The 72,089-nt window shown below is 35.3% G+C and overlaps 4 protein-coding genes, 1 long non-coding RNA gene and 1 pseudogene across 23 annotated transcripts; 5 read left to right on the forward strand and 1 right to left on the reverse strand.

The window, feature by feature from the left end:
• The first annotated feature begins 2,913 nt into the window (after window positions 1-2,913).
• LOC113711603 (protein SET DOMAIN GROUP 41-like) lies at window positions 2,914-10,710 on the forward strand. The gene is made up of 6 exons (XM_072067778.1): window positions 2,914-2,957; window positions 3,063-4,043; window positions 4,701-6,760; window positions 6,863-6,963; window positions 7,661-7,759; window positions 8,183-10,710. The coding sequence occupies exons 3-6, from the start codon at window positions 6,718-6,720 to the stop codon at window positions 9,164-9,166; spliced, it is 1,227 nt and encodes a 408-aa protein (XP_071923879.1). The 5' UTR covers window positions 2,914-2,957; window positions 3,063-4,043; window positions 4,701-6,717; the 3' UTR covers window positions 9,167-10,710.
• A 683-nt stretch (window positions 10,711-11,393) lies between these two features.
• Window positions 11,394-19,159, forward strand: LOC113711714 (uncharacterized). 16 transcript variants are annotated; one of them, XM_072067769.1, is made up of 11 exons: window positions 12,308-12,443; window positions 12,823-12,917; window positions 13,039-13,088; window positions 13,191-13,252; window positions 13,723-13,834; window positions 14,108-14,227; window positions 14,316-14,384; window positions 15,568-16,987; window positions 17,157-17,221; window positions 18,052-18,235; window positions 18,863-19,159. In XM_072067769.1, the coding sequence occupies exons 8-11, from the start codon at window positions 16,071-16,073 to the stop codon at window positions 18,969-18,971; spliced, it is 1,275 nt and encodes a 424-aa protein (XP_071923870.1). In that variant the 5' UTR covers window positions 12,308-12,443; window positions 12,823-12,917; window positions 13,039-13,088; window positions 13,191-13,252; window positions 13,723-13,834; window positions 14,108-14,227; window positions 14,316-14,384; window positions 15,568-16,070; the 3' UTR covers window positions 18,972-19,159. The 16 variants fall into 16 exon arrangements, 13 of the variants coding, with proteins under 13 accessions (XP_071923871.1, XP_071923870.1, XP_071923876.1 ...); XM_072067770.1 differs by lacking the exon at window positions 12,823-12,917 and having other exon boundaries at window positions 12,302-12,443; window positions 13,048-13,088; XM_072067775.1 differs by lacking the exon at window positions 13,039-13,088.
• A 311-nt stretch (window positions 19,160-19,470) lies between these two features.
• Window positions 19,471-20,508, forward strand: LOC113711722 (abscisic stress-ripening protein 2-like; annotated as a pseudogene).
• A 2,468-nt stretch (window positions 20,509-22,976) lies between these two features.
• Window positions 22,977-24,019, forward strand: LOC113711720 (abscisic stress-ripening protein 3-like). The gene is made up of 2 exons (XM_027234905.2): window positions 22,977-23,133; window positions 23,710-24,019. Exons 1-2 carry the CDS (start codon window positions 23,011-23,013, stop codon window positions 23,887-23,889), a joined length of 303 nt encoding a protein of 100 aa, XP_027090706.1. The 5' UTR covers window positions 22,977-23,010; the 3' UTR covers window positions 23,890-24,019.
• A 12,690-nt stretch (window positions 24,020-36,709) lies between these two features.
• LOC140014999 (uncharacterized) lies at window positions 36,710-39,840 on the reverse strand. Of its 4 annotated transcripts, none has more exons than XM_072066764.1 (3): window positions 39,539-39,840; window positions 39,187-39,292; window positions 36,710-37,885 (listed from the first exon to the last, which is right to left on the reverse strand). In XM_072066764.1, exon 3 carries the CDS (start codon window positions 37,881-37,883, stop codon window positions 36,990-36,992), a length of 894 nt encoding a protein of 297 aa, XP_071922865.1. In that variant the 5' UTR covers window positions 37,884-37,885; window positions 39,187-39,292; window positions 39,539-39,840; the 3' UTR covers window positions 36,710-36,989. The 4 variants fall into 4 exon arrangements, with proteins under 4 accessions (XP_071922865.1, XP_071922863.1, XP_071922866.1 ...); XM_072066762.1 differs by having other exon boundaries at window positions 36,710-38,599; XM_072066765.1 differs by lacking the exon at window positions 39,187-39,292.
• A 13,486-nt stretch (window positions 39,841-53,326) lies between these two features.
• Window positions 53,327-55,190, forward strand: LOC140015502 (uncharacterized). The gene is made up of 3 exons (XR_011822142.1): window positions 53,327-53,464; window positions 53,572-53,600; window positions 54,398-55,190. It is a non-coding gene; the product is annotated as an uncharacterized lncRNA (long non-coding RNA).
• Window positions 55,191-72,089: the final 16,899 nt, after the last annotated feature.

Consider the following 72,089-nt stretch of genomic DNA (forward strand, 5'->3'; position numbering starts at 1 on the left):
TAGCTTCATAGCACTAATCCAATCACTTTGGAGAGGGCCATATTGGTGACCTGTATCATGTTGTGAGGTCAGCTCTGCATGTCTCTGGACATAGTTTTCGTCAAGGGACTTTAGAATACTAGTAGTACGTGTTTTCAGCTTTGATGTCCGCGCACGGCTGGCCTGGTTCTTGTCAGCTGTGAACGGCCTTGACCGGGCGACTGCAGGGGCTGCTGTTTGAAGGTGGACTTGTGGGTTGTAATTGGTTTCTTGTGTTAGGATCCATCTGGTCATGGTGGTTCTTTGCTTATTCTTTTTCCTTTTTCTGATCCTGCAGAGTCGGTAATTTTCGCTTATTATTATTATATATATATATATATATCATATATGCTCATTTACTTGTTTCACAACCCAAGCAGGTGTGGTGTCTTTGACCTGATGGATTCCTCTGCGTTCATTCCATTTGAGCTTTTATACTCTGGACATTTAACTTAAAAGAGAAAAGTTCTTGGTGAACTTACAAATTATTATTATTTTTTTGGTCCTTTAAGGTTTGAAGGACTACTAATATGATTGCAAGTAGCTCATATTAGTCGCTTTTTAACATGTCTGTCCGTGTAAGAATTATATTCATAAATTATAAGGCGTAATACTAACCCCTTTTCGTTCAAATTATACCGAGAAATCTCTTATGATTTACAAGCCTACCGTTATGTTCCATCTAAATAATCTTGTCATTTATGTTTTTCTTCACCACCTTTGCCTCCTGTCCAAATAATTTGTCCTCCCCTCAATCTATGCTTTCCTTACCACCTATCCCTCATCCTTTGCCACTTTTTTAAGATTCCGTTCCAGATAATTCATTTTCTACTAAATCTTCTCCATATTGGATTCTGCGTGGATTTGTTGATTCAGGTAAGTTCAATCAATTTTTTTCGGGCATTCTTACATCCAATTTTTTAAAATAGATAATTAGTTTAGATGAAGGATTATTTCATATTTCCAAAAGAAATATGTTTTTGTTAAAACGATAAAATTAGATCCAGAACGAAAAACTACGGAGAGAAAAAAAAGATAATTAACCAGATAGAAAAATTCGATAATTAGTTTATATGAAAGATTATTTCGTATATCAAAAAAAAAAAAAAAAACTTTCCAAGCTAAGCTTCTTCAAAACACTAAAAAATTATTTAAAAAAAGAAAAGGGAGGGAACGGGGCTTCTAACACTTTGTTATACGGTCTCCACACTTCTCTTTAATAAATAGTCGTTCCTCTGTTACTTTCTCTGATTGTTCCTTCTTCCCGAATCCCTTCCTGGCTTGCGAAATTAGATATTTACATAATGTCAGATTCGGACCGAATTCCGAACGCTGATGATCATGCAGATAATCCTTTGCCTGACTTTACTGATGAGTTTTTTGAGGTCGGATGACGGCAAATTTTTACATTTTCTGATCCTTTATTTTCGTATTTTTGGCAGATTGATGTTTCCAGCTTGTTTTTTTCACTTTTTTTTTTTTCGCAGGCCAATGTTGAGAATAGCATACTCCAGCAGTTTCCTGGTTGTTTAACTCCAGTTGCTAATCAAGGCAATGTTGATAGTTGTTGGGCATTTCCGATCACTGATTGCATCGCTGCTTTTTCCTACATTGAACAGGACGAACACGAGGACAAACTTTTAGTGCCGCTGTCGAGGCAGCAGCTCTTAGATAAGGTACCTGAGATGTCTAGGAAGAGGAAATGGGAGATGCATGGAGAGAGTTACGCAAATAGCTTAGAAAATGCGTTCGAATACATTCAAAAGAACGGAGTATATCCCCGAAATGCGTATCCAAGTTACGGCTATTATAGGGATAGGGATAGGGAGGCATTAGATCCAGATTGTCGAAAATATACTGTGTCTGGATATAGGATGATGTCTAGGGACGAGGCACATTGGATGGTGAAAGACCGACCGGTCGTGGCTAATTTGAGATACGCGACCGTGTTTCAGCTTTGGAAACATTTTACAGAGTATGGGAGGGGGACTGCCTGGCAAGGAGGCACAGAATTAATGGTTGTTCCAGGTTTCAAGCAAGCAAAAAGATATAAGAATACATATCATGCTGTACTGTTAGTTGCCTCGGGGACCGTTAGTGTTGGTAGGTCCTATCAGGGACAGAAATTTTTTATCGCTAAAAATTCATTTGGTCCAGGATATGGTTTTCAAGGTTTTTGTAGGGTGCTTGCGAGTTTATTGAGCGATTTTTGCATTCCCGAGGATGTTAAGCTAATGGGGGATACGGTTGGGAATGATGATGCGGCTGAGAATGATGATGTGGCTGGGGAGGATGGGGGTGTTAATGATCCAGGTATCTCTTGCCCGGTAATGTATGGGGAATGATTTTATACATGTTTAGCTGAAGATTGCTTAATAATCATGGGCAATGCAACAGTGAATGCATAGCATGATATTTCTTGGCATTTTTGATACTTGTGCTTAATTATTTTCCAAATAAGCTGCAAAATTATCATGCTTGATGTCTGATTTGTCCTTTTTTTGTATCTGATGTGTAAAAGTATTTTGGGACTGGAATGATCTGCTAGAGTTAATGAGATAATGACCATTGGAGTGCACCTGGATGTTTGCTTTTTGAGAAGAAACTATAATACGATGAAATAGTTCTTTTCCTGTTGATGTACTTGAATAAGAATTCATTGCAGTATTCAGCTTAATTAACTTGTATCATCAGTGAATTACTTTAGAATTTCTTTTACATTTATGTCAGCATTTTAACATATGCTTTATAAGCCCTCCTAAAGAATACACCTCAATTTACTGGGGCTTTCTGTAACCATAAATCGGATGACTTTCGATTCTTTGCTATCATTTTTTTGCCCACCTCTGAGATTTTGCGTTGATATATGTCTGTTCAGTTTCCAGGCTTGAAGGTTTTGTTTCAAATGCAGAACAATCTTGTGAAGATCCTATTGAAGAGTAAGGAACTCATTTTTCTAAAAGGGGGTATTGTTTTCCTTTTTTATTTCATTGACTAAGGATTGACCTCAAGTTCATATGATCTTTATGAATCCTATCATACAGGTTGCCTCATACTGTTTTTGTGGCCGAGAATGAGAAGTCTACTGTTGCTGAATTGGCTGCAATGCTACAGGCTGATCTTTCTCAGCTGCAGGCAGCTGCATCTTTTGTTTGCCGATTGGGATGGGCTGAAACACTACAAGCTGATCTTTTTCAGATGCCTCCTCCTTCAGTTTTGCTGGGACCAAAAGGTCCAATTCATTTTGGTCCCCCTTGTTACTCTTCAATGACTTGTTGGATGAAATTGGTCCTATATTCTGCTGTGGCTAGTGGACCTCTATCAGTTATTTTGATGAAAGGTCAATGCTTAAATTTGCTACTTAGACATTCAGCTGTGCTGGTGCAGCCTTTTAGCAGCGATGACCTCGATAAGGATGGAAAAACCGTTACTTTGGACATGCTGTTGCCCCTGGAAAATTCGGATGGCTCACCTGCTTGCATAGGTGAAGAGCTGGGATTATGCCCAGAAGAGTGCTCAGAATTAAATGTAATGTTAAACTACCTTGCCAAAAAGATAGATCTCCTGACCATTGGTTATATTCGCCTGCCAAGACTGTACAAAGAACAAGAACCTGAGAGCTCTTTTTCTGATGAGAAATATGAGTGGGTTCCATTAAGTGTTGAATTTGGAATACCACTCTTTAGTCCAAAACTGTGCAACAATATTTGTAAAAGAGTGGTTTCTTCACAGTTACTTCAAACAGACAGACTTACTGAGCATCATGATGCTATGCAAGACAGGAGGAAGAGGTTGCGGGATATATGTGCTGAATATCAAGCAACTTGTCCAACTGCCAAACTTCTTTATCAGAAAGAACAGCCTAAAGGGTCATCTCGGCCACTAATGAACTATGCAAGTGGAAGGTGGAACGCACTTGTGTATCCTCCTCCTATTTCTGGAGCCTTGAGCGAGCACCAAAGACTAAAACTTACTAACTGACAGCGCTGCAGAACAGTTCTGAGTTTTGATGGTAACATCTTGAGGTGCGTATTTAGCCTTTTACTTTGTGTCCTATCTAAATATAAAGCAACTTTTTACAAATTCTACTGTTTTGGGCATTGGATTAGTAACATTTAGAAGCTCTTGCTTCTTATGTGTTTTGCTTCTTTGTTTTCTAGCACTGACTTTTTATAAATGTGCTGAAAGTTTAAATTAGAAATATAGGGCAAGTAGAATCTGCTCATTCAACTTTGCTTGTTAGCAAAAATCCTCTATACAGCTGTTGATTAAATGCTGCAGAATAACAGGAGTTTTGGAATGCACATGTCAATTTACAATAGAGCCTATTAAAGGCCCTGCAAAGTTTGGTGGGAAGAATTTGAGCACCTGGGAATGCATAATGTAGATACTTGCAACTTAATGCTTTTATTTCCTAATTGAAAAGTGAGAATAATAGAACAGAGCGTGAAAAGATCCGATGATGGCTGACCCTAAGGAACCTTCAAATGTCCTATTTAATATTTGAAACTTGACAGATAAAAGAATAAAATCATGAGTTGGGAAGTGGTTTTTTCCTTCTCTTTTTGGCTTGAAGAAGAATAAAATTTTATAGCATCCTAGATCTGGTTTATTATCCTCCTCCTTACCAGAACCAAAAGAAAGCCCAACAAATGTTGAAACATATCCAAATGGTTTTGCAGATCTTATGCTCTGAGAGTCTTTGAGGGCGCTGCCAGGCCTGATGAAGAATCCCTTCTCATGAGCACTTCTAAGGTTGAAGCTGACTGTAAAGAAGGTGAATCTTATGCTCTGACTCCTGTCTATGAGGCTGCTACCAGGCCTGATGAAGAATCCCCTCTCATAAGCACTTCTGAAGTTGAATTGGATGAAGCTGACAGTAAAGAAGTTGTTCTTCCTGGTGTAAATGTTCTCTCTGATAGATTGAGTTGCGCCCTTTTGATATAGGCAGTTGTCTGCAGGCTCGCCAACCTGACTCTTTGGTATCTGAGGCCTAAGCAGCATCTGCTGGTTCTGTGGTCAAGTAAAACTGTGGCATGTTGAAGGCTGGTTCTGTGGTCAAGTAAAATGAAAGCTCCATTAGCCATGAGAAATATAATAGAAAAAAGAATGCATCAATTCTTTGTTTCCCTTTTTTTTTCTCTCGTCGTTGACCTAAGCTTTTTGCATATATTTCCATCATGACCTGGGAAGGCAAGGGGCATGGTGCCTAGACTATAGACCCATTAAAATTTTTTTGGATGTTTATAGAGCTTTATTCATTGACTGATAGTTTCGGTAGTTCTAGTTTCTTTAATACTTGCCTAGTTTATCAGGTTACAGATCTAGTTCTAGTTTCCACTTTTTGGATGTTTATATAGAGCTTTATTCATTTGAACGAGGACTTCCATTTTGTATCTGGTGATATTCCTCAAGAAGCAATGGGAATCATCGTTTGCCCTGGGGGTGAATTCATCAGTACTCGTAATTTAAACTGGTTCGCTGCTACAGGCAGACAGATTAATTGAGAGTGTAATGCATATGTACTGATGAAATTGATCTAGAATCTCAAAAAGTTTTCGCCATGATTCTTAACACGTTGGACTGTAATTCAAGAAGCCCGTTTTATCCAAGTACTGTCTTTTTAACTGAGACTGGAAGCATTTATGGTTGTCCATGCTTTGTACTGGTTGTCAATCACCTCTGCGGGTTTAAAGTTTCCTCCTTACAGTAGCTCGGGAGAGATTTTGCTTCTTTAAGCAGCTGCCAATAACTTCTTGAAAGCCTCATTTCTGTGTAAACCTCAATCAAAATGGAATTACATACTATACAAGATTAAACAGTCGAACAAGTTTCTGCTGTGCTCAACTTGACAGCACGGGCTAGTGAACAAATTCCACCGTCCCCAATAGCTCATTGATCAAAAGAAGCCTCGTTGAAAATCCGTAAACAAATCCAAATTATTAAGTATATATAACTGTTGCCGCTGGGAAAAGTTGCTATCTTTCAAGAAACAGAAGGAAGAATGGAGACGAGAGCAGGGGAAGACATAGGCAGGGGAGAAGACCTCAGACCTCCACTCCTACCCCTGGCCGTCTCTCTCCACGATTCTTTCCTCCACTCTCACTGCTCCGCCTGCTCCTTCCCTCTACCAAGTGCGCATTTTACTCCCACTTCCCCCTCAAATTCACCACCCCACCACCGCTACTGCTCCCCCGGTTGCTCCTCCCTTGACTCTCCTCCCTCCATGTGTTCCCCTCCTCCTCTCGAAGACTCGTCCCACCTCCGCTTCTCCCTCCGCCTCCTCCATAAACTATTCCACTTTCAGAACGACGCGGTAGAAGTAAAACTGGATAGGATTGGAGGGTTAATGACCAACTATGAGAAATTCTTGAATTTGTCTGAAAATGAGGAGGACGACGAGGCATTGGAGATGATTAAGGAAGGTGCGAGGGCGATGAAGCTCTTGGCGGGAAAATTGGAGGGAGTGGTTGGGGTGGAGGAGGCGGTGATGTGCTTGTGCTGACGACTGCGGTGGAGGTGCAGGATAAGGACGGGAGAAATGTGGGGATTGCGGTTTACGATTGGAGGTTTTCGTGGATTAATCATAGTTGTTCTCCCCAAGCTTGTTTTCGGTTTGTAACGACGAAGACCATACCTCCTCAACAAGTGGTGGAGGGAGAATCCCAGCTCCTGCGGTTGAGAATTTACCCTGCTGCCATGGACGGTGGAACTGGTGATGGACTTGATGGTGATTGCAAGAGTGAGTTTTTGAATCGTTGTGCATTTTCTTGAGTTGAAATTTTTTTTGTTTTGGTTGTTATGATGAACTGATTGATTGTTATTTGTGTTAAATAATGTGCAGGTAGTAAGGGATGTGGTCCGAGCATCATAGTCCGGAGCATAAAAGGAGTTAAGAAAAATGAGAGGATACCAATTACTTATACTGATTTGTTCCAACCTAAGGTAAAAAGGTTACTAACTACTTAAACCAGTACGTTATTCCAGTTTTCAACAGGTTAAATTTAGCATAGCTAGAAATTTGGTGCTCCTGCATTCCTAGAATACTAAATTTCCAACCTTCTAACATAACAGAGTTGAAAAGGAATGGCACCATAGCGGAGAATATTAATCTGGTTAAGGCTGGTTTTGTTTTGATGCACGGCTTTCTTTTTCTTTGTTTGGTGGGGCTGGCTTTTTCATCAGTGTTTTATTTTTTTATTTTTTATTTTTTTTTGGGGGACTGATCGGTCTAGAGTTGAAATCAGATACAGATGTGGTTAAGTTTGGTGGGTAAGAAGTATTCGTTCAGGAGTAAAAGGCATAATAGTCTCTTGTATACTGTTTGTTCTGGCTTGCTGGTGCTGATTTGAGTTAAAAAGTTAATGACTTTGTTGATGATAACACATTTTTTGCCCTCTGAACCGATTATAATATAGGATATTCAATCCTCATCTCTGATACATGTCACTACTTTGTTCCAATTCAGTCAAGTTTATTCATACTTTAACAAGGTGGTGTCCTGAACATATTACATCTATTAGTTATACAATGTTTATTGTCGCTTGACTAACTTGCAGTCTTGGGTGGTTAACTTGTGCATTGATCCAGCTTGAGTTAAGTACTTGGTTACTCAGCATTTGCTTTGACATATATTCTTCAGGAAATGCGGCAGGCTGAATTGTTTACAAATTACTGGTTCAATTGTTGCTGTAAGCGATGTACTGCAACTCCTGCAACTTATATTGATCGTGCTTTGCAGGTATCTTCCCCTGTACTTGGTTGTCCTTGGTTTTCTATTCTGCTAAACCTACAAGTCCAATTTTAAGTTCCTTTATCCTGTGTGTTTCTCTTCTTTGCTGCTCAGTACTCCAGAACTATGACCGTATCTATTAACTGTTCCTCCACGTAAATTACTACTAGCAGTGAAAATCACTAGAGTCATTTCTTGCTGTTTGTGTACATTTTATCATTGTTCCTCTTGAAAAGCACTGTCATGTACAATTCCAGTGTACTTTACCTGACTGGCTGCCTTAACCATCTGACATTAGCTTGTTTCCGCTCAAAGTGTAGACCAAAAGAAAGGAATTCTGAAATCTTCTATGGTTCAATTGTCATGAATGTGAATTTTCATGTGCAGACAACGTGGCTTTAACTGCTTATTTGCTTTTGCCTTTTTCTGTAGGAAATTTTTGTTTCTGGTGTTGATGGTCTCAACTTGATTTCCAATGAAGACTCGTACAGATCCAAAGCAACTGCAAAATTCACGGATTCAATTGATGGTGCTATTGATGAGTATTTGAACTTTAACAATCCCGAGTCATGCTGTGAGAAGCTTGAGGATTTGCTTACACATGGGCACCCTCAAGAGCCACTGAAACCAAAGCCAGAAAAGTCACCTCAATGCATAAGGTTACACTTGTTTCATCATCAATCTCTACATGCATACACCACTACACTTGCTTCAGCATACAGAGTCCGTGCTAGTGACCTCTTGGCTTTTAATCCTGAAAATCATCAGCATCAAATGGAAGCTTTCACTCTGAGCAGAATAAGTGCAGCCTACTCCTTGTTGTTGGCTATAGTTACACATCATCTTTTTCTTTCTGAATCTTCAATAATTGCCTGTGCTGTGAATTTCTGGAAAAATGCTGGGGAGTCCCTAGTTTATCTTTTTAGAAGCTCAGCCTGGGGTACATTTTCCAATTTACAGCAATCTGTTTCTGAAAATTCGTCCATTCTAAACCATAAATGCTATCAGATTGTCCAACTGGATAGTAGTGAAGCCAATTCTTTTATTAATACTGAAGATCAATGTGGAATGTTTGGGGACATAAGTAGGCAGCACATAAATTGTATTGTCAACTTAACAGAGAAAATATGGAGCTTCCTTAGTCATGAAAGTCGACATCTGCAAGAAGTTAAAGAGCTCATTGATTTTAGATGGCTTCTCACAGTGGAAACTCCCCTTGATCTCGGAACTCGTCTTACTTGCCGGGATAGCAGGAGTGTTTCCAGACTTCAAGAAAAGGAGCATACCAACCTAGAGAGAGCATATCTCTTTCAGCTTGGTCTCCACTGCCTGCATTATGCAACATATTTGTCAAACATCTGTTATGGCCTAAATTCCCTGTTGACAGGTGAAGTTTGTCAATCTTCTATACTCTGAAGGTATGTATAGTGGCTGGTTAATTCAACCAATTTGCCTGAAAATATTATCAAATAGCAATATGAAAAGGTCATTAGATAGATGGTGATCAAAAAGCTCAATTCATCACGCTTATATACCCTATAGTTGGGTGTATCTTTCCAGGTTTGAATTCTCATCGGGCAGGCATTAAGTCGTAGTTTATGCTTGCTGCAGCCAAGCAGGAGTCCAATATTATCGTCCTCTTTCCATTTGTTATTTTTTGGGCCATAGTCCTAGGAATAAGCATTTGATGAGTTAATTTTGGTCTACTGAATTGGAGTAGAGTCAACTTAATGTGGGTGCTCTTATCAGGCCTCAAGAGATTTGATAGAGCCTGCCTACCTGACACCTAAGTATAAACGTCAAACAACCTCAAACAAAATATTGCAAACAATCTAACATGCTAATAGCTGTTCTCCTGTACTTTTATTTGTTTATTTTTTTCACCTTCCCATCGCTGTCCATATCCTTTTTTCGCCTTCATATTACACCCTTTTCGCCTTTATATTGTCAGATTCAGAATTCAAAATCTGAATCTCATAATTGAAAGGACGCTAAGAGCTTTTCTTGCCAAATTTTTATTTATTTATTTAATTTTTTTTTTTTTTTTTTTTTTTTTACATTCTTTCATTCCTGTTCATACCTTTTTCTCGTAGTCATACTATACCCTTTTCTCCTTCGTACCGAGAGACTCAGAATTCAAAATCTGAACCTCATAATTGAAAGGACGTTAAGAGCCTTTTTTTTTAACTATTAAACGAACCCTAATGGTTTTAGTACCCATTTAAAAGAGTTTGTCAATTTGTTGTTGTAGAGAGCTACAATTAGGGGTGTCGAATCGAGCTCGAATACTAGTTTGATCGAGTTCGAGTTCGACAAAGTGCTTAAGGCTCGAGATTGACGAGTATTAGTTTTACATGCTCGAATTCGATTCGTAAGAAAATCGTGAGGTTCGAGCTCGTGTTCGAAATTGCTTGAATCGAGCTCGAACTCGAGAGCCATTAATTATTGTGCTCATTTAAAAATCCTGATTCTTAGTAAGCAGAATTTATTCTTTTGACTGATCTTTTATGTGCCATTTGCATTTGAAAATTCAAGAATTTCCATAGAAATCTACAAAATAAAAAATTGGAGATGTTTGGAACAACTTTTTCATCACATCTCGTGTTTTCCTTGGGCAGATGAAATCAAGTAGAAACCCTCAGTCTCAATTGATTTTGGGCATTTTGGGTTGTGCAGAGTTTAGAATGCTTCAATGAGTAAATGCCTATACGAGTTGAGAACATTCACAGGAAAGTTTTAGGACAGGATTCTACTTGTTCAATGCCCCATTTTGTTAGTTCACCATGATGGAATTTACAGGACCTAACAATAAACTAACATAGCAGGGTCAAAATAAAAAAAAATGCAAGAAAATCTTGCCCAACCAGCTAGGGTCCACCATTGAAGAAGAGATTAAGTAGATACATGCATCTTCCCAAGTTTCTGCGTCTTCTCTGTTCAATTTTTGTCAATCAGCAAAATTGTGTTTGATAACACGACTTATTACCCTTCAATATATATATATATATATATATATATATATATATATATATATATATCTTTATCTTTATAACATATAAGAAGACGTTTTGAGGATTCTTGTTCATTGCATTTCATCTGCTCTTCTGGGGCACTTTGGTCGTTTCAACCTCTTGCTTGTTCTTTTTCTTGCAGCTGGTAAAACTGGTTGCTGCATTTGTTTAGAGAATATGTCTTTTCTACCCTTATTACAAGCCTTACCCGGCTGTTAGTAGAATGTGCGGAAGGTTGTAATATTTGGTTGGGAAGTGTTTTGACCATTTGATAGATGTGATGGGAGGGTTTAATCAAGTGTCAGTAATTAATAGCTCCTTATTACCTTTTTAGCCCTCTAGATGCTGATTATATGGATGTGTTTCCATCTAATTAGGCCTTTTTATGTAATTTAGCCTTTTTAACTTTTCACCCATTCTTGGAGACCCTTTTTCCTCTGAAATCTGTCGGCCAGTACTAATTCAAGCCAATTATGCCTTTATTCTGTTGACCTTATCACTTGTCAGATGATATACTATGCATTATCAAACCATTACCTACCAAACCCCCTCCCTCACCCAATTGCCCCTGTCCTCTCCCCACCCTCAACCCCTCCCTCACCCCGCGGCTGCCGGCTCCGACTGCCGTAGCAATGGCTTTTATTAAAGCCCAGAAAACAAAAGCTTACTTCAAGCGCTACCAAGTCCCGTTTAAGAGAAGGAGAGAGGGAAAGACGGACTACCGAGCTAGGGTGCGTCTGATCAATCAAGACAAGAACAAGTACAATACTCTGAAATATCGCTTTGTTGTGAGATTTACAAAGAAGGACATCATTGCTCAAATTGTTTCTGCTAGCATTGCTGGTGACCTGGTTCTTGCAGCTGCTTATTCACATGAATTGCCTCATTTTGGCCTTGAAGTGGGTCTGACCAATTATGCTGCAGCTTATGCTACTGGGCTTCTGCTTGCCCGCCGAGTTCTCAAAAAGCTTGAGATGGATGAGGAGTATGAAGGAAATGTTGAGGCTACAGGTGAAGATTACTCTGTTGAGCCAGGTGATAGCAGGAGACCATTCCGTGCTCTTTTGGATGTTGGTCTTATAAGGACTACAACTGGAATTCGTGTTTTTGGTGCCTTGAAGGGGGCATTGGATGGTGGACTAGACATTCCTCATAGCGAGAAGAGGTTTGCTGGATTTGACGAGGAGACCAAGCAACTTGATCCTGAGGTTCACCGCAAGTACATCTTTGGTGGCCATGTTGCTGCATACATGAGGACTTTGGCAGAAGATGAACCTGAGAGGTATCAGCCTCATTTTAGTGAGTACATTAAAAGGGGTCTTGAGGCAGATAACCTTGAGGAGCTGTACAAAAAAGTCCATGCTGCTATCCGCGGTGATCCTACTCCTAAGAAATCTGAGAAGGCACCTCCTAAGGAGCATAAGAGGTACAACCTTAAGAAGCTAACTTTTGAGGAAAGGAAGGCTAGGTTGATTGAGAGGTTGAATGCATTGAATTCGGCTGCTGGAAATGACGATGATGATGATGATGAGGAAGAGGATGATGAGTGAAGAACCGGATTGCTGCTCAGAAGGTTCCTGTGGCCGCAGCTAAGAAAAGCCCAGCTCCTGCAGCTGCTCAGCAGCAGCAATCCAAGCCGGCGGCTAAGCTTCCTTCGAAGCCGCTCCCCCCAGCTCAAGCTGGTTAGCTTTCCTTTTCCCTTTCTCCATCCTTTTTTTATTTCTTCCCTTTTGAGTATCTTATTTGTTTTGCACACTTTTGTATTGAAGTTTTAATGGGCGTTAGGGGTTTTTGTACTTCAATGGTATTTAGTGAGGAAGCAACAAGTAAAAATGTAACAGTTCTCTTTAGAATTTGAAATGGATGAGATAATTATTGCCTGTTGAGTTGATAAACTTGATATGAAATGCAAAGGAACAGATAAAATTTTGAATTTTGCTCTAATTTGTACACGTTATTTTTGGCTACCGTTGATTTTTTTCTCCTCCTTTTTTATTTACTTTTGTCAAAATTGAGCATTTGTCCTCCAGGAGATACCCGTTAGTATTTGTTTTAGCACAGGTTTTTGTCTTGTTTAACATAAGCACTATTTAAGATTGTGAAAACTTCAATTATGCTGGAAGATTGCTGTGCGCTCCAGTGGTGACTTTTTTTTCGTAAGTATCTTTTCCGATGTTGATGTTAATTTTTAGCTTTTCGAATCAAATTTGGCCATTTACTTTTCCGTTTTTATCTTGATACAAAAATCTCTATTTCTTATTCAATTACTGATTGAAGGATTTGCAGTACTCTCGATTTTCAAGTAAAAGGTTGCTGCTGAAGCTCAAGTGGGTGCTCCCTTCTACTTAAACAAAATTTTGGCCTTTCTTTGTTTCTTCGTTCAGCTTTATCATTTTCCTTAAATAATTTTGGGTTTCTTCATTGTGTAGGTCTATGCAGCTGCTACTGTCTTTCTTGTACCATTTTTGGAGAGGAAGGGAAATTTCCTGAGGTGAACTTCAATTTCATTATTTTTGGGTTGTTTTCTTGTGTTGCTTAGGTAATTTCTTTTAACCATGTAATGCATCAAAATTCATAAAAGCACAATAATTTTACAGAAATTTAAGTAAAGTTTCATGGTTTTAAGTATCTTTTACCTTGTTTCGCTTCCAATCTATATATATGGTAAATCACCCTTGCCGGAAGTCATAAAAGATTTCCTGTTTTGCGTTAAAATATTTGGCTATGGGTTCAACATCAATTTTAGTGATTTTGCATAAGTATACTACAGGTTGTAAACATTTTTTGAACTCTATTTTTAATGTGGAGTTAATATTGAAGGCAGTGTAGTGGAGGTAGGTTTTGCATGGTTTGTTTAACAATTTGTATCCTTTCATGTACTAAGTGATCCTCCCGTGCATGGCAGGTTCATATAGATTCTGTAACAGTTACTTATTAAGCTTCATTTATCCTCTTATATAGGTCATGCAAGCTGCACAACCTGTTAATGTGCCAGATTATCACTCTATAGACAGAAGCTCAGCTAAAAGGACATTACAGATGTAACTAACACAGACTTCGATGCAAAAAAAAGGTTTCATAATTTCTTCATGTTATGTCTATTGATATTCAAACAATTACAGCTCTTTGATATACAAAAGATTGGTTTGCTGTTTGTTTTTTTGTTTTTGTTTTTTTTCAAAACATTGATATGTTTAGAAATGATTAGCATTGGCCTAACTTTCGACAATAAGAGAACACCCCCCCTTTTTTAACACCGGTCATTGATATCTATTTTTATTGTCTCTCTGCTATAAGTTTTTAGTATTCCATTTTGATGGCTGAACTTTTTTTAATCTGTAAAAAGATTAGAAATAATTCAGATAGGTTGTCTTCAATTGAGTCAGAAAGTGCATTGGTTGGGAATGAGCCAAAAAATGAAGGGTTATTGTCTGCTACATCCTCCTCACATGGCAAGCTGCTGAAGGTTCGAACTGATACTGCTAAGCTTTTTTTCTTGCAAAACCTTTTCTTTAAGCTAACAGTATTGATTGCAGTTGTACTATATGTTTCAGATTGTAATGCAAAAATACATAAGGAGCTATCCAAATGACTAAAAGCCTTTTTAGTGATAGCCTCTGGAGGTATCTCTCTCTGAATATGATCAATTCGTATATCAATAGATAGCCTTCTGTTTTGCCTTGTTGCACATTTTGCCACCATTAATCTGTTGTTCTGTTCAGGACATAATTTACTCTCTTCATTTATTTTCAGAACTGGTGAATTGAGCTGCTTTTCATTTTGAGTTTGAATGAGAAACTTTGTTTTCATGCTTGTTTAAGTTACTTTAAGTATCCAGAAATGAGTGTGAGAATTACATACTTGTTATCATGTCTCTTCAAGATAGTCCAAAGTTGTATGTTTTGTCAAGTACATTAGCCAACAAAAATTTTTTTTTCAGATTCAATATTAAATGTATGTCTCAACGAAAAGTTACTTAGATATTCCTATCAATTGACTTTCTTCTTGATTAATGTGCATGTTAGATTGAGTAGGCTTCTGATCTAATGCAATGCTTTGAAAACTAGCCTTTAAATCAAGGAACCTAAAATAACTAATATTTTTAACTTTAAACTTTCATTAACTTTGGTGCAAATCTGTCAAGTCTATCTTTTTTCTTTTCTTATTAATAATGGTGCGCTTGTGATTTATTGTTCTGGAATTAGCAAGCTTCAAATATTTTGCAAGAGTTGATCAACATTAATAATGATGCAAAAGTTATATAAGCAATCCAAGATCAGGTCGAAGATGATAAGGCTATCTTTATTGAACAAACAGCAGTAAAATCTATTTGTGGAGTCTTTGATCACTTGTTTACTGCTCAAGTTGGCACTCCAAATGAGCAGCTTCTGCAATTCATCTGTGTCCTGTTCCTAAAACTTAGTAAGTGTGCAATTCTTTGATTCTTGCAAAGATGCAGTCTACTGAGTCTCATAGCTTGATAGGAATAAATTTATCAATGTCGTAATTGAAAGTAGCTTATAGTTATCAGCTACAGGTGCTTGATAGCGTCTAACTGAGAACACTTATTTCTGCATGTTTCCCTGTCAGAATGATTGTTTTATATTGATTTTCTTTTTAATAATTGCATTTTGGATATTTTTGTATGACATTTACGTTGTTTACTCGTTCACTGCAAAGATTTATATTAGAAGCGTACAATTTGATATCATCCTGAAATCCCCATGTGATTAGTTTTTTCGCCCATGTATCTCAGCAAAATAATTGAGATTGGACTGTATTCTTACAATTTATTTTCCTTGGCAGTTCTTATCATTTTCTAAATTTCTGTCTACAAGCATGCATCTAATTTCCCTGGGACTTAGAGTTGTTTTCGTATGTTTCTAAGCTTGACCCAAAGAAGTGGTTGAGCAAGGGAACTTAGTAGTAGAGGAGGCAGCTGTAGGTGATGATGAGAAGAATGCCTCCGTTGTAGGTGCTCAGTCGGTGGCTGCAGTTGACAAGGCCAAAAAGGTGATTCAGACAGGGGACATTCAAGTGGAGGAGGCAACTGTTGGTGCTGAAGGGAAGGATGCCTCTATACTAGGTGTCAAGTCTGTGGCTGCTGTTGGAGGGGCTGAAGAGGTCAAAGAAGTGGTTGAGACGGGGGAATTTGAAGTGGACAACACAACTGTAGGTGATGAAGGGAAGGATGCATCTAACACAGCTATTTCTTCCCAACTTGATAGTGCCGAATCTGTTGCTGCAAGGAGCAATGATGTGGTGGTTGACGAAGCTGTGGCCATTGTTGGAAGAGAAAAGCTGCGGCCATGGTTGGAGGAGAAAAGCTGCCTGCTCGGCCAGACAATTTGCAATCAAGCGCTAATGAATCAGTCACAGTTGAGCAAGATGCAGAAATGGTGGTGATACCCGTGGAATCTTCTGCAGTGGTGACAGGAGAGGAGAAAGAGAAGTTACCTGACGGTAAAGAAGTAATGGTAGATGAGATTGTGAAAACCGAGATTAAGGTGGACATGGAGATATCCACTTCGGCTGCTGAGGTAACTGAAGGTGAAAATATTATGGGTTCACATGGTTTACAATTGGATGATAATGAACCTCCAAATTCAGCTAAAGAAGAGGTGGATAAAGAGATAAGTATTAGTGAGGAGACAGGTATTGTAGGCAACGCAGCAATGGATGACATAAACAAAATGGAAGATAGTAAGAGTGGGGTGGTGGAGGAGGAAAGTCTTCTAGCCAATGCGGAGATGGGTGAAAAGAAGCAAATGGCAGCACCTGAAAATTCTGTGCCAAATGATTTGGAGTTTGTTGGTCAACAGTCAGTGGTTACAGTTAGTATTGAGCAAAATAAGGAAAATATTCAAGAGGACGGGATTCCAACTGCGGACACTGAAATGGAGAAGAAGATTGAGGCTGAAATGGTGACTACTAGGGTTAGTGATGTTGAGTCCAATGCTAAAATAGATGATTCAGTGTCTGTTCCACAAGATGAGGAAGATGAAGACATGGTTGCTGAGGAGGGATCTGCTCTGGCGGAGACGGAATTGGAAACTCAAACAGATGTTGGGGAGTCAAGCAAGGCTGCTGGAAAGAAGCGCAAGAGGGGGAAGAATTCTAAAAATTTGACTAATTCTAAAATTGGAGGAAGAGCTCAAAAGCTAATGGATGAGGATGTTTGTTTCATTTGCTTTGATGGGGGGAACCTTGTGCTGTGTGACCGGCGGTAAGTATGCTGGCTTTTCAAATTGAATTCCATTCCACTTGAAATTTATTTCAGAGGAGAGTGTGAGGGTTGAAAATATGTTAACTAATGTGTTGAATATGATCCACATGCTTATTGTATCTACTTATGTGCCTTCTTTGTAAATGATATTGATTCATTATTTTTTCAGGGGTTGCCCCAAGGCATATCATCCTTCTTGTGTTAATTGGGATGAGGCATTCTTCCGTGCAAATGGTTAGATGAGGGGATGCAACAATATTCACACTTAACCTTAAATTTGTTTTGGAGGGTTCAGATGCATAAGTGCAGTGCTATTCTCTTTAGTTGTTTATATGTGATACCTACTTTGTGAAATTTATCTGTTCTTAAGTAGTTTTGAAAGCTTTATTCACTTATTGTACTCACTCTCGAGAGACTAATTTAACATGCGGACAACTTAACATACTCTGAAAACTGAAGAACGTGACTTATTGACATGTCCAATGAGACTAACCTTTAATTGCTCTAAGGTTTGAATACCTCTTCTTACCTCAGTTGCGCACTTTTGGAATATCAAGAATAGGAAAGAGAACCTCAGGAAATTGCAGAAATGACTTGACTCGTCATGTTAAAAGGGTTGGGATTTGTATGTCATACGAGACATGACATTTGAACATTATTCTTGATGAAGTTGATATATCAGCATGCTCTTTACAATTGACATTATTTACTATACATGTAGTTTGATAAAGGATGATTACTTGTTAACGTATACTCTGGGAAAATTGAGCCCTCCACTTCATGCTTTTATTTAATCGTTTTTCTATGCTGAAGTTTTCATAAAATATGGTTTCATAAAATATGGTTGACTGATCTCTGCTTGCTCTTTCGTTGCTGGGATGTAATTAGGAGCTATCATTTTCCATTGATTTTGTCTTCTGTGGATACAGAGGGCCATTTTCGTTGAACTAGAATGTTGGAATAGGCGTTTTGGTTAGACATATTCAATTTGACGTTGTTGTGTTATATTTATGCAGGTTTTGATTGCCTTTGACATGCACTCTTGTCCTTTTGTTGTATTTCAGGTTGGCATATTTGTAGCACTTGTCAAAAGAATGCCTATTACATGTGTCTTACCTGTCCTTTTGCCTTGTGCAAAGGATGTGTGAAAGATGCTGTTTTCTTATGTGTCCAAGGAAATAAAGGCTTTTGTGAGACATTCATGAGGATTCTCAAGCTGATTGAAGCGATGACAAAGACACTAACAATGTACTCTCTCTCTCTCTCTCTCTCTCTTCCCTTTCTTGATAGGTAGAATTACCTTTAATTATGGTGGTGTAAGTACTAAGTAGAGTAATTTATATTCAATTAGGCCTTGGTCATACTCATTCTGATTGGTTTTCGTTGTATATTGGTTGTAATAGTTATTTTAACTTTTCTCTTGATAGGTTTGCTGGTTTGTTCATATTTTAATAGCTTCTATCTTTTTGTTATCTTTGTGGGCGTGCTTGGACTAATGCTTTCTTTGACTTCTTTATGAGTTTTCACCATATGCATCTAATGATTATTTGGTTCTTTTAAAACCCATAATACCTGCTATTACCATTCAAGGAGAGAATGTGAATTGGGTTGCCAAAGGTTCTGGCTAATAAACCTCTTTTTCCCTTTAGAATGGAATTTTTTGAACAACACCAATTTTATTCCTTTAACCCTTCAACATCAATTCTGTTTTGACACAATTGCATATTTAACAGATTAATGTTTTTTCATGTGTGGTTTTCCAGGCAAAATTGGATTGTTTGGTTTAGGTCTTAAAAATTGTCTTGCTGTAAAATTGTGAATCTTTTGATTAAACTTTGCTCATGATATGGTGGGGCTATTTGGTGTCTCTTTTAGTGAATTTATGGTGGGGTTAAGATCTGTTGCTAATGAAGAGGAATCTGCTGGTGCGGTTGTGCACACGAATGGGCATCAGAAGAACTTCTGGAATTTGTTGTGCACATGAAAAATGGTGATAAATCTGTTCTGTCTCAATTTGATGTTCAGGCTCTCCTGCTTGAATGTATCAGACAACTTTTATGTAGCACTGCAGTGGCTTCAGCAATATATTTTGAGTCAGCCATGCTGCTGTATATGTAAATGGTATACTTGGCTCTTTCTTTTGAACGACTACCAGACAATTCTTGTACAATACTCCAATGATTTTATCCTTTTGAATTATAGCATCGTATTAACCATTAAAAAATATCACAATAACAAATAAAATCTTATTAACAGGTCTAAAGTTCCCACGCAAAGCTTGGGAAGTCATTACCTTCAAATCTTCAATATACATATATATATTCTCGTTAATGGTGCCAAAAAATTAAACAGCTCTGATACCCCCAAAAAAAAAAAGAAGAGTTAAGATTCAAATTAACCTAATTCAACGCATTGAAAATTTGTAGAAATGAATTTAAACCTCCTCTTTCCATCAATTTTTTTTTCAACGACCGTTAATCACGCTCCTAACACCATTCAATAGCTAAGATTTCTAGCCGATTACTACTAATCATCGCCTATAGGCTATCAATAGCCTCTTCCCCACGATCCAACAAACAAACAATCACCACTCAGATCAGATATTTTTCATAAGTTGTCCTATTATCAGTTTTACACCACTAAGACTATCATGGCTGAAGAGAAGCACCACCAACACCACCTCTTCCACCACCACAAGGAGGAGAAGCCTGTCGAAGCCGTTGCCTACTCCGACACCACCTACTCTGGAGGCTACGGTGGCGGGAGTGGCTACGGTGCTGGCGCCACGGAAACTGTTGTGGTGGCTGGAGAGCCAGCACATGATTATGAGAAAGAAAGAAAGCACAACAAGCACCTTTGAGGAACTTGGTGCTGTCGCTGCTGCGCCTATGCCTTGGTATATTTCCCATTTTTTGATCCTTTTGTTTATATAACTCAGTTTTCATGATAAGCCACGAAGCCATGCTTGTCTATAAGAAGCCACAAACTCAGTTTTTTGTATTAGTCCATAAAGACTAAACATTTTTGTTATCATTTCGTTTGATCAGACAATCAAAGATTATACACGTCCAATATCAAAAGGGTTGTTCAGTAAATTAGAAAAATCTCTGAACTCTTAAGTAGGACATCGGTTTTCGCTTTACTAATTTCTTGTTTGTTTTTTTTTCTCGAAATTTCCATAATCCAGCATGAGAAGCACAAGTCCAAGAAAGATCCTGAGCATGCCCACAAGCACAAGATAGAAGAAGAGATTGCTGCAGCAGCTGCAGTGGGTGCTGGTGGATTTGCGTTCCATGAGCAACACGAGAAGAAGGATGCCAAGAAAGAAGAGAAAAAGGCTGAGGGAAAGCACCATCACCACTAGAGGTGGCAATATGGATAAATGGTTCATAATTGATTTTGACTTAATGGATGGTGGATAAAATTTATCCAATCTATTTAGATCCATTTAATAATCCATTTAATAAATGGATCTAAATGGATTAAATAAAAATCAATTATCCATTTATAATCCATTTAAATATTTTTGTTACTTTTTTTTTGTATTACCATTTCTTGTAAATTCAAGCCACAAAATACCACGGGTGTAAATTCAAGCAAAATGAACCTTCATTTCACTAAAAAACTATCTGAAATTATTATTATTATTATTATTATTATTATATATATTACATATTACAGAGTAGCCATATATTGCAAACTAGCCCAAACAATAGCAGTCCTGCATAGACCGTACGTAGGGTATCTACAAAAATACCAACACTAGCTTGTATTCGTACTCACACAACACTTGCAATGTCTACTACTAAAGCCACGGATGGCTTTTGAGCTCAACATCTAGTAATCAGGTGCATGGGTGTACCAAGCAGGGAGGCTGAACCGCAAATTCTGTGGTGCCAGGCTTGCACTCTAATCCTCCACAACTACAAGGAATCGTTGGGAAAAAGTAATGGGTTTGCTTCAAAGCCAACCGAATCTCACTTGTTTCCTGACCTCTTCAGCAGTAAACCCCAACATTCAGTTTCAGGGTTGGTTACTATTCACGGGGACAGCTTTTTCACACCCCAATTGCAATTTTAGGATGGCTCCTTTTTTAGTCATTTCCTTTCCCTCTCTTTTATTTGGTTTTTAAATAAATGGATATATATGGTTTTAGTGGATAATCCATATAAATCCATTTAATTTAATGATTTTACTTTGATCAACCATTTAAAACCAATATTATAAATGGATAATCCATTATCCATTTAATTATGGATTATATGGATGGATAAATGGATTTCAATCCAAATTGCCGCTTCTAATCACCACCACCTATTTTAGTTTAATCACTCTGATTTTCATTAATCCTTGGGTGGTCTTTTAATATTGTTCCCCTGTCTATTTCCAGTATTGAGCTTGTACTATCAATAATCATGTTTAATAATCTGTTACTCAGAAAAAAAAGTGTTGTCCTTCATTTGAGATATGCGCCTGATTTTGTTGGCGCTGCTGACTTGATTAGAGTTTGTGTGAAGTGCTGTTGTTATTAATGAAATGTTTGGTTGCAGTATAAAAATTAGATATCAGTTTGGAATATGCACAAAGGATGATGAAGGATGGCAATGGGGCCGATGTCACGGGGTAGAAATGGGGCGGGGGCGGCGGCGGCAGCGGGCGGGGGCAAAATATTTTCATCCACCTTAAAATGGGGCAGGGGATGGGGCAACATACACCCGCTCCATCTCCCGTCCCGTCCTTCGCATATAATTATAAAAAGATATATATAAATATAATATAATCCTAAATTTTTCAAAGTTGCATATTTACTTACAAGTACAATGCTAGTCAGTGTCAATGGCCGTCACAATAACTGAAGAAATTACTTGGACTATTGTTGATTTGTTTCCAACGCCCCCAAGATTAAGTTATCCAATTTCAACATGTTTTGCTCTTAACCTTTTTCTATTTTGATCGGTTCTCTTCCTCCGCACTAAATGTAACTTAACTTGTTGTATTTTATTTTTATTTTGACAACTTTTTAATCTTATTTAACAATTGTATTATTGTAAGTGAACATTTATGATAAATTAATTTCTTCCTCCCGTGGGAGAAACAGGGCAGGAGCGGGTGGGGGACAAGGGGCGGGAGACCGGGGGAGTTATTTGACAAGGAGGCGGGGGCTGGGGCGGGGGAAGGATCCCCCGCACCAACCCCGCCCCATTGCCATTGATGAGTATTCTTTTGGGCTCATTCTGATGATCCGCATAGAAATTTGTTTTTCCCAATAATTTGTGACGTTACTTGAAATGAAATTTGTTATGGTGTTAATTATCAAATCAAGTGGCATGTTTCATGAGAAAAAAAATCAATAAAAGATATTAACATCTGAATTGCATTTCCTTATTAAATTTAAATGGAGATAAGCTCAAATTAAATTCGACTCCACAATTTCTGCAAATGCAATGATGTACAGTTAAATCATCACAATTAAAGGTGGAAGTAAATGTCCTAAATTAGCATTGACTCAAACCAATACACACTTATCTTAAACTTAATAAGGTTACAGATATGATCAATTTAGAATTGTTCATGATACAGGAGGACCAACTAAACAATGTTCTTAGTTAACATACAACTCCAGCAGATTGAATAATGAATGTCTATTATACTTAAACATTGAACACTAATTAAGTCAAAACTTTCATTTTTTTCTAGCATAAATGTAAATGCAACTTGAGGTTCATTTTTCTTTTTTCTTTTTTTTTTAAAAACTTGTCTACTTTCATCGAATAAAAGAAAACTAATAGAACGTTGAGGTATGGCCATTTCTTGCGCCCCTTCCGCCTCCCACTATTAGGATTTATCCCAACTGATTGGGAAAGGATCACCTATAAATAGCAATGTCATGAAATTCCTAGCACTCAATACTCAATATATATATATATATATATATATATATATATATATATATATATATATATATATATATATATATTTATATCAAAATTACATTCCTTAACCATTTCAAACTGACAACCACAATGGCTGATCAGACTCAGCACCATCATCTCTTCGGCCACCACAACGAGGAAGAAAGGAAACACCACAAGCATCTTGAAGAGCTCGATGAGCTTGGAGCTGCTGCAGCTGGTGCCTACGCTTTGGTAAAATTCTAATGTTCTTGATTTATGCTGGTTTATTTTCCCATAGATTAATCAATCAAATACTTAACCTTGCTCTTGCTGGTGTTCTTAACCACCACCTCCCCCCCCCCCCCTCCCCACAAAAACACAAAACACCAAAAAAAAAAAGGGATTAATCATGCTTTTTCATTCACAGAAGGGGAAGATTTATATATCAATTTTGGTACAACTATTGTTAGACGTCTTCCCTAAAATCAAGATTGATGATGGGTTAGACAGTAGTGGACATTCATTTGTATACTCCACTGTTAGGAGGAGAAGTTGCATTTAATTTTGGAGAATGTCAAAAGCCAGTTTTCTTAAAACCCATATGATAGTGGGTTCAAAATGGACTAGATCTGCAAGTGGCTAAAAGGTGTTTCATCAACCGCTATTTCTGGATATCTAAAGATTGAAAACTAGTAGTGATTCCTGAGCAAACCAAGCCCAAGTACTATACTAAAACTTGTAGACATAATTAAATATGGTCTGAGCCAAAATAATTTCTGAACTTTGTTAGCTGATCTATGGTATGAATTTGCATGGAATGATGGTCAGCATGAGAAGCACAAGGCCAAGAAGGATCTTCAGAATGCCCACAGGCACAAGTTAGAAGAAGAGATTGGTGCAGCTGCTGCAGTTGGAGCTGGCGGATTGGCATTCCATGAGCATCATGAGAAATATAATGCCAAAAAAGAAGAAGAAAAGGCCGAGGGAAAGCACCACCATCTATTTTGAATAATGATAAGGGTTCCTTCAATTTTGTTGCTAGTTTACATCCAGTTTTCTACTTTCACAAGAAATAATTATGTGCGTTTTTTCTCCAAAAAAATGGTAATGTTAATTTATCTTTGGGATTTGCTTCTGATTTACATTTGTGGTGGAATTGGTCTCACTCTTATGCTCAATTATTTGTGTAATGATTCTACCGTTATGTCTCGTATAATTAGTGACGGAGGCAGGATTTTTTCGTTGGGGAGGGGGGTGGGGGACCAAAATTTTTTCGAACAAAATTATCTTAATATGTTATATTCAAAATAATTTTAATTTATTTAAATATAAGACATCTTAAAATATCAAATATTAACTTTAATTATAAAGGTATGTCTATTTCATACATATGTAATATAGTCATAATTAAAATTAAGACAAGCAATAACTTTTGATTAAATATCTTATAATATGACAAACCATCTAAGTTGCACATTATGAGAAGATGCCCCAATATGTCACTTGTACAAAAAGAAAAATATAACTATGCAATATAAATATAACTATTTCAATTAAAAATATAAAAATTATGTTAACATACTTTGAAATTTCATCCTCTTTTATTAAAAGTAAATCGAGCTTTACATTCTAGAACTAAATTCATGTATAATTGAATCAATGCTAAATTTTTGAACAACTTCATTTCTTTATGTACATTGTTAGGCTATCATTCAAGAAATTATTTTTTATCCTGTTTTGGAGCTTTATTTTGATTATTTTCATAATCGAAAATATCCATTCTATAGACTATAGAATGGAGCCAGGATTTTTTCCTTAAGAGGGGGGCCAAAATTATCTTAATATATTATGTTCAAATAATTTTCATCTATTTAAATATATGGCATTTTAAAATATCAAATATTAACTTTAATTATAAAAGTATGTCTATTTCATAAATATGCAGCATAGTCATAACAAAAATTAGGACAAGAAATAACCTTTAATTAAATATCTTATAATATCACAAACTACCCAAACTGTACATTATGAGAAGGTGCCCCAATATGTCACTTGTGCAAAAACAAAAATATAACCATGCAATATAAATATAACTATTTTTAATTAATAAAAGACAAAAGTTATGTTAGCATACCTTGAAATTTCAATTTCTTTTCTTAAAACTAGATTGAGTTTTACATTTTTCCGTAGAACTAAATTCATCTATAATTAAATCAGTGCTAAATTTTTAAACTTCCTTTTTTTTTTTGTGTACATTGTTAGGCAATCATTCAAGAAATTATCTTTTATCTTGTTTTGGAGCTTTGTTTTGATTATATTCATAATTGAAAAAGATAAAAGATAGCAAATATAATCAATCTATCAACAATGGGATAGATCACTCAATTTCTTGTCTTCACCAAGCCTTCAAGTAATTATTTGTATATTTGTATATGAGTCAACAAGAGGATAGATCAGTAATTTTAAATTTTTTATCTATTACGCTAAAATGTATATTTGTATATGGATCAATAAAGTAACTATTTTTATTTTAGCCCATTGATAATTATGAATTAAGTCTTTTATTATAATATATCAAATTGGGTCAATTTACTATGGATCATCAATTATATGTTTATTTTTTTGAAAGTTAAATAACTAGCACAATAAAAAATAAATAAATTTTTTTGAAGAAAAAATAAAATCAAAGGTAGCTAATTCACACACACACACATATATATAAAAACTCTCATAATATAAACTAAAATTGTAAAAAATTAGGAGGGGACCAACTTTGTCTTATACATATATTATATATTATGAATTAAAATTTTCAAAACTTAGGGGGGCCATGTCCCCCCTCAGCCCCCCTTGGCTCCGTCATTGCGTATAATCTATGTAATAATTGGTAGGTTTTCTTAGATAGAGATATAACAAGAAAAACCAAGTGATCACGGGTTGGAATCATCAAGGGGTGAGTGGAGAATCACTATTAATCATTTTTAAGGGAAAAAGGGTAAATTTAGAGCATTCAATCTTTTCTTGAGGATGCATTTAAAGATTCATGGAACAATTAAACTTGTTGCAAAACAATTTTGTTGGTTTTGCAACATGTAAATCTCAATTGTTAAAATTGTAAACTCTGATTGGTGAGACTGTATAACATCGAGCCCATTTGGAGTGTTAGGACCCTATTGGATGAGAGAGATTCTTGATTAAGTTCCTTATCTTCATGAAGGTGACAGGCTATCTACATTACTTCTCAATTTAGTTCCTTTATCTTCATAAAAATTGGCCAATGTATGGTAACATTTATGATTTAACTGAAAATTGTAGGAAACTAAAGAATGAATGAGTTACTTGAATTGCTCCGAAACTATTGGAAAGCAATCTTTCAAGTGCCAAAAAATAAATATTCTGTGGTGTTAAAGCAATGAGATGCGAGGAATGACTGGCTTAAAAAATAGCATCCACATTTACAAATGTGAAATATTGATGCGAAAAGTTTTGACTGGCATTCTGTAATGCTGACGATGGCACTGTGAACCCTTATTGAAATATTGTCGAATTCCACATTATAGTAAGAAATCTATTAGAAAATTGAAAATTGGTCCTTTGTCTTAATTAAGGTCATTGTTCTGTTATCATGGCTATAGTCTTAGTCCCTCAACAATAAAAATTTGATCAATGTAGTCCGTTGAATAGAAAATTGGTCCCTAATAAATTGGACAATTTAGTAGCATCAGTTACACAACCTACACGACACGGCTAGATATTCCAGACACGATACTTGACTATTCTACTTGTGGCTTTGGTTAATGGAGGAAAAAAGGTGAGAAGAAGACTCAGGGTCTCCGCCTGCAAGTACTGGCCAAATGGTCAAAATGAATACCAACGTAGCTGCTTAGAATATTGTTCAATTTGATGTTACATAAATTGGACATTAGTCTTTGATGAAAATAGCTAGTCAGCAATGACAACAATCTATAGACACATTAACACTCCACAAAGTAAAAATTTTGGCCTCAATTGGTAGGTGGAGGAGCGTATCATGTTTGTCTTTTGATCAACATATAATGTGGCCACAAATCTCACACCAAGATTTTGATCATGTTTGTCCCAGTTAAGGGCCATAATTTTGTGACGAATTTTTTTTTCTTTTGAATCAGCTTTAAAAAATATTCAAATCACTATTGGAAGTTCCCAAGTAATTCATCAAATAGCTTCTACGAGTTTCAAACTATGTTAGCCGTTGTCGAGGCCGCAGCTCTTAGATAAGGTACCTGAGATGCCTAGGAAGAGGAAATGAGAGATGCATGAAGAGAGTTATGCAAATAGTTTAGAAAATATGTTCAAATACATTCAAAAGAATGGAGTATATCCCCGAAATGCGTATCTAAGTTACGGCTATTATAGGGATAGGGATAGGGAGGCACTAGATCCAGATTGTCGAAAATATACTGTGTCTGAATATAGGATGATTTCTAGGGACGAGACATATTGGAGGGTGAAAGACCGACCGGTCGTGGCTAATTTGAGATACGCGACCGTGTTTCAGCTTTGGAAACATTTTACAGAGTATGGGAGGGGGACTGCCTGGCAAGGAGGCACAGAATTAATGGTTGTTCCAGGCTTCAAGCAAGCAAAAAGATATAAGAATACATATCATGCTGTACTATTAGTTGCGTCGGGCACCATTAGTGTTGGTAGGTCCGATCAGGGACAGCAATTTTTTATCGCTAAAAATTCATTTGGTCCAGGATATGGTTTGCAAGGTTTTTGTAGGGTGCTTGCGAGCTTATTGAGTGATTTTTGCATCCCTGAGGATGTTAAGCTAATGGGGATGTGGTTGGGAATGATGATGTGGCTGGGAATGATGATGTTGCTGGGGATGATGGGGGTGTTAATGATCCGGGTATTTCTTTCCAACCTCAGCTTATCACTGGCTTCTAGTAGCATGCTTTTGAGCATTTTTAAATTAAATATAGATGTTCAACTTTTAGTGTTGGTATTGTTTTCCTCTATGGACTACTATACTTATTGAATAAGCGGCATTTAGATTTAGTTAACAAACTATCAGGTTCTATGCAGTCTTCTCTCTAAGCTAGAGGTGATGTTTTAGAGTTTACCATCTTATTCTACATCTTGATATTGTTTTAATGCCTGACTATGATTTTTTGTGTTGCCCGGTAATGTATGGGGAATGATTTTATACATGTTTAGCTGAAGACTGCTTAATAATCATGGGCAATGCAACAGTGAATGCATAGCATGATATTTCTTGGCATTCTTTGATACTTGTACTTAATTATTTTCCAAATAAGCTGCAAAATTATCATGCTTGATGTTTGATTTTTCCCTTTTTTCGCTTCTTTGGCATCTTTATTTTGGTCTTTTTCATGATAGGACTGTTCACTCAATATCTTTCTTGTATCTGCAGAACAACCAGGTGACAGCATCCCAAATTTTAGTGTTTCAAATGCCTCAAGTCTCACTGGCATGGGAAGAAATGAGTGTATCGACATTATGAATGAGTACAGATCTAAGGTAATTTCTGGTAATAGTTGATGCCTAATTTCGTACTTTGTGTTATGATCTTCTGTTCATGCTAGCACAGAAAACTGAATGATCAATGTCCTGCCTTGGAGCAGAACGACAAGCTGCTTGAAAACTATCTGTGCTATAAGAGTGTAACTGAGTCCAAACAATTCACAATAGTAATTTATTTCACGCAGCCACATCAATGCTTTCTGCTCCAAGGCAGGACATTGATCATTCAGTTTTCTGTGCTAACATGAACAGAAGATCATAACACAAAGTACGAAATTAGGCATCAACTATTACCAGAAATTACCTTAGATCTGTACTCATTCATAATGTCGATACAAAATTTTAGTGTTTCAGATGCCTCAAGTCTCATTGGCATGGGAACCAGCCATGTATTATAACAAGAACAACTTTATGTCATTCGTACTCATCCTAGAAGTGTAATGAGCAACTTTTGAAAGAAACTGCTGAGAACCAGCCATGTATTACAAGAAAGAAACGAAGATATCGTCCATCGAAATTAGTTTACTATTGTAAAATCAAGTTAAAAATAAATCAAGAGACTTGAATGATAACAATAATGCAGGACAAATTCAACAAACATCTGCACTTTTGGTTACTAATAGTCTTATGCAAAATTTGTTATCCCTTCTATTTTTCAACCCATTTCATGAACAATAAACTTTTCTTTCTTTTTTTTCAAGTACAGTAGGTTATCAAAGTCCATAAATGAAAATATTCTTATAGATAAGCTAAAGTGTCTTGCTTGGTAACTCGAGTTCTCACCAAAATGAAAGTATTAGATGTACCAAATACCTGGAGATGGTATGCAAGTAAACTTTTCTACAACTTGATCGTGAAGCTGTGCAATTTACACAAAATGCCAATGGAAGATAAGGTGAAAAGGGAAATAAGATGATCACGCAATCAAATAGGCCCGGATGAACCTAAAACATAAAAATGATGCAGAAACTTCTCCTAAGAGATCCTAAAACATAAAAATGATTCAGAAACTTCTCCAGAGAGGATGTCTTTATATTCTAATGACATACTCCAACCCAAAAGCCAAAATACATGCAACTCTAAATAAGGTCATGTAATTCGGCTTTTATTCCCAATAAAGTTCATATTACTCCATCATCAAGAATTTATAAAATTTTCAGGTGTAAAGAAAAACAGTGAAGGCAATATTCACAAGTGTAAAGAAAAACAGAAAGGCAATATTCATCTAAAAATTGGTCTTCAATTATATTTTAGGGTTGCTCCTATTCAATATTCACAAGGTTTACATGGATCGTTGAGTCTTTTGCAACAACTTGTTTAATCAAACTTTTGATATATGTTCTATTCTCATAGAAAGAAAACACAAGTACATGTGACCATTAAAAAACCCTGAAATGGAACACAAAACTCTAAATATATAGGGAAAGCAAATAATAAATAAGTTTCTATGAGTTGCTGTCCAAATTTTCTTTTTTTTTTTTTTTGTAAAATCTCAAAATTAGGACAATGTTGGTCATAAAGTTTTGCTAATCTCAATATTATTAAGAACATAGGTTTCAAAGCAGATTCATCAAGTTCACTCTTCCCTGATTGGCACAGTCAGCATTAGTTTGTTAATCATAGTTAATTGGGCGTACTTCACACACTTCACATGGTTTGAAATCAACTATTTCAACTATTAACAGCCTGAGGTTTTAAGCCAAGCATTGAATGAGTTCTGTAGATAGCATGCTTAGCAAAGCAAGCATGACATTCTAGGCTGTAATCAAACAGTGTTGATCCAAATCCAAAAAAAAAAAAAAAGAAAATTACTTATGAAATACCCATGAAATGGGGGTAAAGGTAGTAGAAAATTACAGTTGAAAATTTAATCAAGAGGAAAAAGTATACATAAAACAGGAATGGAGAAGCCAACGGTTTTTAGAGAGAAAAAAAGAAAGATAAGAACAAAAGGATTTTTTTGAGACAGAAGCCTCGAGTAGGAGAGGATTGAGAGAGGAAAAATTTTTAAATGGGAATTGATTAGTTTTTTTCGCATTGAACCCAACTTTTTTGTTGCAGATACAGGAATTTGTAGCCACCAGCAAAGAGGGAAAAATTGTCTTTTAAAAGTGGGTTGGAAATTCCATTAGAGGATCTTTGTATTCAGCAAATATGAACTACGTGAGTTCGCATTTGCTGAATGCGAAGTCACTTTAAATTTCCAACCCACAAAATCCCAAAAAAAAAGACAAAAGAAAGACGGGCCTCGCATTTATCAAATGCAAGGTCTGGCACCTTGCATTTGATATAGACAATACAGAAGATATAAACAATTGATACAAACAATCGATGCTTCATCTTTTTTTTTATTAGTTTATTAAAATTTAAATTACCAAACTAAGGAAAAACAGAAAGCATTTGCGTGTAACAGCTAGTATTAAGCAAATTGAGAAAAAATAAATAAATGGATTGTACTCAAAATTTATAACCGTTACCCAATTTTGGAGTTCGATGACGACTTCGTCTAATGATCAATCGGAGTTCATCTAACCACATCTTAGTTTTCATCCAACGCATCCAACCTCTTTTCTGCTTGGAATTGTTTTGATAACCAGGAATGACTCAGCTATTCTTGTCAATCCACCTGTTATTCTTGGCAATAGTGTCCCAGCAGTTGGAATACCAGGTTTGTATACATTGAACAAAGCTTTTAAAGCTATGAATTCTTAATTTATTACATTCATTGATGTTTCGCAATCATCTGTTGTTCAGAAAAGCCAAGTTTATTCATCAAAGGTACGAATTCGCCTTGATACAAGATTCGAACAATCTGAAGATGCTGAATGAAAATCCATCAGAACGTGGCGAGGCTAATATCAGCAAAAAAGCAAAGAAAATTTGATGATGATTTTTCGTTCCTCTGTTCTACAACTATGAGTCCAGGTGCGTGTGTTTTCTGCTAACGCTCATAGCGTTGATTATGCTGCAAAATTTCGGTGAACTTACAGCTTTTGAAATTGTATCTGTAAGCTATTGACTTGTTCAAATTACTTAGAACATTGGTTCCCTTCCTTTTCTTTAATTACTGATTTTCTGTAATGAAGCTCGCATTCTAAGAATGTAAGCTCACCTTTTCTTTTCTTTTTTTTCATCCAGCGGAACCAAAAAAGAAAAAAAAAAACGGACTTTTGCATTTCGAATTCGCATTTCTCGAATTCGCATTTCTTGAATGCAAAGACCATTCTACTAAAGAATAACTAATTCAAAACACCCCATTTACAAAATTGCTTTTTTTTTCATAATAGTTTTAGAATTTACTCATGTAACCTACGTGAAAGAATGTTTATGCAGTACTCTCTAGCCCAAGGATACAGAAGAACTGTGTTTTTGGACCAAAAAAAAAAAAAACCAATTCGAGATATAAAAGAATGAAATTCAAGGGAAAATAAACAAAATTGACTGAAGTTTGACTGGAATGTCTTTTAGTCTTTTGGTGGTGGGGACAATATCATCATAAATCGGCTGTAATATGGTTTTTTGTAGCTTTTAGGTCTTACCAGCGTTCTTTAACTGAACATTAATATAGAAGCATAGTATCATATATATATATATATATATATATATATATATATATATATATATATATATATATATATATATATATGCAATAGTTAGAATTTTCTGTTGAACATGAAAAGTAATGATTGTTCGAGGATATGATAATCATAAATTGTTATCTAGATCTTCAAAAAAAAGAAAGAAATGGAAGACTATCTAGTTGAAAGTTTCTTTTTACTTTTCTACTAGTAGAATTTAAGAGACAGAATTGAAGAAGCACTTTGTATGGCATAGAGTTAAATTTGGTGGAAGTAGGACATTTCAACATTGCACATTAAAGAGAATTAATGATATTGGTATTTATATCTCAGCACATCTTCAAGATTTAGGTTACGGTGCTCGAGATAAATAATTTAATGTTTCTGAAGACATATTAGGAAAATTTATTCCAACTAGACTAAAAACCTTGAGAAAATTGCTACAGTCACGTATTACTTGTATAGTAACCTTAATGCAGACTATTTATTTGAATAAAGGAATACAAATTAGGAGGTTTACTTTGAGTTTGAGGGAGATAGTTTATAGAGTTAAATGGAACAGTACAATGGTGGGAAAAAGAAAAGTCATTTAGTCAAAGAAGCAGCTTCTTATGGAGTTGCAATTCAATGAAGCACCGCATTCTTCAAAAACTGGGGAAAAAGAAGGGCAAATATTTTTTAGATTTTTGACAAAGTTTTGTTATCAAAATGACAATTATTCTAGAATCTAGATTTGGAAAACCCCCGCTTGGTTCGCGCGTTCGGGCCTAGTCTTACTATCCGGACATAAAAGATCAAGGCCGACACTCCATCGGTCTTGGAAATGGGCTTTGGGACCAATGCAGCTAAAGCAAAATATTTAAATTCCATGACCAAATGGCTTGAAGGAGGAGTCAAATTCTCTTTTAGTGAAGGCATTAATCTTTTGCATCTCGCATCAGCTACATGGTATAATAATACGAGGGGAGTCGATAATGAGGTAAAATCCCACAATTTGGTATGGAGTTATAAATCTTTCAAAAGCTTTAATTTCTTCCTCTTTCAAATTTCTACCTTGCAATTGCCAGAATCCCGAGTGCTTGCTTGCTCGCTCTGTCATCATACATATTCATGCAACCTGCTACCTGCAAAATTCAAACTTGATTTCATAGGCAGCATAGTTTCATTGTGATAAATATTTTACGGAGTACCTTGATAGATGAGTGTTGAGAAGCTAATAGAGTACTATAATATATGGTGATGGTGAACGTTGAGAAGCTTGAATGGTTTGTGTTTTGGGTGTTTGTAATTTTACTATAACTTATTGTCAAATTTATAAAAACAAAAAAAATTTTGTGCATTTGAAAGTTTAGAAAATTTTAAAAAAATTTATTTTTGCGTTCTTTTTCTTTTTTTTTTTTATTTTCTCCTTTCTTTCCTCTATTCTTCTTCCTTCCCATGCCAAATTTGCATTTCCTCTTCCCTTCCTCCCCATTGCCGCCTACTCCGACTGCTATCTTTGTCATCAGCCGATGACGCCACTTATCTTTCATTTTCCTCTCTACTTCCTTCCTCCTCATTTTCTCTCCCCCTTCCAGTATCTTAGCGTCTTAGTTCCTCCTAATTCCAAAAAATCCTTTTTACACATTTTGTTATTTTTTGCCTTATCAAGAAAAAATATATATATATATATGTATGCTCAAGGAATTGAATTAAAATACAGTTTCTAACAAACATAGAGTGCTTTAAAATATTGGATTCTAGTAGCACGATAGACATTGTAAATTTAATAGTTAAAGACATATTACAACTCCTCATTTCTTAATTTTGTTGCACTAGACATGTTTGGAAAGAATCTACAAATCATGAGTGTGCGATTAAAACTTAGGGATGCTTAATAAAACATCAATGGACATGGGAAAAAAAAAAAAGAAGATAAGAGTTGTCCCAACTTTGAAAGTTACAGCATTTATGACAATCCCATTTTTCTAGTCTATCCTAATTTTCGTAAGAAAAAAAAAGACAACTATTGATGATCTAAATTATTACAAGGGATGGGTCCATCAACAAGTCAAATTACTGCAGCAACAAAATCTCAGACTCTATGATAGTTTCTTCCAAAGATACTAAACATAATTTTCATTTTAATACACATCTCAAATGTGCATTAGAAGAAGACAAAAATTTCTATTGTGTTCAACTTCAAAAAAAGCTTTGAGTTTCTTCAATTATTTTAAAAGTTTGTTTTTGAAGATGTTCAACTTTATTTCTAATTTTATGTTATCGCCATTCAATTGAAGCTATAGCTAGAGGTGGGCAAAATCGAAAACTTCCGATTTACCGACCGAATTCAAATTGAATTCAAAATTTTCAAAATCGATAATTTGGAATTCGGCATTGAAATCAGAATTTTCAATTTCGAATTATGCGAATTTGGTTTGAATTCAGTAATGGAGTTTTTGAAGTCGGAATTTTCGATTTCGAATTCATAATTTGAAGTCAGAAATCGATATCGGAATTTTCGATTTCAATTTCGTTTTATAATATATATATATTAATATTTATTTATATATAATATTTTTTATTTCAATTTCATTTTATAATATGTAAATTAATATATATTAATATATAATAATAATTTTTATAATATTTTTATATATAATAATATTTTTTATAATATATGTAATATAAAATTTATATTATATAACAATATATCTAACAAAAAAAAGGGAAAAAGGTTTCCGAATTCGGAATCGAAATCAAAATCGAAACTAGTGAATTCGAAATCGGTCAGTAATTCCTATGCCAAAATTTTGAAAAATTTTGAATTTAAATTTTCGAATTATCGAATTCAAATTCGTTGCACATCCCTAGCTATGGTTAACTCTTTCTGATAGAAACTACCTTAATATAACGACATAGTTTTAAAAAAAAGAAAAAGAAAAAAGGGTAAAGAGCTGTGCAAAAGGCACGATAAAAGCGAACATGGGATGCAAATTAAAAAGTGTCAGCATTTAATACCACTGAAAAGTGTAACAGACGGTGAGAATTGTTTGAGTTTAACGGAAATGGGGCAGGACGGTCATCACGGTTAATGGCCATGATTTGACCTCAAAAATTTGATTCTCTGACCCAAAGCCGTTCAAGGAAGATCTCAAATCAGTGCTACTGTGCTAGTATCTGTCACCCACACTTTGAAATTACACTTAACACAATAACATTTTTCTAAAAAAAATATAATAATAATTTAGTGATTGTATCATTTCAAAAGTGAAAATTTAACTACTTTAATTGCATTTGTTTCATCATCTTGGATTGTATCAAATAGTTTTTGTTTGATTATTTTTATGAATTTCAATTGTGAAATTACAATGGATAATGATTTAGTGATATGTTGATATTTTAATATTTAATTATTTACTAAAATTTGACTCCAATAAATTTTTATTACAAATTTTTATTAATCCCGTAGGAAAAATCGGAAGGAGAAACGGGAAGTAGTGGGCAGCGGGGTAGGGGATAGGGAAAGGCCCCAAACCTGCCCTGTTGCCATTCCTACCATTGCCTGTACATGTCTGTTAAAAGAGAGAGAGGGGGAGAGGCAGAGAGACAAATATGACCCTTGGGTACCAGTAGAATTACACTTATATTAAGTACGTTTGGTTCTACAGAATTAGAATTGAATTAGAATTGAAATTCTATAGAATTGGAATTCTATAAATTGGAATTCCAAGTTATTTCAATTCTTTCGTTTGGGAAATCCATAGAATTGATACGGAATTTATTTGAAATTCCAAATTCTTTGTTTGTATGAGAGAAGAATTCATTAGGAATTAGAATTGTTTTCATGAAACATTTGCTTACATAAAATTTTTCTTTTTTTTTCTTTTTTATATAATAATTTCTTTTTTTCTTACATTTAGCTAATTTTTACTAAAGATTTAAAAGAAAGAACCAATTTGTGCCTTTAATAATTTATTTTTTCCCACTCTCATATCAATTTCTTTGGTGAACATTTCCAGACTTAGGTTGTGCTAAGCACAGCATTAACGAGACGTGTCATATTGACTGCCTTCTTTTGTTCAAGTATGATATAGATATTGGCATCCAACCAAAACTGGACCTCACCCCCTTAAAAGTAAATCCCCAATGACACTAGCATATTTCTTAAAACATGGTAGAATACTAGACAGTGAATTAGTCACTAATTAACTCAAATAGTACGTTTGTAAAACAATTTAATTAACATTCTCAACAAATAAATTCAGTTTACTATTCGAATTCTGAATCTAACAGTTGATGGTGGAAAAGGGTGTGGAGAAAGGTGGAAGGACCAAAAAGAAAAAAAAATCCAACATGCCTGAGTTATACTGGACACTATTTTTTTTATTGCGGACTGCAAGCAGTAATTCAAAAAAATAAGGATCCAATGGCTAGTAAAGGAGCCACTGACTGCATGAAAAAGACGAAGCACTGCCAAAGCTTATTTTATCACCCTTTTAATACGTGTTGATACTCATATGCATACTTGCTACTGCTGCTATTTCTGCAGTCCAGCAGTGCACTACACCTCCTCTTCATGTAGGGCAGTGCAGCATTTGGAGGCACGCCACATCCACATATACTCATTCAAAGTTCAAACATCCACTTTGTCAATTGTTTTACAAACGTACTATTTGAGAAAGAATGCAAAGGTTCTTGCAGCTAAAGGACAAGTCAGGGCATCAACACAGGTAGCTATGTTAATCTCAATATCTAAAATGCTATTTCATCAGACAAAAGATCCAATGTTCCATTCTTATCATCTCAAAAACAGATAGAAAATAGCTGAAATACTCCCTCGAATCTTTCTATAATCTTGTTTTGATCCATTACATAAAAAACAAAGAACTGATCAGAATTTAAAAGTCAGGGATACACGATGGAGTAGTAACAACTTCTACTTGCTCTACTTGGGTTTCCAGCAATCAGCTCAACTTCTTCTACAAAAACAACTTCAACTGGAGATTACCCAAAAAAAAATCAATTACCAATGTGCATCAATAGCCAATCCTTTTTTAAGTCATCTCCGAGACCAGAAAAAGTGTCATACTTTGTCCTGTCATTCATAAGTAAGTCAATACCCTTCAACAATTGAAATCTATCCAATTCAATTTTAGATAACTCGTCTTCCACCATTTTTGTTGTAACTTTTGAGCATTCTGAATTTAAGTACTTATCCAGTGAATCTGCCATTCGTCCCAACACTTTGTAAAGTACTTGAGAGCTCGTTAGTTTTCTCTTTGTGCCACGATCATTTGTTGAAGATGAAGCTTTTGACTTTGACCGTTGTCGAGCTAGCAGTGCATTCATAACTTCATCTTCTAAAGATCGCGAATCAGTCTCAAATGATTCCTCTACATTAGCAGACTCTTCAACTTCAGTTTCAACATTAGCCTCAAAAACAGTTTGGGCACCCTCTCCATTTGCACGATCTTGTGAAAACAGTGTACAGATATCCTCCCAATTTTCAACCACAATTTTTTTTCTATAAGGAAGAATTTTTGGATTCTCACTTACTCGAGCATTCCATACATCCTCATCACGAACATCAATTCTACCTCTAGAGTAGTCCCATATTATCGTAGACCCAGAGTTACAGGACTGAAGCAGTGGGTATAAGATGTCATAGTGTTTCTCCCATGTCTTGAAACGAGATATAATATTAGCCTTTGTCACAGATATATTGAGTTTATCGAATAAAGCATTCATTACTGCGGTGTAGGCTACTGTTTTCCATGCACATTTACCATCCAATTTGTTTCCTTGGTTCATTTGGTCAATAAAACAGGTGCCCATTACACGATCCATTTCAGGAGTCCAAGTGAAATACCCTTTGCCTTTCCCTTTTAACTGAGATGTTGCTTCAGATGCCATATCTAAGGCAAATATGCACCAAAAAAACATCACAATGTCATGTTCTTAAGAATAGATTCAACAGCCACTGCATTATAGAACTAAAAGTGAGAGGCAAATATGCACCAGAAAAATCCATACATATGTTAAATGAAGAACTTATGATGACTTATTTGGTCGGAACCTTTTTGCAAAAGCAATTTGGAGATGTTGCTAAGATCATCACTTATGTGCACAAAATAGTTTGGAGATGTCCTAAACTTATTCTGGTGACTTAAAGCTTCTACTGGTAAGGATTTTCCAGCACACTGCAACAAAAGAAAGAAACAGAAAAGTCCCGACAAAGCTTTCTTTCTAGAAACAAGACTAATTGGCTACGAGAAACATCAGAATCCTTCTAAAGCCTTCTATGAGTCTTCAAACCAAGAATTTAGTGTACTTCAAACCAAGAAGAATTAAACAAGAACAAGTTTCCGTAAATCATATGAGACATTAATCTTATCTAGATGATGGAGAAATAATATACATTGCAGAATATTGATAATTTACTAGAACACTGCTTGCACAAAATACAGGATATGAAGCACAAAAAAAGGGTGTAATCTGCATTCTCTGTGTTTATGATCTCAGTGTCTTGAAGGAGGATACTTTAGCTTCGGATTCAGCATTTCATCCATCATCAGTCTTAAACATGTGGATATGATTCACGAAGTCAGGTTCTTAGCCAAGGCCACTTCCTGATGTTTAGAGGTCAAATCATTATAATGCAGTGAAATTTTAAACTTGTAGCAGTAATTTTTTGCAGACAAAACGTTTTTGAATGAGATAATTTTTCTGCCTGTAATGTGAATGTAGATCCTAGAAATTATCTCTTGAATATTCAATCTACAAAGAACCATGAACAATGTATTACAAAGCCACAAACAAAAGGGGGAAAAAAACTGGATACTAGTAGTGTTTTTTTTAATGTCAAATTCAAGAAATGTTATGTAAATACAGCATCAGGAGCAAGCTTAAAAGTTCAAATACAGAGGCAAATAACTACTTTAATCATTCATTACTAATTACATCAGAAGTGAATCAACGAAGTGAAATACAACTCAATAAAAGATGCATTGTCCAAATAGAATGAAATTATATAATGCAGTTCACGTGATCAGATTTAGGAATCACACAAATGCAAGGAAAGGTATAATTATTTCTTCAAAATACCAACCAAGAAAAAGAAAAAAAACAAAAAAACAAAATTGCAGCCCCCTGTATGCAGAATGTCTGTAATTAATGCAATCCAGGATCAGAATCATCAGAATCCCAAAACACTCACTTTTTGCAATTGAAAGCAAGAGAAGCCTTCGCAAGCTTCTGTTTCTACCGTGAGAGTAAGCGGTAAGCCACTCACTCAATCCTCATCAACTCATCCTTCAAAAAGCCTGTACTATTCCATTTGTTATTATTATTATTTAATTAATTTCACAAATATTAGGGGAGCAAATGCGATTCATAAGTAGCAGCAGTAAATTTATTTTTCTTTAAATAAAAAAACAAATATCGATCATAATCCAAATCCCACAACACAATTCAAATCGTCGGATGTCCAGAACCATCAAGTTACAGAAAACTTCATTTGACGAATATAATGCAGGAAGAACGTTGAATGTAAAGGAAAATGCGCTTACCGTTGAGTTGAGCAGTAAAAGATATTTGAGAATCCTCCCCTAGACGGCTTCAATATATACAAAATATTTGAGAATCCTGCACTTTGTTCGCGATTGCTGAGGTGATGGGTAGATGCGTGGCAGAGCGATGCCGGAGACGGTGGTGGAAGAGGGAAAATGTTAGGGTGGAGGTGAAGGGGATGACGCAGAGCAATTAGATTAGAGGTACTTGCGGTTGAGGAAAAGTGTCTAATTAGATAGCAAGAGAGGGCCGCTTACCTAGTTGACCCGGTTTTAATTTTTTACCCGTTAGGATCCGCGTACTAACCCGAATAGGATGTGAAATTATGGAATTAGAATTGTAATTCTTAGGTCTTACCAAAGAATTGAATTTGTGGAATTGATGGCTCATAGAATTCAAATTGAATTCTAATTCTCTCACATAGATAGCGTCCAAACCGAAGATTTGGAATTAATGCTCCAATTCTAATTCTAAGCCTCCAATTCTATGGGAACCAAACACACCCTTAAAGAAATCAGCCTTACTATATGGCTGTCAATTAATTGAACGTCTTCTCAAGAATAACATATAGAATAAGTTAACTTTAACATGTCGAAAAATTTACACATGGAAATAATTTCCAGCTATATACAAGCCGTAGTTCAATAAAGATGATGCTCAATGAAAAACTTGAGATGATGCATAGTACTCGCCTTCATTGAACACGGGTCTCAAATCTTCTTTGGACATGAAATCCAAACGGAATGAAACAAGATGCCCCCCGATAGATTCTAAGCTCTCCAAGGGATCAGTGCATTTAATATCCCCATCTTGATAAGACTTGAGCTTATTTGGAGCTATTCCTAAATCAATGGTTGTCTGGCCAAGTTTTTCTTTCCGGTAGACCATGCATTGACGGAGAGAAGCGCTCCAAGCCATTACACAGTATACAACCAACAACAAAAAGAAAAACAAATCTTTGAAAGAAGGAACGAACGTGGAATGGATCAGATCACTGGGTATACAAGAAGAAAAAACATCTTGGTAGATCATGGTATTTGTCTATCAAATTCACATTGCACGGAGAAGTTAGTAGGAGGTGCTAAACTAACTATGTACATGTAAATGTATTACGCAGCGAAAATTTAAATATATTTACCTCTAACCATTGTTGTCAAACACAAGTTGATCTCTTCTTGTATCTTTGACTCCTTCTTGTCTATTCTAACGATACAAAATATGTAGAAGAAGGAAAAGTAAAAAGAGAATTTAGAGTAAGAATCTTCTATCCTATGCCTAATCCAAAAGTGTACAATTGATGGAATACCACAGGTTATTTATAAGTTAGGCTAGGGACCCTTACTGGCAAATACAAAAATCCCTAGGATTTCCTTCCATCAAGGAAATCTTATCAAAATTCATAACTGAAATTAATAATTTTTAACTAATTGATTGATTTGATTGATTAACTAATTGAATAAGATATCAATTAATAATAGCTATCAATCAATCACTAGCAAATGGAATATACTGATTAATTATTGACAAAATGTCAATCAATTAATCAGGATACCAATTACCAATCATTGCCTAAATGGAAGATACTAATTAATTGTCAATCAATTAATTAGAATATCAATCAATCATATGGGTCATAATTTGGCTCTAAAGGAGATAAGTCTTCATTCTCCCACTTGACCCACATGCCATAGTCAGATAACCTTGAGTGACTACATACTTAAGTGGCCAAAAGTCTTTATTGTCATTCAATAGACTCGACAGTTATGGAACGGTTGCTTAATTAGAAAATAATAATACATGAATCATAGCGGTTATGCTCTCGTGGCTAGGGGTGGGCACGGGTCGGGTACCCGCCCCTAACATGATTTGACTGACCCGACCCTAATATATCGGATCAGCCATTTTGCGACTCTAACCCGCTCCTAATATTTTTGGGTACCCGCCCCTAAAAAAAACTATTTTTCAATAAAAAAAATTTATTTTCTACTTAATATCAACATGTTTTTCAATAAAAAAATATGCTTTTCCAATTAATATTGGTAGAGATATTGTAATTAAAGTCCATACATCACCATTTTCACACATTTCATCCAATAATCAAATCGATCTCATAAATTTAGTACATATTAGAATATCTAATGGACAAAATAAAGTTTCATAATAATTTTGAGTATATCACCATTTTCACACATTTCATACTTCTACAACACAACAAACACAAGGATAATAAGTATTTGGTAACTTCCCCAAGGATATTATGGTACAAGACCGCATCTCAAATAAGTCAATTGTGAAATCAAGTTCAGAAAAGAATTGAATAGAACTAATTATTTTTGAAAAAAATATAACCAAAATAATGTTAAAAATCTTCCCCAACTTTTTTACATCTTTGGAATAGACCTTATGGTATTAAGGTGATGAAAAAGAAAAATAAATTTCTTACACTAAATAAAAGAGACAAATTTAAGAGATATAATTGCAAATGAATGACACAAATATTTTAATTATCTAGCTAACAGAAAATTGAGACTCCAAACAAAAATCTTTGATTGAATTGATGCAAGATTTGCAGGAAAGATCGATGGAGGTAGAATACAAATAAAAAAGATGAAAGGGATGAACAATTTTTATAACATAGTTTCACAAATTTTTTTTTTCATTTTGTTCATGTTTCACCGAGAATATTCACTTTCTTCAAAAAAAATGAGAAGAGTAGATCATATAGGATTAGAATATGAGGCTGCGAGCCACTTCACTTGCACTTAGGATTAAAAATTATAAAATTATAAAATGATCCCTACTTTTTTAATATTTATAAAATATACCCTGCGGGTCGGGTACCCGCGGGTTTTTATTTTTCTGATCCGTATCCGTACCCGATTTTTCGGGTACCCGACCCTCATCTGCCCCGCTAAGAAAAATCGGATCGGGTATCCTATTTTTCGGATCGGATCGGATCGGGTTCATCGGGTTTTCGGATCGGCGGATTTTTTTGCCCACCCCTACTCGTGGCAAACATTTCCTTCCATGTATTACAATGTATTATACTTCCTAATCAAGTGCTTTAAAAGAGCTTTATGAATAACTTCATATAAATTATTCAGGGTCCAACTTTATGGATCACATGATCCTTACTTTATACATGAACAACAATGTGCACAAAATCATGTAACTATAAATATCTCGAATATCTAGACAATAACAATAGTTTGAGAATAATAACAAAGTACGAAATGAACTATTGAGTTCCATGTGAGTTATTTGATCATTAACAACTCAGTCGGCAACCTTTAGTTGTTTGATCAACAATAGTAACTCTTTCATGTATACTCAATAGCCACATTTTGCTTTTCAAATAACTATTGAATACCTTATGTCGACTTACCTATTTTGACTCCCACTCTTTCATGTATGCATAATGAAAGGGTATAGTCAAATTAAATATCTATAATGGCTATAATACAATATTGACAAATTTTATGCCAAATAGTAGATGCCTATGGTATAATTTCATAGCATCCTTGGTGAATTCATATTCATTCCAATGCATGATGTGAACATTATGCAATTGTTCATTATTATTACTTAAAAGTAATCGAAGAACTCTTGCATGAAGGACTTTATATTCTATTTTGTGAATATCAATCATAGAAGGATTTCAAAAATATCATGATTGAGAAAAACTCTTATAGTATTACTCCCACTAATCTTAATGTATATTAATTTACTAGAAAAAATTCTTCTAAGATCAAATGAAGAATAAATTAATATACTATTGGGAAGAAACAATTTAAATTGCATTCTCTATAAATGTATTATAGTAACACATGTGTACACCTAATTATCAAGAGTCACATTAAAGATATTTGTTTTCATATTTAATGTAACTGTAATAGTGAGTTACTAGTGTCATAATTACCCTAAATAAGATCTCTCAAATTTGGTAGAGATTTTGTGATAATTTGTGACATTATTCTTGAATATGGAGATTTCTCCATTTGTACCTTATGAAAACATTACCCAATTCATCCTTAAACTCTTGTAGATATACAATATATTAACCAGAGAACTTCAATTCTCTATAGAGAACATTTTTCCTCCCACTGTTTCAAGGATAACTCAATCAGTAGATTCAAAGTGGATTTATCTTTATGCATTTATTTGACAAGGAGTTTTTTAATTGATTGCTTATCTAAAATAATTAAATAATTATTTTGAGAAAACCTATCAATTTTCCATATGCAAAGGAGTCAAATATGAATCCTTACTATTTCAAAACTCCATTCTAGAGTCAAAACACTCCCACTTACTTCATGTTCTTAAGAAATTTAAGTCTCCAAATCTAATAATTCTTGAAGTGTAAAGGAATCTAAATTTCTTGAAGTAAAATAGCCTTGTTTCCTTTGTACAGCTTCTTTATGTGCTGGTTGATTACCCTCACAAAACTGAACATAATATTTTAAACTTGATTTCCATCCATACCATAATCAAAGTGGTGTTTAAATAACATTGGAGGAAATTGTTTAAGTATATACTTCAATTTCAAGGTATTACTCACAAGATATAAAGATTGTCAAAATGCTATGTCCACAACTATCTCATTATTTCCTTAAGGTATATCATTTGGATGTAACTAATCAAGCATTGCTTTTACTCATTAATAATGCTTCATAATTAAGGAATTTATAAAATGAGCACATATAGGATAGTCCCCTAATTTTGTGTGCCTTAATTTTATTTTCTATTCCTCAAATTTCAAATTTCCTTTTTCGTTTGAACACTTACAAAGGTATCAAATATTGATCCTTTATCAAATAAGAAAGGAACTTTATATTTGACGAATGGTAATCTAATAATGAGATAAATATCTCTCACCAATAAAAAGGATAGAAAATAATTCACAAAAATTTTTAGTGTTATAACGAAACTCTTATGGCATCCATAATGGTTAAACAGTCTGCTTTACTTATGCAGTCTACCTGAAATATTATAGTCAATAAATCTAAAATCTTTAAAGATTTATGATTTATCAACCTTTTTATTTCCTTATAGAGATATATTTCAATCTCTTATGCCAAAATTTAAGGAGTTTCCTCAGTGATAACCATACTTGCTGCCAATATAATTATTATGATCAAGTGCAGTATATTGCTCAATTCAAAGGATGGTACTAGAAACTTTAGAATTATTAACTTCACTATTTTCAAATCTATATGGGTAATGAGATTCATAATTATATCCAATAGTAATTAATTTAAAAATAGAAATTCTAAATTAATAAGAAAATAATGTTTTAAAAAAATTTTCTTGAAATGAGCAATAATACATCACTTATCTTTATATGAACATTTTTTTTAGTTTCTATAAAGAAACTTTTGTTCACCTTTTATGTAATCAAAAACTTATTATACTGGCAGCGCAAATTGACAGATTTAGCCAATTCACCAAATATATCAAAATTTATAACACTCAACAATTGAGATTTTCTTTTGAGTTACTTTCTTTCAAGGTAGAGTATCAAATATCATTCTCTCACAAACAACGTTGGTCTTTATTGCTGTTTGACTTAATGAGAACAAAATTACCTTTCTTTCCAATTCTTCTTTCATGAAGGTTGAGTTAATTTCTCTTATTTCTTAACCGTTTTATCCTTTCTTAATACACATGGTTAAAACAAGTAATTAACTATTTATCTATATTTGTATTATAAAGGTTTGAATGGTTAAGAAATTCTACATGAAAGAATGAAATGCTATAGAAATAACTCAATTTCAATTTGATGGGACTTTAATTGATGATACAGCAAAATTCTCAACTCTAAGAAATGAGCTAAAATACACTTCAATATCTAAGTGTCACAAAAGAAAGCCTTCTAATGATGCTAGTTAAAACTTGCAACAATTTCTTTATGGCTTTCACGCAAGATTTAAATATAAATAATTAGGGTTTGAACCCTAATTTATGTGAATATGAGACAGAATGAGCAAACTATTAAATTGCTCCCAATTCTCATATTCAATCTCTATATTAGCAAATATATCCACATTATGAGAATGGTTTGTTCATTCTCATAAAAATGCTAATTTAAAACTTGCACCAAAAACAAAAGAGAATGAATCTAAAAATCACCATAAAATCATTGGAATGAAACATTGAATTAACAATCAAGAACTATATCATAAAAAAGCTATGAAATTTGTATCTTGATTTTGAATTAACCTTATGTCAATTCAAATAGTAAATTCAAACCTTTCTATGGAAAAAGGTTGTAAACATGCATAGAATTTACTTTACTTAATCCTAAGACTAGTAATCTAGAACAATGAATTAAAGAAATAATTTGTACCTGTGGTCATAGAAATATCTCTTAATTCACTATCTAATTTACCATCTTATGTCAATTAATCTCACCAAAATAATTACCTCCCTGTGGGATCGGATAACTATCTCAGTGAATTAATTGCAACTTGATATAGATGCCATTGTTTTTTAATTTCTTTAATCACTCAACAATATGTGAAAAAGAAATACAAAATTTTTCCAAACACCTATATACTTAAGATGCTGTGGCTACTCCTAAGTATACGGCATTATAAGAAAAATTGTCAACTAGTCAATATGTTGACTAAAAATTCATAATTTCAATCACCAAACTATATGTGATGAAAAACTTTTCTCATCAAATATTTGGGATGCTGTGGCTACTCCCAAATAATAATGTAAAAGTGATTCTTAGCATGGCATCTTGTTTTTTGTCAATAGTCAAAAAATTTTATATTAACTGAATTTCATTGAATTTTTCTTTCCTTTTATAATCACTTAATCTTATGTGATTAAAGTTATTTACACAGTATATTTGAGATGCTGTAGCTACTCCCAAATATACGATATAAGAAAATTTTTAATGAAAATTCATAGAAAAATAGCCAATTTGTTGACTAAAAATCCTTGATTTTGATCACTAAACTATATATGATCAAAATTGTAGTATACCAATGTTTGAGATGCTATGGCTACTCTCATTATAAGGATATCAAAATAGTCAAAAATCTATATTTTGACAAAAGAATTTCATAATTTCCTTTTTTTATATTCATTTTTTTAACCACGAGCCTTTATGTGATTAAAATATTTCATGCATCAAATAATTGAGATGCTAAACATACTTTATAAAGGAAATTCTCTGAAATTTAAATATAATCAACCATACTAATGTTGACATTATAATATGAGATAAATGAATGAACATAAGCGTAGTGCACAAAATACTACAAAATTTCAATTAACAACAGGAACGTGGAGGCAAATTCATATTGAAATCATGCCTTTAGATATTATCTCATAATAAGGTAGCAGAGATTCAATAAACCTGCAGATCCATTCATATAAAGTCAACCAACTATCTTGCATAGATTAATATGATATTAATCTTTTGATTGTTGAATATAACAACTCTTTATATGTTTCTCGAATTGTTATATTGTATTGATAATAACAATCAATATATATAACCCTTGCAATCATAAATATGTAAGTCCAAGAAACACTCAAATTACTCGTAATCATACCAAATTATTAGAGAAAATCTGGATGAATTGCATAACCAAATAAGGTATCATATGAATGATACATATACATAGGATTAGTCAATAAATCTCAATTATTAAGAAAAATAGACCATAGATCCCATGGCAAATTAAATTCGATTCGTTTAAATTTGATACGAATCTCTAAAACTTTTATCAGATTGCCAATAAACCATGAAATTATAAGTTGAACAACATGGTTGGAGTCTGGCTCTGATACCACATGTTAAACTAACTATGTACATGTGAATGTATTGCACAGCGAAAATTTAAATATAATTACCTCTAACCATTGTTGTCAAACACAAGTTGATCTCTTCTTGTATCTTTGACTCCTTCTTGTCTATTCTAATGATACAAAATATGTAGAAGAAGGAAAAGTAGAAAGAGAATTTAGAGTAAGGATCTTCTAGCCTATGTCTAACCCAAAAGTGTACAATTGATGGAATACCACAGGTTATTTATGAACTAGGCTAGGGACCCTTACTGACAAATACAAAAATCTCTAGAGTTTCCTTCCATCAAGAAAATCTTGCCAAAATTCATAATTGAAATTAATAATTTCTGACTAATTAATTGATTTGATTGATTAATTGATTGAATAAGATATCAATTAACAATAGATGTCAATCAATCACTAACAAATGGAATATACTGATTAATTATTGACAAAATGTCAATCAATTAATCAGGATACAAATCACCAATCATTGCTTAAATGGGAGAAACTAATTAATTGTCAATCAATTAATTAAAATATCAATCAATGATATGGGTCATAATTTGCCTCTAAAGGAGGTAAGTCTTATAGGAGGTAAATAAAAGGCAGTGTTACAAACCCAAACTCATAGTACATATTGTGAATTCTATTTTTTACATTCGAGAAGATTATAAACTTTTTGGCTTAAGTAACTAAAATGACTCTTCCGCATCAAACCAAATTCTGGTGTTTAACTCCCATCTTTATTATTGCATATAGAAAATTATACACAGAGAATCAAGATAGAAGTAATGGGCAACAACCATATCCTGACAAAGACGGGCAAATATTTAATTGATAACGTACTTGAAAATGGCATTTTACCTTGGCCGTTGCCATCCATATTTCCGTATGTGTAGAATCAATCACCGGGTCTCTTATTTGATGGACCTAAAAGAGGATAACCAATTATCAGCCAAATCTCACATCTCAGAAAAAGATGAAAGACAGACACAGAGGCCAGAGGTTAGAAATCTTTCATCTATTACTTCTACCTTGTCTTTTTCTACTAGCTTTTCTGTGAATGACACATAAATCGGCTATGCATAACCCTACTAGAAAGAATGGGGAAAGAAAAAAGAAAAAAGGGAGTTCCATAGAAGAAATTATTTCAAGAGATATGACTATCAGTCAGTATCAAAAGGGTGATGGAAACTGACCTCTCCAGCTCTAAGACCAAGACCATAGAGAAAGCTGCAAGCTCGATGCAAACTTCCCAGCCTTTCACGGCTTGCCTCCTATTGATGAATCAACCAGTTCTTTGTCCTCAACTAGTACACCAATCCTTTGACCAAAAAAAAAAAAAAAAACTAGTACACCAATCTGAAAGACCCGGAATTGGTCAAGGAACTGCCTCGGCTGGTCAGCAGCCAAGGGCATAATTTAAACATGTGAACCAGAACCAAATTCTTAGTGATAAGCAATCCCAAATTATGTGATGAAGTTGAAGTAAGATTCAACAATTTTTTTGAGGTTCAGAGTACTGCAATATGACGTACAAATCAACATACCCATACCAAGATGTATTTAGAGGTGCATTTATCAACTAGGCGACAAAGCTTGCATAGCTTACCAAACAAACTTCTATGCATAAAGAAGAAAAAGAATGGGCTGAATGACGTGAAAAAATGGGACACTAAGAAATGACTAAGAAGTTCAGGAACTTATGCTTGCTAGAGGAAATCCAAGATAAATTTGACTCAAAGAGGAAGTATTCTTCCTTTTCTAACAAAGCTAAAGGAAAGTATGTGCTTTCTATTATTCTTTGAATAAAATAGATGAAGCAGCTGACATCAATCACTCTGCTTAAATGATTATACAATGATGCCTGGTGACCAGAATAAGCAAGGTACAATCCTTTACAGAGATATAAAGAAGCAATTTGCCACCCGTAATCTACAAGGAACAAACTCAAGTAAGAACCAATGAATAAAGACTGAAGAGAATGGATATAGAATAAGAGAGTAATATAAACCACCCTGAACATTCAACTAAATCTGTATAAAAAATCCACAGATGAAGAAAAGGAATAAAATATGTACCCCAGAGTCCCTTGGGCCAAGAAAACTTCTATCGTGGATATTAGCAGATCCAACTAGAGTTATACAATCATCAACTATCATGATCTTGCTATGTACATATACCTGGAGAAATGAAACAATCACCAATAGCATCATCAATGTTATGTCATAGAAGCAGAAAACAGGATTCTGTAATGCAACTGTTATGAGCAGAAATAGTGAATTCTTATCCCCTTGATTTGCTTTTGCAAGTCAAGCGTAGTAGAAATGAAATGCAATTATTCAAACTTTCAACAAATTTATTTTAAAGTGCTGTAACCATCAGACTATTACATTCCATGAATTTCATCTTCTTGCTTAGTAAGCATTTTCATGGCCTCATGAGCAGTAACTGTTGGGAGATATCGGGTTTCTAATAACCACAACACGCAGTGATAAACCTCCCCAATTTGTTAGAACAGATTAGGAGCATTAAGCAAGACAAAGATCAGCAACTAACAGAAAATAAATTAACCCACAAACACAAAAAGAAATAACTACACGAAGACACAAGAATTTTTATGTGGAAAATCTCTCCAATGTGAAGAGGAAAAACCACGAGACTCTTGAGCCTACCACAAATTACTCTACTATCACTAATTAAAAGTAGAGTACAACTCTCAGTAAGTACACAATTGAGATATGGTTTTAAACAATCAATAAAGTCACCAAATCCCAAATAAAGAGCAAAAGCTGTGAAAAACTTTACTAAAAATCGCAGCAGTTCAAAATTTATAAATAACTATTGAACCGTTGAAATCCAATCTCCACCGTCCAGAACATATACTGGATGTACTCTAACTTTAGTTAAAATTTCACGCCGATCATACATCGTTTACTATCAATCGCGCGATTTACCGCAACTGCTCAAACCAGAAACTTGCTGAAATTTTTCTCCAAAATTTTTCTGTGTTTTTCGCACTTTTCTCCTTTTACAATAAACCTAATTTGACTTATAAATAGGTAGGACAACTCCTTAATAGGCTTAAATAATTACCCATTAATATTTGGACTTTTCCATATAAGTTGATCCAACAAATCTCCCCCCTCCCGACTATGTGGAGAAACTTGCCATCACTTCCATCGTGGCAATGATTTGGTCAACATAACAGCACCGTTGCCATCCGTATGTAATTTTTCAAGTTCAATCAACTTCTGCTCCAACACATCGCGTAACCAATGATATCTCACATCAATATATTTAGATTTGGAATGAAAAGTTGGATGCTTTCAAAGAAGAATTGCACTTTGACTATTACAAAATAATTTATACCCCTCTTGAGAGCAACCAAGTTCCCTTAGAAACTTTTTCAACCACAGCAACTCCTTGCATGCTTCAGTAGCTGCAATAAATTCAGTTTCAGTGGTTGACAATGCAACACATTTTTACAACCTCAATTGCCAAGAAACTGCTCCCCGGGCAAAAGTAATCAAGTAACCTGAAGTAGATTTCCTTGTATCAACATCTCCAGCCATATCAGCTTCAGTATAACTAGTGAGGACTGACTTCCCACTTCCAAAAGAAAGTTTCAAATCTGACGTACCACGGAGATATCTCAAAATTCACTTCACGACATTCAATATTCTCTCCCAGGTTTGGAAAGAAATCAGCTCATAGTATTAACTGCATGAGTTATATCGGGTTTCGTACACACCATTGCATACATGAGACTACCAACCGCAGATGAATAAGGAACTTTCCTCATATATTCCTTATCTTTTTTAGTAGAGGAACATTATGAGATGCTCAACTTCATATGCATTGCATGGGGAGTGCTATCAGGTTTAGCTTTCTCCATTCGAAATCTTTGAAATAAATTTTCAATGTACTTTTCTTGTGATAGCCAGAGTTTCCTTATCTTTCTGTCTCACAAAATTTCACACCAAGAATTTGCTTTGTTAGTCCTAAGCCTTTCATAGCAAAAGACTTGCTCAACTCCTGCTTCAATTTAACAATTCTAGAAGCACTTTTACCAACAATGAGCATATCATCAACATAAAGCAACAAAATAATAAAATCATCATGTGAGAATCTTTGTACAAATACACAATGATCAGAAGTGACTTATTTGTAGCCTTGGTGTCGCATAACAGACTCAAACATTTTGCACCACTGTTTCGAAACTTGTTTCAAGCCATACAAGTTCTTTTTTAACTTGCACATATAATCCTCTTTACCTTTCACCCGAAATCCCTCTAGTTGCTCCATATAAATTTCTTCATTCAAATCATCATAAAGAAAAGATGTCTTCACATCTATTTGCTCAATCTCTGAGTCAAGACTTGCAGCTACCCTTAACACAGTTTGGATTGAAGACATTTTAACCACGGACGAAAAAATTTCTTCAAAATCAACTCCCTTCTTTCGACTGAAACTTTTAACAACTAATCTGACTTTATATTTTGGTGTTGAAGAACCCTCTTCCTGTTTTAGTTTGTAAATCCATCTATTTTTCAAAACCCTTTTACCTTTTGGTAATTTAACCAACTCAAATGTTTGGTTATCATACAAGAATTTCATCTCATCCTCCATAGCATGCAACCACTGCTGCTTGTCTGCATTCTCCATAACTTCTTCAAAGCATTCAGGCTCTATAATTCTTGTAGATTGCAACCATCAATTAGGAGCACATACTCATTTGGAGAATATCTAGTAGACTGCTGTCTAATTCTTGTAGACCTTCTGAGTAGAGCTTCTTGTGGATCAACCATAGAATGAGTGAGTTGATCATCATCAACATCTCTAGATGTATGTGTATCACCATCATGCTGGTCATCAGCGACATCATCATGCTGCATATCAACTCCTCTATCAGCACTCGTAGGTAACTATGATATAGGAACTGACTCAAAATCTGTGAAGTCATCATGTATATGAGAGTCTTTCTTCTCCATATCATCAAGGGTTTGGTTTTCAAGAAACACAACATCACAACTTCTCACAAGTTTCTTTGCAACTGGATCATATAGTCTGTAATCAAACTCATCTTGACAATAACCAACAAAGATGCATGATCTACTTTTTATATCTAACTTTGACCTCTCATCTTTTGGAATATGAACATAAGCTTTGCAACCAAAAACTCTCAAATGATCATATGAGGTGTTTTTACCAGTCCAAATATTTTTTGGAATATCACTCTGCAAAGCAACAGTAGGAATCAGATTAATAACATAAGCAACAGTATGCAAAGCCTTACCCCAAAAAGACTTTGACAGTTTCGCTCTGTAAGTGGGCATCTAACTCTCTCCATCAATGTTCTGTTTGTTTTCTCAGCCAAATCATTCAATTGAGGCATTTTTGGAGGCGTCTTCTACTGTCTAATTCCCAATTGCTTACAATAATCTTCAAATAGTTCTCAATACTCATCCTCATTATCTATCCGGATGCATTTCAACTTTCTTCCAGTTTGCCTTTCGACCAAAGTTTGAAACTCTTTAAACTTATCAAATATTTGATCTTTTATTTTCAAGGTATAAACCCATAGTTTCCTGGAATGATCATCAATAAAAATAACAAAGTAGGATGCACCCCCAAAAATTTGTACTTACAAATGACCAAAAACATCTGAATGCACCAAATCTAGTAAATTGTGCATTCGATGAGAAGGGTTAGTCTTGAAGAATACTCGATGTTTTCCTTCAAGACAATGAGAACACTTCTGCAAATTTGCATTCGTCACACACGTAGGGTCTGTTTGGTTGGACGGAAAATATTTTCTAGAAAATGTTTTCCTAATTTTTCAGTGTTTGGACACAATCTAATTTGGGAAAATGATTTCTGACGGAAAATAACTTCCACCGAGGGAAGGAAAATAACTTCCTTACCTATTATTCTGAAGTTATTTTCCTTTCTTAAAAGCACGGCCTCTTCTTAAAATCACGGCCTAAAGGCATTCTTGCACTTCGGTAGATGCCCATTCTCAACGATTGAAGACCAGCGATTGAAGACTCATCGGCAAGCCAATCCTTCTTCGCCGGCAGCGCCTCCAGCTCTGCCGGCGAAGACCCATCCCAGAGGTAGGCTACTCTTTCAACTGGGTTATTCTCTTAATCCTTCGTCTTACAGGTCTTGGGCTGACGCTCTTCATCATTTTCTATTATTTCTTTTCCTACTTTCTTGAAAGGTTGGAGCATATAGCAATTCATTGTCCTGGTGAGTCAAACTTATTGCTTGCTTATTGATCGTTAGTAGTATTTTTACTGGAATTTCTAGTTTTGAGTGGGGCAGTTTTCTTAATTTATGCATAGTAGGTTTTATTGTTGATTTTTTTTGAGAACCTGCTTTGTTCCCTTAAGGAATTGCAGAAAAAGTTTCTTGCTTTGATGACTTTTGTATCCCATTAAGATAATTTTTGCTACACGCACACAATCACACATTGTGTTTGCTTGTGTTTGTTTCTTGGAGATTGTACAGAGCTTGATGAAGCTCTGATAGTACTGTACAAGTTATTACTGGTAATTTTGGACCAAGAAAACTCAAAAAAAGAAAGGATAGTGAATAATTGAGCAGGATTGTTATTATAGATTTCTATTTGTTTATGGCATTTATTGTTGCATTAGTTTTGCTGGGATTTTCTGGAACCCTGTATCAAGCATACAACACTAAGAAAGATGGAAAATGGAAAAAAAAAGAAGGGAAAAAGAAGACACTTCTGGTTTGTTAGAAAGACTGAAAATGTTGGTAGCTATGGAAAAGATAATGAAGCTCTGATGTTACACTTGCCTGTTCAATTATTTTGGAACCTTACTGCAAGCGATAGGGATTTTCCTGCATCGTTAATTTCTTGACATAATAGTAAGCTCCCTTTAAAGATTCACAAAAAGTAATAGATCACAGTCAGAATGCTCCAAACTTAGCCTCAATAACAGGTAACGTACATTCAGATTATGTGTCTTTGGAAGATCTTGTTCCATTAGCAGTGGCTAATTTTGAAGCTCTCTCCATTGAAGGGTTGAGGATTCAACGTGGCTAGTCAGATGCAGAAGCATCTTCAAGCATTAGGCCCCAGTTTACTAAGAACTGGACCTCCGTAAGCCAGAATGTTAAACTAGGTGGGGTTATGGGATCTTTGGGATCCGCTCCATTGCAACTTTGGATGTCAAAGGGGATGATGGTATTGCTGAGTTAATCAAACTCTCCATCTCCTTGGATGAACGGATCAGGTTAGATGCAGTAGATATTGATTATGAGAATGAAGTTGATGGAGAGATGTTGAAAATCTTAGCAGCTTATCATGCTGATCTTTTCAATTTAGGTGGTTTACAGATGACTAGAAATGGTCTACGAGTTAAATTATCAGGTAGTAACAGTCATTTGTTCAGTAACAACTTCACATTAGCTCTTAGGTTGTAGCTCAGAGATCCTTTTCGTGACTTTGAAATGGTTGGATCATCAATGCTTGCTCTGGCTCAAGTTGAAAGAATTTGTATTCTGTGCATGTCGAAATGCACAACACAAATAGAGAAACGGATTTGAGCAACGAAAAGGATGATCTGAATGAAGAATTTGCTATGGAAGGAACAAGTGCTGAAGAAAATCATAAGTGCATCAATGCACCATTCATCTGTCTATTTAAAATCTCGATGTCCATGTCGCAGGTTTTAATGTTGAGCCAAATGGTAGGGGCATGTTAATTGATCCTAGACAGCTACAATCTGGGTCTCGATGGTTACTTTCTAGTGGTATGAATAGGACAAGCAAGCATCCTTTTCCCATGTCCAATCAAAATCATCCATTTTCTTACGCAATGATTTGTGTTGAATCCACTTCACCCCCTTAATGATTTTTTTTAAAGGAAGATCAAAAACCAAATCATTAGTGTCATTAATAATTTCATTTAAGAATTCATGGTGTAATTTGAATAAATATTTTATGAAAATAATAAAATGATTATAATGGATAGAAGCTAAAAAACACTTATAATGAGATGAATGTTTTGAGAATAGAAAAACATTTGCAACACATCAACAAACATTAAAAAAGAAGTCAAAATATATTTTCACTGACAAACCAAACACTGGAAAATTATGAAAAAGGAATTTGAAAAATATTTTCACTAAATAACCAAACACTGGAAAATTATGAAGAAGGAAGTGATTTTTCAGGAAAATGACTTCGATGAAAAATATTTTCCTGGGGAAAATATTTTCTGTCCAACCAAACGGACCCGTAAGAGCATTCTTTTTCACCAAAGTCTCAAGTCCCTTTGTACTAATGTGACTCAACCTATTGTGCCACAATTTAGGTGAGTTTTGCTTCTCCACCAAATTCACAGCATCACGAGAAATTGAAACTTGCAACAAATACAAATTTGTCTCCAATTTCATACCTCGAGCTATAACCAGGGACCTTTTACTGAGCTTCCATTTATCATTACCAAAATTATTGTCAAAATCATCATCATCAAGTTTTTGTATAGAAATCAAGTTCAAGTGAATATCTGGAACATGCCTGACATCCTTGAGTAGTAGTCTTGAGCCATTGCTCATTTTCAAACAAATATCACCCATGCCAACTACCTTAGATACATCATTAATACTCATTCTCAGTGAACCAAATTCACCTGCAGTATAGGTAGAAAAAAGATCTCTCCTAAAAGTGACATGAACTACAGCACCAGTGTCAGCCACCCAATTAGTATCAGAAGAAACCAGATTAATGACACTGTCATAAAAAATAATAACAAGATCTCCATCTGTGGCGATGGCAACACGATCAGCACTACTATTTTTAAACTTTCCTGCACCATTGCTCTTATTCTCATTCTTTCCCTTAAAACAATTCTTCTAGATGTGGCCTTTCTTGTGACAATAATGACATTCAATATTCTTGTACCATAATTTGGATTTGCTTCTACTCCTGCCTTTGTCATTACCTTTATTCTTCTATCTCCCCTATTGTTCGGTAACCAAAATCTCAGTCTGTGAAGATAAGTCTTGAGTTTTTCTTTTCACCTCTTCATTCAAAATTTCACTTTTAGTATAGTTCATGGCCATCATATCATTAGGGGCAGAATTGGTATGTGAGACCCGAAATGTCTCCCACGAGTCAAGCAAAGTATTCAGCAAGCACAGTCCAAGAATCTCATCATCAAATTTTACTCCAACATTAGACAGCTGATCCAACAAACCTTGAAACTCATTCACATGGTCAGAAATAGTAGTACCTTCCTTATATCTCAACTGCATCAACTGCTTGAGTAGAAACAATTCATTTTTACCAGTCTTAGAAGCATAGAGTTGCTCAAGTTTATTCCACAGTGTTTTGGCATTTGTCTCATTGATAATATGATTGAGAATATTATCTTCCACCCATTATATGGTATAACCACAAACCTGTTGATACTCAAAATTCCATTCTTCATCAGATTTGGATTCCAACTTTTCCGTAGCAAACACAGGCAAGTGCATACTTTTCACAAATAAAAGATTTTTCTTCTTACCTTTTCATTTGCGATAATTCAACCCATTCAATGATATCATCTTACTTGTATTAACTTCCATAATTCTAACAAATCAGAGCAAGCTCTGATACCACTATGTTAGGAGGTACCGGGTTTCTAATAATCATAACACACAGCGAAAAATCTCTCCAATTTGTTAGAATAGATTAGGAGCGTTAAGCAAGACAAAGATCACCAACTAACAAAAAATAAATTAACCCGTAAACACAAAAAGAAATAACTACACGAAAACACAAGAATTTTTACATGAAAAACCTCTCCAATGTGAAGAGGAAAAATCATGAGACTTTTAAGCCCACCACAAATTACTCCACTATCACCAATTAAAAGTAGAATACAACTCTCAGTAAGTACACAATTGAGATATGGCCTTAAACAATCAACAAAGTCACCAAATTCCAAATAAAGAGTAAAAGCCATGAAAAATTTCATTAGAAACAGTAGCAATCCAAAATTTATAGCTAAAGATTGAACCATTGAAATTCGATCTCCACGACCCAGAACGTAGAACTAGATGTACTCTATCTTCAGTTGAAATTTCAGGCTGATCATACATCGTTGGCTATGTCATTTAGGTGATTTACCACAACCGCTCAAACCAGAAACTTGCTGAAATTTTTCTCCAGAATTTTTCTGCGTTTTTCCCACTTTTCTCCTTTTACAATAAATCTAATTTGACTTATAAATAGGTAGGACAACTCCTTAATGGATTTAGACAATTACCCATTAATTTTAGAACTTTTCCACATAAGTTGGAAGCCCAAAAATCCAACAGTAACTACTACATGTAGTATCAATCAAACAAACAATTCATTTGAGTGTGGGCTGCTGTTTTCTATCGTGCATATTTTCCCTTTTCCTTAGTATGAATGGAAATTTTGACTTGATTCTTATATCTATAATGATTAGGAAAAAAAAATGTGTCCAGCGCAGAAGGCTAATTGTGATCAGACTATTTCCTTTTTCTTTCCTTTATCTTGCCTTTTGTTGATTTTTTGCTCATGCCCACTTCTTTCCACTCACACTGCTCTTCCCTATATTCCCGCCCCTCTATCATCACTATCCGAGCCCCTATAAGTCAGCAGCAAACCTTCTTTCCCACTATATCCCAAAATAAATTAGAAGCTAGAAATGATTGATTAGTTTGCTGCTAAAAAATTGAACAAGAAGTAGAAGGCACTATGGCCCCTTAGGGTTGACTCGAATGGTCTCGTGATAGTCTAGTTTCGAGATTATGTGTTTGAGTCACCTATCTACCGCTTATGTATCCTTAGGAGGTAGGCTGCACAGATGTAGGGAGATTAGTTTGACAAAGTTAGAATACTCCTGTGTTAAAAAAAGTAGGAGGCATTAGCGCATATATAGTTCAGTGGCATTTTTTCAATTTGGACCTATTTTTTCTTAATTTTTTATTCTTTTCCGGGTAAAATACATAAAACCCCCCTGTGATTAAGGAAATTGACACGAAACTTCCTCATTATTTAGAAACACCCACTTAACTCCCCTGTGCTTTGGATTTCTTAGGATTTTACCTGCTAACCTGTTGGGAAGCCGGTAATAATATAAAATATCAAAAATACCCTGATATATAATATGTGAAAAGCCGGTACCATTATCTCAAATGTTCGTCGAAGCTAAATCTGTAGTAGGCATCTGATGCAAATGACATGTCCCCTTAACAGGGGAAACAAAAATGGCGAAAGAAATGGAAATGTTGTTGAAGAAGATGGAGGCAAATCAAAGTTTCTATTAGATATTCCGTTAGCTTAAGAATTAAAGACGAATACATCTCTAAAGCAAAATTTCCAGCCATTACTTGCTTCAAGAAGCAGTCATGTATTAAAAAAAAGGAAACGCAGTTTAATTAATAACAAAACCACTTTTCTTCTTCAACTCAACTAGAATCATCATAACCAGAAATCTAAAAAAAAATTAAGTAATCAGGAAGTACAGTAATATCCTTGTCTTAACGTTAAAGAAATGTAATCCAGGTGGAGTAGACTTGCCTGGATATCTCCCGCACGTGCATATGGATTTAACAACATTCTTGAAACTGCCCATGATTGTTTTGTTTTCCTAGAGTCGGCTACTCCAAGAAGAGGACATGTATAATATATTCATTCAAATACCATCAAATCATATGTGTCATCACGCGCCACCAACCCCACCATCGGCACTAACTACTTTGACTTTGACAGGTATTCCCTCGCTTCATAAATCACAACTACCTTCACCACCACCTACCACCGGCGCCTGCCACCAGTTTTGTTAGCAAAATTCTAAGCTTTCTGAACTCTAATAAAATCCTTTGGTCTAAATTTCATAAAGATGCTTGTCTAATCTTTGTCAAGACCAAATGACACTTTCTCTGGGCAGTAGGTACCCTTTTTTAAGGTCTCTGTACTTTTCAACATCCCCCACCACCCGCAGCTCAACCCAAACATTGATGGTGGCGTCCCTCAGCAAATCGGCAGCATCGGTCTGGAGTAAGTTTTTTGCAGAGATGTCATTTCGGCAGGACCTACTAGACACGGAAGTTCGGGAAGTAGCGGGAAATTCATTAAGAGAAAGAGTAGCTGAGTCAATAGCAAGAGATGCGACAGGTAGGAGATTCATCAATAGAAGATTTTTCAACAGCATAAGATTATGTGCCATCCTAAGCTCCAGAGACAGATCTTTATGTATTGTCTCTATGGGGCTTGCACCAATGCTCTCGGACAAGTTGACCCGGTCCACCGCAATGGTGGTCTGAACTTGGTGGACGCTATGGGCGAGCTAGTAGAACCCAGGAACAGTGCCCCGTCCCAAAAGGATCTCCCGATACATCACCGTGAATTTGGAATCGCTTTACTTGATCCCGACCTTATTATTGTTAGCGACGGTGAAGAGCATCCTGATGGCTAGGGAGATAGAGACAGAGGAGGAGGAAATGGGGGTTGGGGCAAAATTGAAATGAAAACGAGTTATTTCTAGTCACAAGTGACCATTAGGTCGCATCAAAAACACACGCTAGCTTCCCAACCGATTAGCAGTTAAAATCCTAAGAAGTCCAAAGCACAGGAGGGTTAAGTAGGTGTTTCTAAATAATGCGGAAGTTTCGTGTCAATTTCCTTAATCACAGGAGGATTTATGTATTTTACCCTTCTTTTCCTTTTCTTTTTATTGTTGTTGTTGGTATGGGTGAAGCCAAGAGGAAAAGAAGAAGACAACAAGTGGCTCTGCATCGAGATGGAATGAAGATAGGATAGTGGTAACTCCAGCAAGATAGACAGGAGCCGGGGTTTAGAGGAGGAAGGAGATGAAATCATGAAAATGTACACGGTTTAAAAAAAGAGTTAAAAAAAGAAAATAAAAGGACAAATAGCAATAAATAAATAAATAGATGAGTGGTCTTTGTGGCCGCAAGAGCACAGTAAAAACAATGCAAAGTTGCAAAAATTAAATAATATTTAAGCGTAAAAATCTTAAATAAAAATAACAAACGACTACCTTAGCATTTCTTTTAATTTTTACACACATGTCATGAATCAAACGGTGATATTGTATATACTGTCAGTGTATATAAGATTTACTTTTTCAGATATGCAACTTGCAAACTTCTATACTTAGATATAATGTATACCAAACAACGAACTAATATATCCTTATTAAAGACTCAATTAAAGATAGATCTTGCTTGTCTAATAATTAATAAACGGACAGTTCACTCACCTGAATGGTAAAGTGCATAAACGAGTCAAATTTATACATAAATACCATCAACAACTAAACAATTAGAATGAGTAGCTTTTGATTGTGCCTCCCATCAACATGCCATTGTATGTGGCTTTTTCTAAAAATTTATACGGATATGTCGTACACTCGTCTGATCTGATGATGGTTCAGTATCCGTCGATTCTCTAGGCTCAGTTAGATCGTTCTTCTTAAAAAAGACTAGAGTAGAAATAAGAATAAAAGTATGTTAGGTTAGATTTGTAGTTAAAAAAAACAATCAGAAGGTCATAGAGTTAGCAATCAGATGCTTGCAAGAGACTTGTTAATAAACAAAGCTTGAAAAAAGAAATTTCACAGTTACTTGACTGGAGGCCACAGGCCCACCTTCAAAAAGTCGACCGTGAGCACTAAGACCGCAAAGAAAGATGTATAATAGTCTATCTAACTGATGCACTTGAGGTCTGATGTGATCATAAAGATTGTCCAATGCCGAATTTCGTCCTCTGCATATTGTTCAATACTGCCAATGCATAATTTCTCTCACAGATGCTGCTGCACCACCCTGCCAAAGTATACAGAGTGAAAAAAATAGAGGGAACATAACTAAGCATAGTACCTGGAAGAAGTGGTATGACAATTATAACTCTGAAACACTTCTTTTCCTTGTATGCTAGCATAATACGTTGGTGTAATGCTTCCAATACCCGATTCCGTATGATCTCGTCTCCAGAAAGACCTGAGATGAAGAATTTATTTTGGAACAAGTTTCCAGAAATTTATGTTAGACAAGAAACTAAAGGCCGCCTAGAAAATGCCAAGCCTCCTTAAATGAAAAACTACTCAAGAAAAGACTAATCAAATATTCTTTTTTTTTTGGCCAAAAAGTCATCATTTGATATATATGAGAAAGGTTACAATATTCCTAGCATATACAATCTACTGCGACAAGGCCAGGAAATCTTTGTAGGCTTCATTTCTCAGCCACACAGGAAGTCTAGTTCCCACCTTCTTTCATCTATTAAGTTAATGGCAAATTTTGTCAAATCATGACTAGTGTAATTATATTCCATCCAAATAAATGTAAAGGAGTATCACCAAATGGATTGACTATTATGTACAATATCATCTACCAAAACATCTAACTAAGATAAACCAATACATCTGTGATTAATTCTATCTACTAAAACTTTGTAATCTGAATGAATGAGCAGAGATGTCCACCCTTCTTCAAGAGCTTTAAACATGGCTGTTCTAATTGCTTTAGCTTCTAGTATAGAAGCATCATTCTTCATTCGAGTAGGAAATGCCCAAGTTTTGACAAGTTTTCCATTATAGTCCTTAGTTGCAATGCCAAATCCCCCTCTGCATCTTTTTTTTGTCCATTGCTGCATCAGTGAACATTATGGTGGTATATTGTTCTTGAAGCTCTTTTGTTATGGCCTTCCTTTGTACTTCTGAATCATCATTTCCATTTTTTCCATTTTCTCCATGTTCTCGAACTGTTTGTACTCAAGCCATTCCTCTAGAGCTCTATTTCATATCAAGTTACCATTTGTGCTTTTCTTGCTAAAGTTTCAGGCAATCCTGGCTTTCCACATTTGCCATATAAAGTTTGTTGTGGCTTCTATATGACTGATACCATTAGTTCTGCATCTAGCATCCTGTTGTGCTTCCCACCATTTCCAAAAATTTCATGACCTCTCTTAAATACCATCCAACTTGATAGGGAGTGTCTTTCAAGCCTCCTCTCTAGCTTTACAGAAAAATAATAGGTGCTCCAGAGTTTCTACCTCTTCACCACTACATTTGTACCATTTATTCCCTTTCCCAGTTCTTCTGTATACTTCTTCATTGGTGGGCAGAATGTTATGAATGTATTTCCACAAAAAATGCTTTAGTTTATGTTTTATGTTTAGATCCCAGACTTGATGCCATAGTGTAGGGTCATCCTTTCTTGCATTGAGTCCATCATTTGGTTGTACCTTATTGGACTTCTTGCTCATTTTTAATCTGGCTTGAACAAATTGTCTATGAATTGAAGAGTCTGCAGGGAAAGTTGGATTACATTCGGAGGTTTATCTCTAATCTGGTCAACCCTTTAATCGACTGATGAAAAAAGGGGTACCTTTTGAATGAGATGAAGTATGTAGAAATGCTTTCGCAAATATTAAAACTTATCTCATGAATCCTCTAGTGCTAGCTGCGCCAATTCCAGTAAAACCGTTGATCCTCTATTTTTTCGCTCAAGAACGGTCGGTTGGAGTCTTACTTGTTCAAGAAAATGACGAAGGTAATGAGAATGTGCTATATTATTTGAGTCGGATGATGACACCTAATGAGTTGAATTATTCAACTATCGAGAAATTGTTTCTGGCACTTATATTTGCCATTCAGAAGTTGAAATACTATTTTCAAGCACACACTGTTCGACTTATATCCAAATCTAACCCCATTAAATATGTCAGGACAAAGTCTGTGCTGTTTGACCGACTTGCGAGATGGTACCTTCAATTTCAATAATTTGAAATTATTTATGATCCTGTAAAAGCTGTCAAAGGACAAGTATTAGCAGATTTTTTTGTTGATCATCCCATGCCTATCGAATAGGAGTTGACTGATGAACTCCCCTATGAAGAAGTATTTATGATCGAATTTCCGTGATCGATGTATTTCGATGGAACTGCTCACTATGATGGATCTGGTGTAGGAGTTATCTTTTATACTCCTCAAACAGACATATTGACGTACTCTTTTATTTTAACGCGTCGATACTCAAACAATGTCATCGAATATCAAGCGTTAATTCTTGATCTTGAGATAGCCGTAGAAATAAAACAATTACATCTCAGGGTCTATGGTGATTCAAAATTGGTGATAAATCAATTTCTTGATTCAACCATGAAGTATTTAGGTAATGTCATCATAGAACATATCCCTAGAAGATTCAACCAACAAGCTGATTCTTTGGTAAGGTTGGCGTCGATTCTCACTCTGTCCTCTCATCAAAATCAAATCTCAATATATCAAAATTTGATTATATCTCCAATATTCGATGAAAAAGATAATAATGGGAAAGAAAATGCTTATCATATTTTCGTCCATAAGTTTGAAATGGAGGATTGGCGTCGTCTCATCATTGATTACCTTAATCATGAAAAATTACCTGAAGATCCCAAGAAAAGAATCTACATATGTCGCCGAGCACCACGTTTTATTTACTACAAAGGGATATTTTATCGAAAATCATTTGATGGAGTGTTTTTACGACAAGCAATAGAGGAGGCTCGCTCTGAGATATGCGGTGCTCATCAATTTGGTCCGAAATTACACTTTCACATTAAGAGAATATGATACTATTGGCCAACGATGGTGAAGGACTGCAACGATTTTGCTAGAGGATGTCAAGCTTGTCAATTTCATAACAATTTCATCCATCAATCTCCTGAACCATTGCACCCAACTGTGGCTTCTTGGCCATTCAATATTTGGAGTTTGGATATAGTTGGACAGCTTCCAAAATCTTCTGGTGGATATATTTTTATTTTGACGGTGACAGATTACTTCTCGAAATGGGTTGAAGCAATCCCTCTAAGAGAGGTAAAGAAAAGAGAATGTAGTAAATTTCATTCATTTGCACATCATTTATCGGTATGAAATCCCATGTTATATCATCACCAATAATAGTAAGCTTTTTTGTAATATTGCAATGAATAAGCTTTGCGAAAAATTTTATTTCAAACAATACAATTCTTCCATGTACTACGATGCTGCAAATAGACATGCTACTGCATTCAACAAGACTTTATAATTGGCAACTTCGAATTGGATAAGTTTTTTGGGCATATAAACTACTTTTCGAACTCCCATACAAATAATTTCATACGCGCTTGTTTACAATGTTGAAACTGTTCTTTCACTTGAATATCAAATGCCTCCATAAAGAATTGTGATTTAAAAAGGGTTCAATAAAGAATATAATGTTCGTTTTCGCCTTGAGGAGTTAGAATTACTCGACGAAAAGAGATTGAAAACCAAACAACGAATTGAATGCTATCAAACTCGTCTTTCAAAAGCATTCAATAAACATGTCCAACCACGATTTTTTTCAAATTGGAGAATTAGTACTTGCTGTTCGGAGACCGATCATTCTTACTTATGGTAGATAAAAAAGTTTACTCCTAAATGGGATGGTCCATATATTGTCCGAGAAGTGCATACAAATGGCTCATATAAATTGGTTGCTAATGATGGATTAAGAATTGGTCCCATCAATAGCAAGTACCTAAAAAAGTACTATGCATAATTTAAAAACTCCTACCACAAATAGTATAGTATGCGGTTAAACTGCTGAAATAATCCACCAAATCTAAGGTGGTAAACAAATAGATAATCCTGATCCGCATAAGTTTAAAATATGAACAGCAGGAACTACGTGTGACTTGATTCCCTCTGGAGATACGTAGGCAGTTTAGAGGGTAATTTCTAAATTCTGTTACACCACTCCAAACCAAATCCTTTTTTCTTGGAAAAAAATCTTCTCTTTCTTTAAAGAAAAAATAAAATGCTACATTTGAATTCTTTTATCTTAAAAAAATTGAAAATAAGAAACAAAAAATATTTCACCATTTATAAGAGATTTAATTACATGAAGAAAAAAATAAAAAAAAATTCGAGAAAAAGAAAGGACACGGTGAAAAGTCTAAATGTCAAATTTGTAATCCACTACAACTATTTTACATGATTCGAGTGCGGATTTCATGTTTTCAAGTTCCTTCGCTGCATCATCAGTTAAGATGCTGGCATTTTTAATAGAAGAGAGCTCATCATGTGTTTGGGTTATCTTAGTTTGGATTTTTTTTGAAAATTTCATGCTTTTGATTAATAGTTGAGTTGATTTTCATGTTTTGTTTCTCCAAATCGATAAGTTCTTGTTGCAGAGCATTCTTCCTATTTTCGATGGATTGTAGCTTTTTTTTTTTTCAAGATTTTGCAGATGACAAATTCGTTCTCCTTCCTTTGCCTTAACTCTCTTGAGTTGGGTGGTCGCTTTGGAATGGAGTTTTGCATATATTTCTTTATTCATCTTTTTCCATGATGAAAATGCCAAAATATCATATATCTCTGTTTTGACAAACAAGTCTATCAAGTAGTTTTTTAAAGGAAGACCATTGGTAGGATCCGTCCTTGTGATTTTTGCAATAATTTTTTCTGCACGCCCTTTTAAAGAAAAGATCTGCTCAATAGGAGTATCAAGAATTTGCCCACGAAAATTCATCCACAAACTTTGCAAGTATTTTCTTCGATGCATTTGGATCAATTTTTGCCCATGAAATTATGAAACCAATGCTACCTTAGGCCTTTTTTGAATCTCGTGCAAATTAGTCAACTCCTTCTTATGCATTGATGAGATACCTTCACTAGGGGCAAATTATTTTGGAATGCTAAAAACGATTTCATTACTTTTTTTGTTTGAAATTATATCATTAGTTTCAAGTTCAATTGGGGAATTGTTACCAATATCTTCTTGACAGAATTCAAGAAATAGGGGTTGGGAAAAAAAAGAGGAAAAAAAAAAGAAAAAAATGGTTACAAAAAAAATTAAGTGGTGACACTCCAACCGACGGTGGTGTAAAAGAAATCTCCTCTAAATTAGAAGATGTTCTCTTCTTTGATCGGTCCCAATGACGATCTTGACTGGTACTGCTGCTTGCCAATGAATGGGTTTCTCCTTGGGTAGATCCGGTGCCCTGGGTTTGAGCTCCTTCCTTTTCAACAGTCTTGATAGAATCGTAATTATCCAACATTTCAATTTCGACGTCTTCTCCCATAAAAGTCATAATTAAATATTTTGGAATGGTAGATGGCACATTCTTTACTGGAGTTACTAGATTTGTATCGTTGAGAGACTAGTGAGAATTCTTTGAAACCTTATTTTTTGTGACAACACTTTTCAGCTAAGTGCCTGTCATTTTGCCTTTTGGCAAGGTAGATGCAGTAAAACCTGTTCCAGTCTTTATAGCTCCATTGTGATGTATCAGTTCATTGATAAAAGTAATCTTACCCTTTTTCGATGACTGCTGAGGGATCTTAATCGTCAATTAAAGAAAGTTGAAGAGACACTATTTGATTGCATTAACCACCAGGCATCATAGTTTTTTGTGATCAATGGATGCTTCCTATACGTAGGTATAGTCATCTGAGATTGCGTTTGCGTGTGAATTGAGAAATCTCATAATTGAATAGCCTCACCCAAAATATAAGTGTGAGTGATCTATTTCAAATTATTTGGAATATCCTGACAGAAGCTGAATTGTCTGCTAAACCTACAAGGATTATTTTTTTAATAATGAAAATATTGTCCTTACGTAGAGTTAAGTGGTAAGAGCGTTGACTAATAAAGTAGCTCGTGAGCCTTGATGATAAGGATCCGTCATCGATCAACACTCTTTCTTCATTCTCAATCCAGTACAGTTTGGAAAGCATCAAAGGATTCACTTCTTTAAAAATTTTATCAACTTCTGATTTATCATAAAATATTATTATTTTCTCACCGCTAAATCTCATCATGCGCGCGTAGTGGCTATTCACTTGATTATTCTTATAATATACGTCAAAATATTGATCAATCCAAGCATAGACGTAATGGATTGAAAGAGTTACCCCACATTCTCCAAGGTTAGGGGCGTAGACGATCTCGCTCAACCTATGATATATACTCGCAAGCACGGAAATTGCAAGGCAAAATATTTTTCTTTAATCATGAAGCATGCAACATTGAAGACATTTCGATGGATGCGATTGATCTTTTTGCTTGGCAAAAGAAACTTGCAAATCCAATACGCTATGAATGCCGCAATATAAGTTTTCTTTCTCAGGGACCATGGGATATCCAACATATCAAAAGGGATGTTGAAATCCTTTGTATCAGCAAGGTCATGAGACTCTATGCTTTCAGAAGAATTATAGGTCATTTTTTATTTAGATGCGGTCTTTCTTCTATGCACCCTGATCGGAGGAGCCCTATACCTAGGCTCTCTTTTGAACCATAAGTGGATCCAATCTTTCATCCACACTCCTTAGTTATTCGTCCAAAATTGGTAGTAAGCCAAAAAGAGATGCATGCAACTCTCAAGGAGAAGTAGCTTCCCTTCTTTATCACGAGTGAGAAGTTCTTGCGCTGAAGGAACAATTTTATCAAAGAACGAGCAGTCGATCGAAAAGCCACCAAGTCGATAAAGGTCCCAAAGATAACTCCCCAACGGGTGTATGAAGTGTGTTTGTCGAGGGACACTAATATTTGAAGAAAACTCATAAGATATTTTCACAGCAGTCATAAGAGAATCGCGACGCGTAGACGGCTTCAAATATGTTGACACGTGTGAGCACTTCTTTCTATGTTCCAAAAATGTCCTCAACCCACTCCCAATAATAGGAAGTGAAGCATACCTTGCCAAAGAAGGACGAAGGAATCTTCCATGAACTTTTATCAATATTGAATCCCACAAATGGAAGCGTGAATTTGGCTATTTCTGGATCTCCATTATAAAGTGACCAGTTTAATATGACCACTTCTTTTTCCTTCAACGTAGTGGAGAAAGTTGACGATGCTACGACTTCTTTAGTCCACTTATTAGTCCAATCTTCAAGATGAAAGCATTCTTCAAGAGGTATAAAAGATTCAGCGAACATGCCAATTGCTAACGTATGAACATATAGTGACAAGCTCTTTGATTGGGTTCCGCCACATTTGTCTGTCAATAAAATATGTGATAATGGCATTGCATAATTTTTAATTTGCATGGCTGCTAAGATTTTGTGAAGATTTTTCGAAGTCAATCAAAAAGAAATTTTTCCTTTCTTATAAGTTTTGATAGCCAAATTACCTCACTGGTCGTCCCTTATCAAGTTCCCCTGAGATTAATCTTCCCCTTGGAGATTTTTTGTTGAAAACTGATTCCGAAAATAAACATGACGAAAAGGACTATTAGTGAGCAATTTAATGAAGGTACGGGTATTCGAAGAACAATCATGGTGGAAGAATCGCTACGAATAATGCATGCAAATATAAAAGTACCAATCATAGTGATATTGGCAAAAAGTATACATTAGACACACGACAAAATAACATACGAATTTCAAGTGCCAATCACATTCGAGACATCAAGGATGCATCAAAATAAACTCGCAAAGTCTGTTGCTGAAGTTCCTTTTAGCAATTAAGTACTGGAAAGTAAAATCTTAGGTGCCGAATAAACAAAAAAAATGGTATCGATAGGATGCGAATAGCGGGTGGCACCAATTTGGTAGGAGCAGTCGTCAAATATTCCTACTTTAAGGCATGATTGTTCATAGTACATCATCAAATATTCACATTAAAACATGATTGGCAGCCATAATATACTAATCAATTCTTGCAGTGGGAAGCTTCGTAAAACGAGGATACATATGATGCTTAGTATCTTGCAAAAAAAAAAAAACAAAGGAAGAAAAGTTTATGAAGCATAGTATATGTACCTCCGAGTCAACTAGTTCACGAGTGTCTCGGCAAAAGTGGTTATTACCTTCAAGAGGACAACAAAGTGAGACAAATTAGTAGACAATGAGTAACGGTAGCAGCAAATAAAGATGTACTAGCGGCAACTCTTAACAGCAATCTTCGTGAATCACAACAAAAGGAAAGGAAATTTTTCTCCGAGCAAGTTCACGGCTTTAGACTTGAGAATTTATAGAACAAATCTCTACTACAAATTCGGGAGAAAGGTGAGTTCAAGTATAACTCGCTTCCTAGTCCGCTTCAATTGTTTAAGGGATATCTTCGCTCTAGGGGTTCCTAACAATTAAGTCGGCTGTCATACTAGGAAGTGAATTCTAAGCTGGTTTCGGAAGCTTGCTTCTAGAAAAGATCAGTTTATTATTTCCTACAATAAAGCTTCAATTCATGTTGGCCTTGGAAGAAATTATTTTCGCAACCAACTTCTATAAGCTAATTAATTCATGCTGGCCTTGAAACTTGTGAAGCGGTGGAGTTCATGATTGATCAAGGAACAAGATACTTGTTTCACAATTGAAGTTGGAAACTTTCTAGGCCAATCGAAAAGTGATTTGCATGCAAGGTGCACATAAAACAAAAGCTAGATTAATCACCTACGAGATGGAATTCCATGTGAATCACCTATATGATTCCTATTCGGATATTGAAGCCTTTTTGTGGTCAACTTCTTACTTAAATGATTTACTTCACAAGACTTATCTCCTCAGAGCTTCGGATTCCAATTATACAAGAAGGAGCTTAAGAGAATTAAAGAAAGTCAAAACTTGTCTGTTCAAGTTGTACTCTTCACAAACACGTTTCGTGGGAGCATCTATAGACAATGAAATTTTAATTAATCAAAAAATTATCATTGGTCTATAAATTATTTTTGTGGCTCATTTCTATCCAATTGGATATTGCCACATGTCGTGTATACTTGAAAAAATTGGTTATTATATGGCCAATTATATTTTACCATGTGTCAAGTTGAGGTGTTCCAATCAATTGAAATTACTAGGATGTCTCCACCAACCAAATCATATCATGTCACATGTCTATATGATTGGACAAAATTTTGGATAGATATCTAAATATTTATTTCTTATTAAAGAGATAATATTTAGAGTTGTTTAATTTGTATGTATTTCTTATATATTGCAATAGCTTTGTCAGGATCAAGCGCTTACCATTGCACCAAAAGCTATAGCTTTTAGCGAAGGCGCAACTTTATTTCCTTAACCACAATGGCAGCGCAAAGCACCGTACCACGCTCGGCCAGCATGAGGGGCTGCACCCCTGGGTGCCACGGGCTGGGCGGTTAGTCCCTTCGAGCCGGGATCTGAGGGATGTTGCTGATTAGGCCAACAATCCCTCCCCCAGCAACAGCCAGGGAGACTCGAACCCGCGACCTCGCTCTGATACCACTTGTCAGGATCAAGCGCTTACCATTGCACCAAAAGCTATAGCTTTTAGCGAAGGCGCAACTTTATTTCCTTAACCACAATGGCAGCGCAAAGCACCGTACCACGCTCGGCCAGCATGAGGGGCTGCACCCCTGGGTGCCACGGGCTGGGCGGTTAGTCCCTTCGAGCCGGGATCTGAGGGATGTTGCTGATTAGGCCAACAAGCTTGTCCAACCAAATGGCGCCAGATCACGTGTCCCTACAAGTTTGGCTAATCAAGGAATTACTTATTAGTATGATCTCTTTATTAGTAAATATAAAATGAAGAGATAATATTTAAGTTAGCACAGTCCTAATATGACTGCATGTCTTACAAGACAAGTAGAGTGGTATACATGTTTTCAATCTCTAACTCTTACTACGGGTATAAATAGGGGTCTCTCTACCAAGTCAAGAACAAAAAAGGCATCTCATACACTCAAGTATTGAAACTCCAAGCTACAAAGGTCTGAATCTTCAAGCTCTCCAAGTCTCTCATATATCAAGATTTGAGTCTTCAAATATCTTCTAAACATCGGTGGCGGATCCAAGAACAAGCTATGAAATCCTTGGATTGGTGTTCGAGAAGAAGAATAGAAGAAAACTCTCTGCAAGTTTGAGAAGTATCCGGAAATTGTACTCACATATTTCTTTAAATTTATATATTATATATTTGTCGTGTATTTTTCTTGTCATTTTGCAGACTTGAAATTTTATCGCGTACAATAACCTGACTTGGTGGTGTAATCTCCACTAGTGTTGTGCCTCCAAACGAACTTATCCTACCTTTCCTGAATACTGAGAGGGATCATAATTATTTGTTCAGCCTCTTCCCGAGAGAATATGGACTGAATAAGATTGATATTCCACCTCTTGTTAATAATCAAATCACAAACTCTTTCTATGTTGTTGTCCTGAGGTCTAGCTAATTTAATCAAACTAGATATGCCATTCGAAAGCCATGTATCCTTCCAAATTGCTGTTGATCTACCATTCCCTATTTGTCTCTTAAGGCCTTCTTCTAACAAAGGGATTGCACTATGATTGCTCTGCCAGATCCAAGAGGAGCCTGAATTTACTTTGTCCTACAAGATAGAGGAGTTTGGAAAATGTTTTCCTTTCATTACCTTACTGACCAGCAAGTCAGGTTTTGTTAGTAGTCTCCACACTTGTTTGGCAAGCAAGGCTTCATTGAAGCACTTTATATCTCAAAAACCAAGTCCTCTTTTATCTTTGATATCTGTTAGGTCCCACCATTTTTTTCAATGCATTTTCTTCTCATTTTGATCATTTCTCCACCAAAACTTGGCCATCACGCCACTTAGTTCTTTACATAACCCATCTGAAAGCTTGAAAACCGACATAGTGTATGATGGTAGAGCTAATACCACAGACTTGAGAAGGACTTCTTTGCCCACATTACTTAACATCTTGCCTTTCTGTCCTTGCAATTTAGCTATCACCTTGTCTTTAAGGAATTTGAATGTGCTGTT

Source organism: Coffea arabica, chromosome 10e (assembly GCF_036785885.1).
Source record: "Coffea arabica cultivar ET-39 chromosome 10e, Coffea Arabica ET-39 HiFi, whole genome shotgun sequence".
In the NCBI taxonomy this organism is placed as follows: domain Eukaryota; kingdom Viridiplantae; phylum Streptophyta; class Magnoliopsida; order Gentianales; family Rubiaceae; genus Coffea; species Coffea arabica.

Coding starts and splice junctions, on each gene's coding strand:
- LOC113711720 (XM_027234905.2), top strand. CDS start 23,011: ATGGCTGATCAGACTCAGCACCATCATCTCTTCGGCCACCACAACGAG. Junction 23,134..23,709: donor CAGCTGGTGCCTACGCTTTG/GTAAAATTCTAA, acceptor AATGATGGTCAG/CATGAGAAGCACAAGGCCAA.
- LOC113711714 (XM_072067770.1), top strand. CDS start 16,071: ATGGTTGGAGGAGAAAAGCTGCCTGCTCGGCCAGACAATTTGCAATCA. Junction 16,988..17,156: donor CTTGTGCTGTGTGACCGGCG/GTAAGTATGCTG, acceptor TTATTTTTTCAG/GGGTTGCCCCAAGGCATATC. Junction 18,236..18,862: donor ATGACAAAGACACTAACAAT/GTACTCTCTCTC, acceptor TGTCTCTTTTAG/TGAATTTATGGTGGGGTTAA.
- LOC113711603 (XM_072067778.1), top strand. CDS start 6,718: ATGGACGGTGGAACTGGTGATGGACTTGATGGTGATTGCAAGA. Junction 6,761..6,862: donor ACTTGATGGTGATTGCAAGA/GTGAGTTTTTGA, acceptor AATAATGTGCAG/GTAGTAAGGGATGTGGTCCG. Junction 6,964..7,660: donor CTGATTTGTTCCAACCTAAG/GTAAAAAGGTTA, acceptor TATATTCTTCAG/GAAATGCGGCAGGCTGAATT.
- LOC140014999 (XM_072066763.1), bottom strand. CDS start 37,913: ATGTTTTTTTGGTGCATATTTGCCTTAGATATGGCATCTGAAGCAACA.